The sequence below is a fragment of the Centroberyx affinis genome, unplaced genomic scaffold (genome assembly GCF_046629955.1).
Source record: "Centroberyx affinis isolate AG114_WGS23_722 - 3 ecotype Tasmania unplaced genomic scaffold, CSIRO-AGI_Caff_v1 ptg000749l_1, whole genome shotgun sequence".
Lineage (NCBI taxonomy): Eukaryota > Metazoa > Chordata > Actinopteri > Beryciformes > Berycidae > Centroberyx > Centroberyx affinis.
The window spans coordinates 128,558-200,646 of NW_027279362.1; the positions used below are offsets into that span (position 1 = coordinate 128,558).

The 72,089-nt window shown below is 45.3% G+C and overlaps 1 protein-coding gene across 1 annotated transcript; it reads right to left on the reverse strand.

Annotated features, from left to right (window-relative positions):
- Nucleotides 1-4,793: 4,793 nt before the first annotated feature.
- Nucleotides 4,794-35,524, reverse strand: sipa1l1 (signal-induced proliferation-associated 1 like 1). The gene is made up of 22 exons (XM_071519903.1): nt 34,130-35,524; nt 33,730-33,949; nt 33,430-33,560; nt 31,161-31,349; nt 30,394-30,568; nt 28,787-28,890; nt 28,150-28,307; nt 22,269-22,848; nt 19,534-19,632; nt 18,710-18,885; nt 18,108-18,395; nt 17,179-17,328; nt 16,162-16,292; nt 12,930-13,027; nt 11,451-11,938; nt 9,894-10,088; nt 9,319-9,487; nt 8,430-8,655; nt 7,661-7,825; nt 7,336-7,453; nt 6,888-6,966; nt 4,794-5,533 (listed from the first exon to the last, which is right to left on the reverse strand). The coding sequence occupies exons 1-22, from the start codon at nt 35,522-35,524 to the stop codon at nt 5,390-5,392; spliced, it is 5,478 nt and encodes a 1,825-aa protein (XP_071376004.1). The 3' UTR covers nt 4,794-5,389.
- Between the last annotated feature and the right edge of the window lie 36,565 nt (nt 35,525-72,089).

The window sequence follows — 72,089 nt, forward strand, 5'->3', positions numbered from 1 at the left end:
AAACCCAATTGAAGCCTGTTTTTCCCTCCAAAATAGAGGTGATGCATGTTATTGTTTGGACCCATCAAAGGGAATGCTGTTCCCATTTTCCCTCCAAAATGGAGAAGCGATTATGTTGCTTTGTGGCTACCAGGCCTTATGCTCCAAGAAGTGGTAATGTGTCTGGTAAAGAAGTGGTAATGTGTATACAGTATGCTGAAATCCTGATTTTTTATTTAATGCTGGTTCAGTATATATATTGCTTCTGTATGTCTGCTTTATTTCCTTGTCATTTCCGTCACAACCAGGCTGCCTCCAGTTCTTCATCCATTGATGTTTAGTTCCAGCACAAAAGCGGTTTTTGCTCGATTCAGATTTGGGCAGAATGGCTGTATTCTGTATTTATGTTCTCAGGAGAAACAAATAAAAGAGCTGACTTATAACGCAGCTTTCATTTCCACATTTCCTTTAGCGGCCCACACACCAGCCGCCTGCTGAACGAGTACAGAGGAAAAAACGCCGGCTTCCGCTGTGAGAGCAGTTACAGTGCAATCAGGTGAATCAGGGTCTGATAGGGGAACAATGGCAGCCTGGGGCAAATCCCAGTCCTCAACCCTCTCCTGTTACTCACTGCAAGATACAATTATAGCTCCGCCGGCGTGAGCAGAGCCAAACCGCTTTCCCCTTCAGCTGAGACTGAGCGAATGAGAAAGTGCCAAAAACGTCTGCTTGCGTCATCCGAGCGAAAGAGGGAGACGGCAGCAGATCAAGACAAGAAGTGGATGAAAAGGCGAATGCATATATTCAGGCACACACACACACACACACACACAACACACACACACACACACACACCTCAAAGCGAACCGGAGGTCGACTCCGCCTCAACAGAAAACGCGAGCGCACCACACATCGATACAGCATTTATTTATTTCAGAAACTTCAATACTGTGATCACTGCAAATGTCTTTTTCATATACCTTTACACTTTACAAAGGAAATGAATGCGGGATGTAAACAGTATTTTTGTATTTTTACGCAAAAACTCGTCGCCCTCTTTAAAATGTGTGCGTTGTCTCTCTCTCCGATCGGGGGCGGATTTGCCTCGACCCGGAGCTTCGTGAAATCCCCTCTCTCCTCGTGCAGACGCTGACCCGACAAGACCGGCTGACTGAAAGCAAGCATCCCTACACGGTCTCCGGGTCCGCTCTTGTCGGGTCGGCGATGCCTTCGGAAAAGAAGGGCTGGATTTTTTTTTTTTTTTTAGAGTGAGCAAGGTCCGAACGCTTTCCTCTGTAAAAATCACTCCGTTAAGAACAACATCGGCAGGAAAACTACGGAGCAACAAGGTACAATTAGACAAAATTGCACGGGAATGGATCGATTCATACTTCTTATCCAAAACCTGCGAACACAATCCTTTATACAAAACATTGTGCAAAGGTTCTTTTTTAAAAAAAAAAAAAAATCAAACATTATTGAACATATTACAAAAATGGAACATCCGAACATTCACATTTCCCATATCCGTCCTTCTGATAAGCACAAAAGCAACAAAAAAAACAAAAACAAAAAAATGAAGGTGAAGGAGAAGAAACACAAAAGAGGATGCACCGTAAAATGACTGAGCTTTCACATCGGAGGAACTGGCCTGGTGTGAAGATGAGTCTGTGTGTCCATGTATGTGTGTGTGTGTTAGGTTGACAACTATACAGTATATAACATCCAACTTGATGCACACTTTTAAAGATGTGAGCAAAAACATCTGCACTTTAGAAAGGTTGTAATTTGGCCATACTTCATAAGAAATACAAAAACTATAGCACTTTCCATCTACGATGAAATACCAACCATTATCTATCATTTCTTTTTCGTCACAGCTGTGGACCTTTGATAGGAAACCAGTGTGTATAGCATAACATTTTCAGTCAAAAGTGTATGTATTGGGACAGTGAGCTGAAGTTAGTCATTTTTTTTGCCGTTGGCTCATCTTTAGTGTAATGTGGATTTCACATCAAGAGATGAATATGAGGCAAAAGAGCAGACTGTATAGCTTCTTGAGTATTACTGGCCTACTTTGTTAAAAACAACCAGCTCACTTCACCAAGCCAATACCTCTGCTGTTGACTGTCTATAGATGCAGTTGCCATCCATACAGACCGACTACAGGAGATTCTTAAAACAGAACCAAGACTTCAAAGCCTTTTTTTTTTTTTTTTCTTTAAAGAGTCCACTCGTTTCTCTCTGCAAACATCGCAGAGCAGAATGAAAAGGTCAGTTAGAGTAAACATCACATTTCTTTAGACTTCTTCTTCTTTTTTTCCCTTACATTCGGACTGGGTGCCCTCGCTGTGCTTTCGTTCCCTGATATGATCGCTGTGCTGCGCTGCGGGGGCTCGGTGTAAAAGTCGTTTTTAATTGCCGTCAATTCGAGAAGTTGGATTTACTTTTTTTACAAAATAAAAAAAAAAAAAAAAAAAAAAAAAACGGGAAATGTTTCGCCATCAAAGGCTTCTTACAGCCCTTTGATGGTACGAGATAGGGAATAAAGGCTTATTATCGTGAACTGCAGTTTCAATTTACATGCTGAACCTGGTGACCTGAATTAAGCCCGACACTCCCGCTGCAGTGTCAGGCACCTGGGCTGAGGAATAGCTTTGTGTGGAGCTTTGTGATTTGGGGGAACTTGTTTTTTTTTCAATCCGCTTTTATAGGGGCCAGCTGGTCTGGAAAATATTCTGCATGTACCTGAAGGCAAAGGCTACACACACACACACACACACACACTCACACATACACAGATACAATTACATACACTCTTCCCTGTATCTGGAGGCTGCCTAGCCCTGTTTGGGTTTAGTGAAAATGTTCATCTGAACCGGGGGGGGGGGGGAAGGCAGATGGCTCTTCATAACACAGAAGCCTAGCTGCGGCTTCCATGGACAAACATTTCGCGAGGCAGAGTCTACAGCTGTGGGAGTGCAGTGTGAACTTGATTAAAAACCCTCTGTGTGTGTGTGTGTGTGTATGTGTGTGTGTAGGTGAGTGTGTGGGTGTGCGTTACCAGGTGTTTCTTCAGCTTAAAGAAGGGCCTGTTCCTTTCATCTGTTTCCCAGGTGCTGTTTCAAAGGCACGTCCCTGCTCTGCCCTGCAATAAGTGGCCGTGATAAGTGAGTGTAGGCACGACTGGATAGACTTGATGTGCGTTCACACTAGGACAACACACACACACACACACACACACACACACACACATCAAACCAAATATCGAAGTCATTGGAGTTGGATGAGGAAGTTTTTACAGGAACCTCATTTTTCTCAACTCAGACGCCTCCGAGTTTGGAAAACCTGGGATGTTGTGATTCATGCACATACAACACACACACACACACACACTCTCTCTCTCTCCCCTATGGTCTGCTCCCTTATAAAAAAAAACAAACAAACTCCTAAGATTGTCTCACAAAGCTGGCGTCTGACTTTCTTCCTTTTCTCTCCTGGAGTCCTTAGTCTGGCCTCCCGGTCGGTGTCTTGACTGATTGTTAAAAGAGGCATCGGAAAAAATACAAGAGTGGCGGGCACATTAAAGAAGCATGACATTTCCACTTGTCACCACTAGAGGGCACTGAAAGCAACACGACAGCAGGCTCTGGGCACCACGAAAACACAAGATAATACAGAATCAAAAACCATATAGTCAGGCTCGAGCCAGAATGAAGAAAGAAAGCCATTTAAATAATATAGCAAGTGACCCTTTCTAGATAAACTAAACACTGATGTCAGTTGTACTGTACGAATAGAACAACTTATTTATTGGAATTATAATACAAGGAAATAAATTAATCTGGAAAAAAAGTCCACCCAATCCCCCCCCCCCCCCCCCCCCCAGCCCCCCCCCCCTGCCCTGTCCCTCCCCAAAAAAAATGTCTCTGTCATTTATTATCCGTTGGCTCTCGGCATTCCTTGAGATAGTGGGATGATGAGCGGAGTCCTCTCTTTCCTCCTGTCCCGCCAAAGCCTGGAGAAGTTCCTGTGCTTTTAGAGGAGAGGACAGTGGGCTCTTGTGCGGTGGAGGACGACTGCGTTGAGTTTTTAAGCACGGTTGAAAAACGTCTTTGTCTTTTTTTCCCCCCCATGTCGAACCACAGAGCTCCCTTTTTTTTCTCGGAGAGGGAGACGGGAGTCGTTACTTCTTCCTATTGCTTTTAAGACACGTACAATTGGGATGAACCCAAAGCACTCTGGATTTCAGTCTTTGTTGTGTGGCACCGCTGCCGATGGCTTTTTTTTGTGTGAATATACTCCTCTGTCAAGGTGTTGGCATTTGTGCTGCTCGGGACAGACGGGAACCGGTAATCCGGATCTGGGTTGATGGGGGGAGGAGAACGATGAACGAATCACTGTACAAAACCCAGATCTTCCTTGTGTGTGGAGGTGGCTGGTAGAGAAACAGCCACAGCAATCCCTTTATGGGTCAGAAAGCTGCTTGGTTGGTCACCAGCTTAGAGGAGAGGAGAGGAAATACAGGAAGGCTCTCAACTTCTTCTTCACTCCCCATTAGCATGTATGGGAAATGAAAATCCCTCCTGTGTCCTGTGGTTTTTTGGAAATAAATGGATGTGTGGTGTGGTGTGTGTGCGTGTGTTACAACATCTAGTTGTTGTGTACCTGTCTGACTTTCTTGTGGCAGTGTTTCAGAAACCTCTTCATCCGGATTCCGCCGCCATCCATCCGCTATGGCGGGTTTCGATTCGGCACGATAGATTAAATCCCAAGGTCGCCGTTAAGAGAGGCGGGGCGGAATTCGCAAAAAAAAAAAAAAAAAAAAAAAAGGAACAATGAGGCAACTTAAAAAAAAGGCCAGAAATCTAGGTCGTCCTAAAAAGAGAAGTGCATCCGCTGAGAGGAAATGGGAGGGAAGATCTTTGCGCTCATCTCCGGAACAAAGATCGTACGTCTCCGGAGAGAGGAGGAGGAGGAGGAGGAGAAGGAGGAGGAGGAGAAATTTGGTGATAATGTTTCGGGCGCAGCGAGATGAGAGAGAAAGGTCAATTTGGCAATCGCGTTTTGGCAGAGGTCAGTCCCTTCATTATCTGATAAACGACATCCCTTTTTTTTTTTCTGGAGTCTCATCCTGAGTAGTTTCGCGGAGGGGACCGAGGAGACGGGCCGGAGGATAAGAACGAGCCCGTCGGTTTGAGCCAGTGGAAGATGGATGGAGAGTCCCCGGGGTCTAGTCACTCGAGTCCGGCAGGCTCGGGTTACAAATCCTCGCTTTTCATGCGCACGATTTTCTTCTTGGTGTAGGTCCCCCCCTCCTCCTCCTGCGTCCAGACGTGTGTGTGTGCTGATGTGTACGTTTGTGTTTGTGCGTGGGTGCGTGGGCGCGTGCGTGTTCCGAGCGCGCGAGTCAGTTCATGTCGATGGTGTTGAAGACCCACTCGGTGAACTTCTTGAGCTTGGCGGCGGAGGTCTGGGACTCCTCCTGCAGTCTCTGGTTGTCCTCCCACAGCCTCTTGATCTGCGCCTGGAGCCGCACCTTCTCTTCTCGCTCCTGCGGAAGATGGAAAATGGTTGGCTAGTGCGTTCAGAAAATAAACCTTATACAACAAAAACAACTCAGAGACACACGGCTGGGTTCAGAAATGTAATCCATGTCTTATCCATGGCATTATTGCGAGGAAAAGTGGGATTAGTGTTCATCATTGCTCTTTAAGGACGATGTTAGCATGTCTTACACTCTAGAGGTTCAGTTACTGTTCAACTAAATGTTAGAATTGGCAAGACACATTTTAAGCAACTTTCATATGATCGCTGGTGCCAGACACACAGGCTCCAGTGTTTCAGAAGCCGACCTCCAACCACCAGTCAGCGGCAGCCCTGTGGGTGAAAACTCCTAGTTGATGAGAGAGGTCAGAGGATAATAGCTAGACTCGTTCAAGCCAACAGGCGGGACGCAAGTTTGCAAATAACAGCTTAGGACAACAGTGCTGTGCAGAAGGGCATCTCAGAACTTACAACTCTTTAAACCTTGAAGTGGATGGGCTACAGCGGCAGAAGGCCATGTGGGCTGATGATGAAGAACTCTGGAAGCTAGACCTACACCTGCTAGCTAGGTGTACCAGATGAAAAGGATACTGAGTGTATTCCTGTTGGGTGAGAGCAGGCAGAGCAAACACCTGTGTGTTTGATTGATACATTCATTTTCCGCCTCTGCTTTGCAACAATCGACACATCTCAAACGAGCCGCGTGTCTCTGCGAGTTGTTTTTTTGAAGCTGTCGGGAACACAACGGGTGTAACCGGAGTGTGGAAACCGCATAGAGCGGAGACAAGGAGTGTTATGTGTGTATGGGGAAAATCATTAGTGTTTAGTTTAGTGTTCATTAGTGCAAACCCATGTTGGCAATAAGCCAGAGGCAAAATTACACCTGCGCTATCCTTCCAGGTGATGCGGAGTAAAAATAATAGCTGGAGCGATTGCAGCAGAGCCTGAGTCAGCAGCCGACAACAATAAGCAGCAGAGCAGAACTAGAACAACAGCACAGTGGCACTAAACTGCTGACTTTATATTTTCTAAAGGAACACAAAACAATTTGGGCTGGGTTTTTTTTGTTTTTTTCACAGCTTACGCCCCCCCTCTTCCCACTTATCCACTGTATGCAAACCAACCCAGGCCCTTTCAATTTTCATCCCTACTGGCACCTGAACAGAAAAGAGGATGCAGAAAATAATTCCTCAGCAAAGCGCGGAGTGGAGGTGGCGTTTACAGAGACAAAACATTTTGATACACCAAAAGGAAAATCGCCTGGAGCTCTATGCATGTACAGTATTTATGTGTGTGTGTATGTGTATGACTGTGAGTGTGTGTTTCTGTGTGTATGTTTGCGGGTTGTGTGCGTCTCCCACCTTCTTCAGATCCTCCTGGAGCATCTTTACCATAGCTTCCAGCTTGGTGACCTTCCTCTCCAGCCCTATGTGACCCTCACTGGGCAAAGGAAACAGATGAAGACCATTAGTAGCCTTCGGTGTTAGGGAGTGGTTCATTATATGTAACTTTACGATGTGTGACCCCCCCAGTGGGAATAAAAGCCCTATCCCTGGTAGGGTTAGTGTCATGCTCGACCCACTGAGCTAGACAGGAGCTACACAGTGATAGTTTGATTAAATTCACTTCAAATCTTTGTTTTTTTTATCAGTAGTAAACTACTTGTAGCTGTATTGTCTGGATAGTAAACTAGATATTTCCCTTTAAAAAGGAAAACAGCAAGTCTCTCTTTTCTCTCTCATATCTCATTCCTCAGCTTTTGTCCCATTTTTTCAATTGTTTCTGTGTGTGTGTGTGTGTGTGTGTTACCTAGATGAGGGCCTGGACGGCGGAGCAGGCTGCAGCTCTATGTGGGGCTGCTGGGGACTGGAGGCACCGCTGCTTCGGTGGTTTGAATCCCCAAATACGAAGCCTCTCTGGACTGAATAGAGAGAGAAAAAGACAGGAGGTGAAAACAATTTAAAACTAAAATGGAAAAAGTGACAGTACATTGAACAAGAGATCTTTGTTTATGTGTGTGTGTTTGCATGTTAGAAGGGCTTTTTAGGGCTCAGGTTAAAGCTGGGCATTTAAGGTTTATGACACTTAGAAGGAAAGAACTGTGGGTTGTGTGTATTTAAGTGTGGCTGTGTGTGTGTGTTTCTCTCACTCTCAAAGGTGTTGGCCACATCCACCAGGTGTGTCCAGTCCAGGGGGCTGTCCCTTTCTGCAGGTGGGAGGGGCATGAGCTCCTGAGGGAGGGGTCCGCGTTGACGCTCCACCAGCTCCACCAATGACGTATCAGATGCAGAGAGGTCGCCTAGAAACAGACAGAATGGCGATTTAGAGAGTTCCATAAAGGGAAAATACACCAATATAATTACATACTATTTCTATGAGCCCACGCTATCAACATATTGACATGAATACACACATTTCCTATTAAATACTAGACTTCTATACTCACATACTCCTTCACCTTTTAGTTCAAAAGACACCGGTTTCCTATTTTATCTACTCAAACATATTTTCAATCAAAAGGGGGCAGCAGATACGCAGCCATGGCTTCAAGCAGCAGCAGATCTGTCACACACACCCATACACACACATGTTCATGCAAGCAGACACCTCCAGTTCAATTCTCTCAGTAAGGCAGTCACTGAGAGCGTTATCATCAACCATAAGCCAGATGTCTTAGCCTGGATATGTAAACCATGTCCTACACTTTTAACCATGACAAAGTTGTCTCCAACCTATTAGGAAACAATTGTAATTGGATGCTCTATTATTGTCGAATGCAATATCGGTTTCTATTTACATTTTCAAGTGACTGAAAGTAAAGCGAACGGAGCCCAGCTGTGGGATACAGCTCTACGATAAAATAGTTACGCCCCTCTCCCACCCTCCACCCTCCACCCTCTTACCGTGCAGCTTGACACCCAGCTTGTAGGAGGGCCGCCGGAGGGGCACGCCGCGGGTGGTGGGCGAGCGCGGCACGGTGGAGCAGCTGAAGAGGACGTCGGAGCCCAGCGCCGGCTCGGCCACCGAGTCGCTCAGGGGAGGGAGCCGCTGGCCGCGGTAGATGCTCTCGTCCGACAGGGTGCGATGCAGCGAGCGGCGGCGGCTGGGAGGCTGGCCTCCCAGAGATGACTGGGAGGGGGAGGGGGGGGAGAATGGGAGAAGAGAGTTGATGAGGGATGAGTATTATTGTCATGTTGTCATTTACCAGTACACAGGATCGGATGTAACGATCCCTTGTGCTATTTGGGTGATCACTGTGTAGAAACCTGGGATGACTGACAAGATATGATTTGGTCAATATGATAAATTATTAGAACTAGATCACCAAACTACAGTGTCTTGCACAAGTACACAGCTTAGAGGTAACACTGAAGAACAGATTTCTGGCAATCATTGCTCTCCAATATAATTAGAAAAACTACAAGATCAAATTTGGACTCCCTTAGGCTGTGACACCCACCGTAGAAACCTGACTTGGAAGAAGAGGTGGGTGAGAGTGGGTATCTTATTGTGGTTATCAAGTGGGAACTCCTATCAAAGAGGTTTCGATGTTAGGAGGGGTATCAGTGATGACCCGATTGAGAATTGACGCAACTATCCCAATGATGGCAACCTGTCAGTAATCACTTTTTCTCATCAGTAAGACTCGAGAACACAAGAGATGTAGAAGCCTAGGTAGCAGCATTTCCACGTCATTGTGTTTATTTTGTTTTAGGGTGACACTTCCCTATTAATGTCTCTAATAAGAGGCAGTTTCAGTATTAAGATTCACAAGCATGCTAGCAGCAGTACCTTGTCCTTGTGTCTGCGTGGTGGTGGGGGGCTGTCGGGGGCGTTGTGCCTCTTCATGTCCTCCTCCATGGTGGACTTGGCATGGGGCTGGGGGGAGTGCATGTCCCGTAGAGAGGGCCTGGCTGCCGGGGTTGGAACACCCTCCGCTCCACTCTCTCCTGGAGACTTCCTAACAAACACACACACACCCAGCCTGAAGTTAGCTAACCACAGCCCTGTGATGAACGAGCACTACCTACATGTTGTCACTACATTCTACAGAGAAACTTTTGACATGGGAACTGATGGCTGAATGAAAGAAATGGAGCGATTCAGCTTAAACAGCAGTGCCTTTCATTGGCATATTGCATACTGCTACTGCATCACTGTTACTCAGTGTAATATTCTCTTTTGCCACAAGAGGGTAGTCAAGTAGTATGCTTATTATGTTCTCTAAAAAGACAACAGAGAGGTAGATAGTGCTGCGGTTAGAGAAGCCAAGAAGACAGAAAAATTAGACTAGAGACTGCTGGACTTGAGATTATAATAAAAGACCTTTTGCATTCTTTCCTAGTTTTCTTCTCTTCCAGACTTACTTGCGCGTGTCTCCAAAGTCCACAGAGTTGATGGTGGAGCCGGGCTTCCTCCAGCCAATCAGGTACTTGGACTGAGCTCCCTGGCGCGGGTAGAAGGTCTTGGGCCCGGGGGACACCGAGGACTGGGAGGAAGGGGAGGTGGCCGAGGAGGAGGAGGACTCCTCTCTGGGGGAGCTGTGGCCCGAGTGCCTGGAGCTGAGGCACGGAGGAGATGGAGGGAGGAGAGGGGGGAAGAGGACGTGAGGGGTTAATCCTGGTGGTAATGATGAGACGTCTGAAACCATTTTAAGGCAAAAGATGTTCCTCCGCGGACGTAATGCAAAGTTAAATCAGTGATAGAAACAATTTTTTGGGGCCCTGACCTTTACATTGTTTAGAGTTTTTAATTAAGAAATTATCTTTGGTCTTGGGCCCAGGATTAATATAAAACATACTAATGTAATGTTCATGTCATGTGTGGACCCACCAGAAATTGGCCATCAACCAATCCCAACCCATAGTTTAGAAAACACAGAATCAGACTGCAAGGCATTATCCTAAAATTCACATTTACTATGATGTGTATAAAATTGGTAAAAATTTGGACACTGGTTTTGTTAAAGGCAATGGTCAGATGTTAGTCAAATAACCAGTCCATTATTGTGGAGAGGTAAAATAGTGCGTAGATTTACAAACAGACATTTTATCCTAGCAGACTTTTTGATGAACTGTGCAGACTGGAGGAAAACAAGATTTCCAGGGTGGAAGAGAATTGTGGTCTAGATGAACTTGCCCCCGCCACAAATTTAGCTTTAATGTCTGACAGACTTGATGTCCAGGTCTTGGACTGTAGCTCTATCTGAAAGGATGAGGTGAGACTCGCTGAAACAGGGGGGAGGACTAGGGCTCCAGACACCCGCTCAGCTATGAAAAGTTGGACACGTGTTCCACATTTCCTGAAAAGACTGGGAAAAGCATAATGTGGAAAGATAAGGGGGAGTAAAGATTAGTTCTCCTGTGGCTGGTTTCCAGGAAAGCCTTGTTGACAGGGAGGCGGCCTGTCATGTGTTTGTCTTGGCCAAAGGAATTCTGGATTGAATAATGGGATTTGGAAACATGTTGGAGATGCCACGCAAAAACTGGGTTGATGCATGACTAAGTGGATGAGGTCAGATTTGGAGAATAGAGATTTGTTTAAGCTTTTTTTGACATTAAAATAACAATACAAAGGATAATACTGTACATTATCAGTCTGTGTCTTTCTGTGACCCTGTGTGTACATGCCTAAATCCCGTTTGCATGGAACTGGCTTTTCAGTGATGTTGTAGATGTTTACCATTAGCTGTGGGCCAGGCTAGAGGCGAGGTGGTTGTGGCTACAGTATCAAGGTGAGGCTAGTGGCCACAGAGCAGGGAAGTCACAGCAACAACAACAATGGCAGAAAGCAGTAAGAAAATGACATACAGCAAAGCTACACTCTCATTTTCTCACTCTCTGTCACACACACATAATACATACTTCAAGATCAGCACAAATGCATAAACACACATGCATACAAACAAGGCCATACAGACAGACCTGGAGTGTGATCCGGCATCACTCAGACTGTAGGTGCTGCTGTCCCTAACCAGGAGGTGAGTAGGTGGGCTCCGTCCCGTGCCGTCCAGGCTCCTCTCTCCCGGAGGTCCCGGGGACTCGGCAGCGGCGGGCGACCTCTCCAGCATCCTGCGGCCCCCCTCGGTGGGGCTGTGCCAGGGGGACGACACCCGCTCCCTGCTCTCCCTGCCTCCGCTGGGCGCCAGCAGGGAGCTGGAGCTGCCGTGGTGGGAGTGGGGGTGGGCGTGGTGGGAGGCTCCGTAAGAGCTGGTGTCGATGCCGCTGTCGGCCGAGGCCCCCTGCAGGTAGCCCCCTCCTCCCAGACCGTTGGGCTCCGCTTCGCCCTGGTCCCCGCTGGAGCCGCCGCCGGCGCCCAGCTCGTACCACTTGTCGCTGTCGCTGTGGCCCCCGCTGGAGGCCGTGCTGGATAAAGTGTTACTGCTGGAGTGACCGGAGTAAGGCCCGTCCGACTGCCACCGCACACAGAGGGAAGAGGAGAGGAGAGAGGGAGGAGTTAGACCTGAGGGAAAAACACTGACTTTTTGGCAAATAGGCTCCACAGTATATGAGTGAGAGGATTGGCAGCTATTTTACCTGTGTGTTTTGTATTGTTGTATTTAGTGTATTAGAATGCTACATACATTGTGTTAAATCATTACATACATCATGGTAAACTAAATTAAACTGCTAACAACCTCATCACACAACAGTAAGTTGATCAAGGAGCTTAATTGCCAAAAACTGTGTATATTCCTTTAACTTGGGGTTACTAGACCAAGGCCTGAACACAGTATAGTGCAACAAAAAAAGTACAAAAAAACAATCACACTGCCAAATTAGATGGCCAGAGGGTATATGAAAAACTAATACAAATCAATTATGGGTACCATATAAACTCCATCAACTGGATAGCATCCAGTAGAGCGCATACCTCCACCAATGCTATGCAATTGTCAAGATATGCCGGTTCCACATGTCGGATTTTCACTGGGCCAATAATACTGGGCCAATAACGGAGGGTTTGCCTCCATTCGTCTGTCTTCCTCTGTCTGCTGATAGGCCACAAAGTTTCGTGGTGTTACGTCAATCCGTACAGAAGATATATGCCTTTTTATGAGAAGCCGCGGCCACTGTCACGCCCCCGTGGCCAATTGGTGTGAATAGTTAATCAGTTCTTCCATGCCAAAGGACCAAACTTTCCACAGTTAAGTTATGAACAAATCTGTTCATAACTTTTGGAGTTATCCTGCTAACAGACAAACAGACAGACGGAACGGGGCGAAAACATAACCCCCATCCAACTCTGTTGGCAGAGGTAATAAAAAAGTAACAGCAATGGCTGAAAGTGACGAAACATGGGGTGCCCAAATGCAACTGCAGATTACTTAGAACTTTGTCTCTGGAGTCTGGTGGTACCCAGTGGTAGAAATAGGGGGTCTGTAAGGGGGTGTAAAGCCTGACCTGGCTGCCCTTCTTGGGGGACAGGTGGATGACCTGCTCCTGCCTCTGGATGCGGGGAGCTCCAGAGTAGCCTGCGCCAGACTTGGAGACCGGGGCTTCTGAAACAAACACAAACACAGACGACTCGGGTTGGTGACAAACACACACACACACAAACCCTGAGGTACAAACAGACAATATTACAATATTTAACAAAGGAGTTGTTCCCCACTCTGCTCATTTGTGTGTGTTTTGCTACTACAGTAGTCATGCTTCTAAGGAGGCTGACAACGCTGACATCGTTTTCATTCTGCCTCTGTCGTGTCCGTGAACAGAAACCCAGATCACTAGTCATCAAAAACAACGCGCATCAAAAGGAAATTTGTCCCCAGACGGTCCCTGCTGGCTCTGTTTGTTCTGGGCAAGCTGTGCCGCGTGAGAGAAAGTGTTTGTGTGTGTGTGTGTGTGTGTGTGTGTGTGTGTGTGCGTGTCTGAATCAAAACTCAGGGTAGAAATGGGACTGTTGTGTAATTGTCTAGATGTTATGCAACAAGACATACAGCACAGCAGACAGAGCAGGCAGTTAATGACCAGAGCATCATGAAGAGGTATGAGAGGGAGAGAGAGAGAGAGAGAGAGAGAGAGAGAGAGAGAGAGAGAGAGAGAGAGAGAGAGAGAGAGAGAGAGAGAGAGAGAGACGGCAAAAAGAAAAAAGAGGTGTCATAACATCTGCCTGAGGTGAATGCAGTAATGTAGTGGAGAAAATCCCACCATATTTCACTTAGCATGGCTTCATTACTCTGCATCCTCCTCTCTGTATACACACACCCACTTGGCTTTCTGCACTAATTAGGGTGGTTTGTGTGTGTGTGTGTGTGTGTGTGTGTGGCTGTGTGAAGGTGTGCATGTGTGTATGTGTGTGCGCGTTCAAATTTGTGTGCCTATGCCTGCATGAACAGTATGTGTGTGCTTATGCATTGCTATGTGTCTATGCATGATTGTGAGTGTGATATTTCATGTTAAGTGTCTTATAGATATGCGTGTGATACTGTGTGTGTATGAAAGTGATCTATACTAATAAGGCAATATGACGATTTGGTGGCACACAACTCTGTCTGGGGTTGCATGCTCGTGGTATGTATATCCTGATATTTCATGACATGTTATTCCTCAACTTCTCCTTTACTTCAAAGGATTCAAATTATTTCTGAAATATCTCACTTTCCAATCAGGGATACCCCCCAAATTTTCAAGCACATGAGAATATGAGAAATTCAGGCTCATGCTTAATGCTTCAAACTGATTTGATTAAATTAAATCTTTTCAATTTGACTAATACTCATGGAAGCCTCAAGTGGCTTCAAGTGGAATTTGCATTTTATGTGTCCACTGTTGTGTGTTTTTTCAGCTGTAAAAAAAAAACAGAATCTACCTAGCAGAATGTTGTTATTCAATTGTAGTCATGTCAACTAGCCATTCTCTGCATCCCACCACGCAAAAAATAAATGAACCACCGGCCTGCCACATTTCATGATACACACAAGGAAAAGAAGCGAGCGGGGAGGGATGTGCCCGATGTTGGACGCAACATGCATACTTCCCTCCTCACCATATTGTCCCTGTCCTGCACTCCAAATCCTTTTAGACCAAAACCATGTAGAGACAGGCTAAGTTAAGGCCTGGACACTGTCTGCTGTCCTGCCTGCTTGTGTGCGACAAAGACTGAGTGGAAAGGAGCGGAGAGGGAGAGAAGGAGCGGGCTGCCCTCTGCGTGACTCGTGTTATTTCTGGACGACAGACGGCCACATCATCATTGTCAGAGACGAAGGGGTCAAGGGGTAAAAATAGGGGAGAGAGAGAGCTTGAGAGAGAGAGACAGAGCCCTAAACCGCAGAGACGGCAGACTGGACACTTGGCTGACTTAAAGCCGGGAGCTGGCCCGGCTTGCGTCGTTCCGCCCTGGCCATCGAGTCTTGAGTGCTTTGGACGACCACGAAATGAGCGGCTAGGGCCTTCTCCCTGTGATTGCGGCGGTGCGGAACAGGTTGAAGACACGGCTGAAAGCGGGCCGGACAACAATAAACCAAGAAGCAACGTCCTGCTGGGAACGAGAGGAGCGGCAGAGGAGCGTGTAAAGTCTCCGTGGCTTTCGCAGACCGAGCTGGAAAAAAAAAAAAAAAACACAAAAAAAACCCCACAACAGCTCCACACACCAGCGCATGGGAGAATAGTGTCGCGTAAATGAAAGGAAATGTGCAAGAGAATAAAAAGGTGAATGAGATGAGAGACAAACAGGAGGGGAGGGGAGGGGCGAGGGGGGGGGGGGGGGGGTTGAGTCATGATATTCTCCGACCTTGAGGCGTGAGGAACGGGCTGGAGGGAGGAAGGGAAGGAAAGGCGCACAAAGAGTCGGTTACACAACCGCACCAGCAGGAAAGAAAGGCATTTCTCCTCTTTCTCTTTTTCTGAATTAAACCTTGGAGAAGCGGAAGGAGAGCCGAAGAGCGAGAGGGGGGAGGAGGAGGAACAGAACAGAGAAGAGAAGAGAATCCGCCGTTTTCTTTAATTGGCTTCACCTCTCGAGCGCCTTTGCTTTTCTCTCTGTGAATCACCCTCTTTTCTCCTTTTCTGTGTTTGCCTTATTCTCTCTCAACCTTTCTTGTCTGTTTGCGGAGACATATTAAGACCTTCCTCGTGGAGGCAGTGCATTGCACAGCTAGTTGAGGAGGAGGAGGAGGGAGGAGGGAGGAGGAAGAGCAGTGCTGCTCAGAGTCAGTGTGGCTGCTGTCAAGAGCCCAGCAGCTCAGTACCGGAAGGAGCTGCCGTAAACAACTGTCACTGGCAGAGAGGAGGCACAAACACACACTCTCTTTCTCTCTCTCTCACACACACACACACTTCCCGAATACCTGTCTTCTCAAAACACTCGGCAATATGGATGAAAAGGTATTTCTTCCCTGCTCCGTCTCTCCCTCCCTCTCTGTGCAGTGTGTAGGAGTGAACTCCCCTCCCACATAAACACACACACACACAGTTTCAAGGCTCAAAGAAGCACAGATCGATGTGTATGAAACAGGCAGGACTACACACACAGTAACACAGTTACACTGCTGAACACCCATCAGTGGCCAGTTTACTGTATTCACCCACAATGCCTCCAAATGCAATTACCATCATCCTTGAATCTCTCCACTATATGTTATTTGATATGTATACACAATTATAAAACATGTTCACAATGGCCTATATTCACCTGTTGACCCTCGTTCGACTCCGCCCCCTTCCTCCATTCTCGACCAATTGGGAGTGGACTTGCCGCTTGACCCGCCTTCTCCAACCACCTGTCTCTCCGAGGACATGGGAGAGTGGCGGCTGCCTGCAAATCTGCACACACAGACACACACACACACACAGACACACACACACAAAATCAAAGCGGTTCTGTTTTTGCATCAGCTCAACATGTGTTTGCCATTGATTAAGAATCCGGAGTTAGAAATGACAGAATAACAGAGTTTGTTTGAAACACAATACATTTTTCCACAGGCTGTGAGTGTGAGTCATTATAAAGAGGTTCTCCTAAGTGTGTACACATGCAGGCACACACACACCACACACTATCCCCTTTCCTCTACCACACTTTAGACACACAAACACCCTTTGGCACACACTATCTATGTTTCCACTTAACTGTCAGGTGAATTTTTTTGAAATGTCGCAAAAACTTCAATGCAAATTTGGTGCGTTTCCATGAAGCAAATAAATTGGCTTCCAGAGCAACAAGAGAAAACAAACCACCAGACAAATGGAAAGAGTCTTTCAAGAATTGATTGGTATTGGGCAAGCTGTTATTGTTCTTTGGTGTCAGCTAATGATAGCCATATTTCATGCTGTGTGAACATGAAAACAGAGTAATGTACTTAGCAACATTCCAGTGCATCAACCAATGACTATACAACTATGATGCAGCCTGTTGGGAGCAACAGTGATTACACTACTGGGATGACTTGCTGGAGAGAGATTTTACAGATAAACAGCCACTTGCCATTATTTATTTAACAAATGCATTTCCAACTAATGACCATAAAACCACAATGGGCGCCTTATATATGGCCGATATTTGACAGCAAACCTCCTGCATTTTTTATGCAACAAATTCTAATACTAATACATCATAATTTGCATGAAAATACTTAAATGAAGCCCAGCTGCACACACACACACACACACACACACACACACAAAGTTCCTATCCTCTCCTCTTCCTTACTGTTCGGGCATGGACTTCTGTCTCCAGTGGGCGGAGCCTGCGGAGGTGTCGCTGGAGCAGGACAGGTTGCTGGGAGAGCTGCGGTTGTGAGGGGAGCGGCCCAACGCCAGGGAGGAGGCCAGGCTGTAGCTCTCACTGCCTGGGGACATCCTGGTGTACACAAGAGAGCACACACACACGGAAACTGGTAAGAATTTGCGAGCAGATGGAAACGGAGGAACTAAACGCAGATGAGATAAACAAATCAAAGCATTGTAGAAACAAAGAAAGTTTGAAGTCGTTCCTTCAGAGGAAATTCCATTGATCGCTACTTTGTACCTCCAGTTCTCACACAGTCTGCATGAAAAGAAACATCATGAATACTTAAAGTTTCTGCTCCAAAATCCCCTGCAAACCAAACGGCTGCCTACTCCCCGACACACGAGCATGTGGAGAATGGTGAGCTATGACTGCAATGATTTGTATTTTTTTCTGTTTTGTTTCACTTGAGCGTTGGAGAAAGCTGAGGGGCTGCAAATATTCGTTATTTCACATGAAAAAAGCGTCTCTCACACAGATTTTTTAGAAGCGATACCATTTCGTCCAAATACACATCCCGCAAAAATTACCTTGCAACCCTTTCAATCAATACTCTAAGATGAAACTTTAATGATCCCCATGGGGAAAACTGGGTTGTTGCAGCAGCAAACATAGTAGGATACAGCAAGGAAATAATAGAATATAAACATAAGAACATAAGAACAATACCAACCAACCGACAGAGTGACTTACACTAGCTGCTCGTCACAGCTAAAAAGCAAATGACAAAGCAGTATTATTATTACTGTATTTTGCATAAGGTCGATAAAAGTGACAGATTACATTTCTACTATATATTATCAATGCTATATGTTACTTATCCATACTTAAACCTCCGAGGGGGCCCTTACCTCTTGGTGTCCAGGGGCCGGCCGTCGCTGCTGACGCTGCGCGGGATGGCGGCGCCCCGCTCCAGCCTCTCGGCGGACAGGGTCTTGCCCACCGAGCTGCCCAGGCTCACGGCCCGGTTGGGCGTGTGGGGCTGCGGCGAGGCGGTCAGCGACTGCTGCGGGCTGCTGGACGTCCGCTGCCACTTGTTGTTGTTGCTGCGGAAGGGGAACTTGTACTCGAAGGAGCCGCCCTCGCCGCCGCTGCCCTTGTACTCCACCACGGGCACGCGGTACAGCTCCGAACAGCCCCTGTGGGAGGGGGGGGATTTAGTTTGATACGGGGGGGGGGGGGTGTTTTGTGTGTGTGTGTGTGTGTGACGGCGATGACCCATATCACTTGGCAGGGGTTAAAAAGGTCTATGAAAGGCTGCTTAATTTCCCCACAGGGTCATTAAACTTTCATCTTATCACATTCCATTGACTTGAATTCCCTAACTAAATCTCTAATCTATAAAGGCTTCTTTTCTGGGTTTTTTTGGACCTGCAAAAAATACTAATTACTAAAAAAAAAAGACAGAAAAAAGAAATCACATGACACACAACCATCCCCCCCTCCCACCCACCTGCGTGGCGTGGCGTCGTCGTGCGGCGGGATGATCGCCACGCGCACCGCCACCGAGGTCCTCAGCAGGTCGATCATCTGCTCGTGGGTGAGCGTCGCCACGGCGACCTTGCAGATCTCCACCAGTCGGCTCCCCTGCCGCAGCCCCGCCTGCCAGGCGTAGCCGTAGGGCTCCACCTAGTGGCACAAGTGTTTCATTGTGTTACAGATGCTTTGACATAGTAGCTACTACAACTTCTGGGCCAAATAAAAACCATGTAGTAGTCCATATAGTCCAGTCCAACTGTGATTTTTCAAGTTTTTTCGAACAAGGTAACAGTAAATACCCCCCCATGAACGATGCAGTCCCCCCTCTGGGCCCCCCAGCCAATCAGAGTGTTTGGAAAATGTTGTGATGCAGTGGTGAGATGCATCATTCTCCCAAATTCTGACAAAATCCGACCAGCAGAGCCTGAGATATCATGTGACGGACAGATGGCTGAGGGGAGGGAGTCCAATCCATAGTCCCCCCCCTACTCTCCCCACTAAAATCACATTATTGTAGGCAAAATTATTTGATTTGGACAAATTCCCCTGTGTCTTACCACTGTTGTTACTCCCATCTCCTGACTACCTTTCCAAAAAAACATCTATCATGTAAAACCTTCTGGTAGAAAAAACCTTCTGGGAGAATTGGAATTGGGAAGGTAGAAAGGGGAGAACAACAAATTTACAGGTAAAACTGAGGCTAACACAATGAATTGGCCCATGATACAGTATATTTACAGAAAAACATACACAAGTTACTTTATAATACTAAAAAAAACAATATATTCAGCCAGTCACCTCGGCCACGATGCCCTCATAGTTGACGTGGAAGCCCAGCTGACCGAGGCCGTTGCGACGAAGTGTCATCTCCGATGTCTCGCAGCCCTTAGTCAAGAACTGGAGGGAGGGGAAAGAGAGAGATGGAGAAAGGAGAGAGAGGGTGAACGAAAAGGCGGGGGGGGGAGATGAAAAAGGAGCAAACGAGAATGAAGAGATTGGGGGACAGAATGTAGGAAAGGGGAGAAATGGAAGAAGGAGTGAGAGGTGGAGAGTAAAACAAAGGTGAACTCATATGCAATCATATTTATCTTCCACAAATGTAATGGCTTATATTTTCCACACGTGTAACGCCGTTTATCTCACTGTACTGGTATTCAGTGTCCGAAATAAACTTTTTTCTGTCTGGTGTTTCGACTGACATGGGGGTGAGTACATAATAACATGCATTTTTCATACAAATATGTCACCCCAACAGTTTTCAGCGCTATTTTGTGTAGAGAATCAGGTACTGAGTGAAACGTTCAATAAAAAACAAGAGCAAATTTTGATTTTATCGTGATTTTGGTGCTTGGTAGTTGGCAATTTCATATCCTGCTGGTAACTGCTTTATCAAGTAGTATTGTTTCAATTAATGGCCCAATGATCCAGAGAAATCACATTCATTAGCACCATATTGCTATCATAACTGGGATTATATGGGTTTTTTTTAATTCAGAGAAAATCAAACTGTAAATTGATTGTTCCAACCTACTTCAATTGAAAATGTATTAGATGTCAGGAAATTACACACAACTTGAAAATCTGTGCATGGAATTAAAAACTGCAAAATGGGGTGTGTGTACATACTGTATGTTCTGAATGTTTTGGGTGTATTCTGTTTACTTTCGAAAGGGATAGGAAAATCCCTTCTCTTCATCTCTTCAGCTAAAGTGATCCCTGAGAGCCTGAACTATAAATAAAGACAAATTAGGGCTTCAGCATAAGTGGTATACCCCTCACTAAGGGCAAACACACAAACACACACACTCCCACACACACACACACATGACAGATGACAGAAAGGAAAGCAGGTGTGTCTCTCACAGTGCCACTTTAGCAAAACCTCTATAGAAGCCAAACTTCACAGGGAAGCCTGAATAAATCATGCTGCAGACTGGCACCTGGGGTAAAATAGAAAAAAACAAGACTTTTGGAGGGTGTGGTAGGAACTGTTTGGAGACTCTTATGATGCTCTCTGATGTTTTTGAATGTGTGCGTGGGAGAGGAAGCGGGAGAGAGTGCAGGAAAGAAACTAAGAGAGAGAGAGCAAGAAAGAAACTAAGAGAGAGAGAGAGAGAGAGAGAGAAAGAGAGAGAAAGGCCTCAAGTTCCAGAAAGCGAGTGGCCCCAAGGCCATTTCCCTTCCTCTCTCTGGCACTGAGGTAGTCCAAACGATTGAAGATTAACGCCAGATGCATAAAATGCAACATGAAAGTACTGCGCTCCCTGAGCTCTCCAAATAACTGTGTGTCTGTGTGTACAAGTTTGTTTGTATGCATGTGCATGTGTAAATCAAAGAGGATGGTGGATTTAACCACGGTTTTCAAGCCAGGTTAAATGTATACAGGATAAAAAGATCACGCACGCACACACACACACACAATTTGAAGGTGGGGAGACACTGGGGAAATGGATGTATTCAAAGGCATCAATGATTACATAAGAAAACAGCTTTTTTTTCTAACCAGTTACCATGGAAACAGCTAAGGAAGAGCTAGCGCCACTTCAGTGTGTGTGTGTGTGTGAGTGAGTGTGTGTGTGTGTGCGCGCCCGTATGTGTGCAATTAGGAGTCTGTTGTCCAGAGACGTTTCTGAAGCGTCCTCCATGAGCTCAGACCGGTAATGAGACAGCAGCTTTGGCATGTAGACACAACAATACTGTCACCCTAGCAGACTGACAGCAAACAGCACCCAGTAGGAGAGGCTGTGAGAGGGTCAGGGAAATGACCCATTGATTTGGTTTCTTAGAACGTCTCTATTGTGGGTGTTTGTGTGTGTTTCTGTGCCGAGGTTGATCGGGTCATACCTGGGTCTAAAACAGTCTTTTGAGAGTCTTCCAACAGTCTGGGAGGCTACTTCCATTTAGTCAACTACTAAAAGGCAGAGTATTAGGGAGTCTGGTTTTATTTTGATTGCAGTGCCTGGCAATAGGATCAAGTAGAGCTGCAACGATTAATCGATTAATCGATTAGTTGTCAACTATTAAATTAATCTATTAACTATTTTGATAATCGATTAATCGGTTTGAGTAATTTTTTAAGAAAAATAAGTCAAAATTCTCTGATTCCAGCTTCTTAAATGTGAATATTTTCTGGTTTCTTTACTCCTCTATGACAGTAAACTGAATATCTTTGAGTTGTGGACAAAACAAGACATTTGAGGACGTCATCTTGGGCTTTGGGAAACACTGATTGACATTTTTCACCATTTTCTGACATTTTATAGACCAAACAACTAATCGATTAATCGAGAAAATAATCGACAGATTAATCGACAATGAAAATAATCGTTAGTTGCAGCCCTAAGATCAAGCTTGTTGATATTGACCAACTACAGTATCATCCCCTTGATGAATGAACTGAACCCGAATTGATGGCATTTCCTTTTAAATTGATATGAAAATGTGGTGGATTCCTATGTATCAGTCTTTACACCCATGTAAGGTCTTGGTGTGTTTATGCGTGTGCGTGTGTGTGTGTGTGTGTATCCTCTAACCTCCAGCCGCTTGACCACCTCTTTGAAGTCTTCCGTGTTGTTGCCGACGCTCCTCAGGGCCACGCTCTCTCCGCGCTCGTAGAAGACCCGCATGGAGGCGGGGCTGCTCAGCGTCCAGCCGATCACGTCCTTGGTGGCACAGTTGAACACCACGGCCTTGGCCTCCTGGTCCAGCAGGATGAGGAAGTCGTTGGAGACGGCCAGCAGGGCCTCCAGCTCCCCCGCGGCGCCGTGGTCCTCGGCGTGCACCGCCCAGGTCACGGCGCCCAGGCTGCGCAGCTCGGCCCCGGAGTACGGCCGGCTCTTCTCCTTCTTCTTGTGCGCCAGCGAGATGAAGGGGAACTTGCCGGAGGGGTCGATGGGCGTGCTGGTGGTGTGGCGCTCGGCGAGGTCGCGCAGGTACTCCTGGCGCGTCCGCGTGGCCATGGCGCGGAACTTGTGCGACTTGTGCGCGGCGTTCTCGGCGTTGATGACCTTGGCGAGCAGGAAGTCCCGGAACACGGAGGACTTGGGGAAGGTCACGCCCTCCGGGATAGGCGGGCCGAAGGAGGGCATGTCTTTGGAGCGAGTGACCGACACGCTAGGGAGGAAAGAAAAGAGGGAAGGGAAAAAGGAAGGGGAGGAGAATGGACGGTCAATAAATCTATTGTGCCAGTATCGGATAACAGTTTGGCAAACGCTGGATAGGTGCTTTGTGCAGGCATGACAAATGGTTCCCATTCAGGATCCTGGGGCCTAGATTCAGAGTTTTTATTACACAGTAAATCAAGTCATCATGTCAAGTCCAAAGCTTGTACTATTTGTATCATTAACAACTGAAATAAAATCTGAAAAAAGTGCTGCCAGATTCCGTGACAGATGGAATGGTTTGAGATTTAAAGCCATGCAGTTTGCTCATAGGAACGCAGGGCAAAGACGAAACCTTGGCCCGGTGGATCATATCTCAGGACTGAGAGAAAAACATTTAGAGGGGAAAAACATTGGGAAAGTGGTGAGGGAGGTAGACTTAGTCCCGGTTTCTACCTCTCTCCTCTTACCAACAAAACAGCTCTGGTTTCTGCATTCTCCGCTTAAATTAGTCTTCCATGTCCTTGTTGGGGTAACGCAAACAGAGGAGTCTGTTTCGTTACCATAACAAAGACATCTGTCAAAATGTTGGTTGACGACATTTATTAAAGAAGGTACTGCGGCATAGAGGCTATGTGTGCTCGGTGTGTCTCTTCCTTCTAACGTTAATATCAGTTACACCTCCCTCTTTCCCTCCCTCTCCATCCCTCCTTTCTCTTTCGTCTCCTTTTTCCTTTCATTAAGCCCCTGGAATGGCCATCTGAGGCTGCTTGCCCTGTCTGGTATGTCAGGAACTCAGCTGGACGGCCATGGCGAGGAGGGAGGGGAGTGGAGGAGGAGGAGGAGGAGGAGGAGGAGGAGGAGGAGAGGAGGCTGCTATTCAAATCCGTCTGCCCAAAGTCTCAGAAAAACAGTCGAGTGAGAGAAGAGGAAAATATGTCTGAGTGCATGGGAGACTTTGAAAGGACAGGGGAATGGAAGGAGAGTGGAAAAGGGGAGTGGTAGTGGGAGGTCAAATGAAAAAGAGAAGTGTGTATGTGTGCCTGTGTGTGTGCAAACGGCCCTCACAGGTATAGTGAAGAAAGATGGAGAAGTGCAGAGGAGAAAGAGAGAAAGAGAAAAAACAACATTTCCTGTAATGAGGGACCGGTAGGCTTACAGCCCGCTCGGTCTCATGTCTTAGTTTATAGCAGCTAGGTAACACAGAGCAGGTATTGTGCTCCTCTGGCCTTGCGTTTGACCGACTGAGCCGTGTGTCTGTGCACAGGCCGGCTGCCCCTGCCTCAACCTCTTCATGCTAATGACTAAATGAGCTCAATTACAGACGCTCTCTCAGGTAATAATTGCCAGCTGACAGCGCGGCGCTGGAGGTCAGAGCGCTCACCCCACACACTTCCCCGCTGACACGCATGTGTTGACACTTAGAGGGCTTAATAGCGCCGTCTAATAAGCAACTAAAGTCAACATGTTGCCCACATATTTCTAAACATACCTCCGAGACACCCTGTCATCACCCGGAGACGTGCGTGGTGTTCAACTAGCCGCCAAATTGTTGACACCTCATTTCCTTGTTTGTGACAGAGGTTAAGAGAGGGAAAACGAAGCTTCTGTGGCTGAAATTGCCTCGGAGATGCCTGGCGTTTCCGATTGTTGTTGTACATTTCCCCGAAGCGGCGCGTGAACTTTCACGGTGTATTACAACAGCGAGGCCGAGAAACTGGAAGCAGCTGAATTCTCCAGCTGAAGGCTGGGGGGGGGGGGGGGGGGGGGAGTGTGTGGAGGTGTGTGGAGGTGTGTGGGCGGTGGGGGCATCCGAACATGCTAAAATAAGTGTCCCTGTAGCTATTATGGTAGTGCAGAATAGAACTGAGTCAAGTGTCGAGTTTCATTTTAATGCTTATGATCTTAAAGGGAAATTCTGGTTATTTAACTAGCTTTTGGCATGCTGGCAACTTATCATTACCCTTGTTCCAACAAGGTGTTACTGGCATTAAATCTGACCAATGAACGATCTCTGAAAAATCCTACTTTTTCAAATTGACGGCCACGAAGCAAGTCACAAGGCCACAAAGCAATATTCGCCTGCATTTGTATAGCTGATAAATGAATCATGCAGGATTAGGAGAGGAATAGCTCAAGTGGCTATAAGCAGGCTGAGCGGATGATTAATATAAAATGTGGCCTTTTATTTTTATTCTTCTGCCGTCACTCAACACATCACTCAATACATCACATCGGCGCTCTAAAAGCACTTGCGCTGATCTCAACCACCCGTGAATCAGTCCGCCAAAGACCTGTGACTCAGAGGACGGGGAACAGAGAGAGGGGGAGTGAGCTAGAGGTAGGGAAAGTCGGGGAGAGAGAACAAGGCAGAGCGAAAAAAAGTGATTGAGAAAAAAAAAGGGCGAGTGAGAAAGAAAGAGGGAGTGTGGAGAGAGAGAGAGAGATGCAGTGCAGTGGGGCTGGCTGAGCTGTATGGCTGCTGTGTGACCCTCGTGGCAGGAGGCTTGGCAGCAGAAATGAAAGAACGCATTCCTGTGGTTTCAGTGATTTGTGGTCTTATAAATATCCGATGTGTGGGCAGCTCCGCTCTCTCAGCATCCACGACCCGCTGCCCACTGAGCCAGGGCAAGAAAAAGAACATGTCAATACCTATGGAGTAGGCGGCTCAGAGGGGTGGGTGTGTGTGTGTGTGTTTGCGTGTGCGTGTATAACAGGTTTCATTCCACTTGCGACAACCAGCAGTCCTCAAAATTACAGTATGATTACCAGTAAATACAATTCTGCCGGTCCTCACAGCAGAAAAGGTTTATATTACACTTAGGGTTTGATTTTAATTGGGGCTGGGTAGGGCGTCCGCTGGCCAAGGCACGAACCATGTGACCACAACATCCTGGGTTCCAATCCGGCCCTTCTCTCTCTCCCAATCTTTCCTGTCTCTCTCCACTGTGAACTATCAAGTGAAGGGAAAAATGCCCCAAACATAATCTTAAACAAAGGTTTAGGGTTGAGGTAAGATTATGGTTGGGATTAGAAATTATGTGATCATCATGTGATCAATAGACAACAAAAAATGTTTTTCTCAAGATCAACCACTGCAATACAACAAAACTAACAAACCATTTGGAGGAAACTAAAAGACAAATGTAAAAATTTCCTCTTTCACCATGTGACAAGTGTCTGGTGACAATGGCACAATGGCAAGGTATTCCTTTAAGACAAGCCCAAGAGTTTAGAGCACTGCAAACATTACTGGATGTCGACATCTATTTGGAAAGCAGCCGTTAAGACTGTATTTTATGAGGCAGGTTTCCTAAGTAGTTGGGATTAACAGGCAATTATGCTCAGTTAAAGATAATATCAGTGCACAGTGCTGGCCCTGCAACCTAATAGCGTTACAGCTACAGCAGCCAATAAAAACCACAGGAGACCGTAGGCTAACTACAAACAGGCACACACAGTGATCAAACGCATTAAAGACCTTAACAGGTTTACACACACCATTACTAATCTTTTTTTGTTTGGCTTCAACAAAACACCTGTGCTTTTTGCAAAAATATCAAATAAAATACCATTCAAAGTCAACAAGCAAAGCCTAAGCTTAATCCTGAAATCAGCCGGAAAACAAGTCCGACACCATTGGTAAGCACCACTCAAATCTAAAAACACAGACACAAAGCAGCCTACATACTGAGAGGGACTTACTGAACAACAACAGCAGAACAAGTAAACATTCATGACATTCAAAGGGGGGAAGAAAGAGACATAATGCACCGGAAGGTCAATTTAGAATTAGGAGACAGAATTAAGGTATCTGCAGGTTTCAGAAAGCCAAATACTTTTTGATATGGGGGCCATGGTGTAGGCATATGCACAAATTGTGCAAGAATTACACTCTCTATGGGATGAAATCAATAGGTATATTCCTCTCATCGATATTTTGCACGGGGTCAAAGAGATTTCAGAGGAGATTTGCCAGGCGTTGAACTCCTGCTGCATATCCCACATGGATCTTGCTGCCTCTGTGTTGCAACTGTCTGGCGGTCACTGGGAAAATCCCTCTGCACTGTGCGACAGCAGGCACACCCACTTAACCCAGATCGCCTTTCTATGTTTGATGCTGGATTATCCTGTTTGACATGCTGGCACACCGTGGCCCCCAATCTTTTAAGACCTTTTTAAATGTTACCTGGAACTGAATTTAAGACCTTAAATTTTGATAATATATTTTAAGACTTTTTCCAACTTTTAATGCAATAATGCATTGAAAAGTCATTTCAGTCAATTTATAGGAAAGGAACACAGCATGTCAAGTAATGTTTGAACAGTGTAGGGTGCAGGTAGTCAACCAGTTGCATTGGCTGTGTAGAGTATTGTGTTAAGTTCAGCTGAAGAGATCAAAACCCCAAAGTAGACAGAGGTACAGAGAGGACCCAGAAACCCAAACACAAGGCTGGGAATACAGTTAAGACTGTTGACTCTATAAGAGGAGTAACGAGTTATGGCTGAAGGAGAAAGGATTAATAGACTCACAGCTGTAATGATGATGCACTTGGCAGGACCCTCTATTTGCACGCGCATGTGCATGTGGCTCTGTTTGTGTATGTATGCGTGCATGTGCTGTAATGATGATCCACTTGGCAGGACCCTCTGTTTGTGTATGTGTGTGTGTGTGTGTGTGTGCGGTTGCTCAGTAACGAAGTAGCCCCATGGGGCACAATTAAGACCTCACACACAATGCGCTCCGACAGCAATTAAAACACCCATTAGAGGGAGAGCGAGCGAGAGTGTGAGAGAGAGAGAAAGATGAGAGAGACGGAGAAAGAGAGTAGATAACAGGACAGCGACAGGCATAAACAGCGAGTGAAAAGTCCTTCACAGCTAAACAGGTTTTTGGAGGAAACTTGGGAAGAAAAGCAGCATGTTCATTATTCCTTTATAATGACGCTGGGCTGGCTCATTGGATTTTATCTCGCACATCTCTGACAATGTGGTAATAAATCGTGAGCAGTCCTGAGAGGGCTCTGGATACCCACAGCCTACTCTATGCTGAAAAGAAACATGCATGCTGCCTAGAATGAGGTCATTATAAAAGGCAGTGACAGATGAACACATTTTGAGAGGGGCAAATTTGTTTCAGCAGTGATGGGAAATGACTAATGCGGTAAAAAAAATAATTTGCTCAAAACTACATCTAGATCTCAAAATGTCACCAACCGCTTGTACTATGGCCTCGAACTCATCAGTCGGGCTCTGTGTATTGTGTGCATCTGTGTGTCGACAGGTGCGTATACGCGGCGGTAGTGTGTCTCACCTGTAGGAGGTATTGTCGGAGCAGGGGTTGTGTGTGCGCACCACCACGAAGACGTGCTGGAAGTGGGAGCGGATGTTCTTGGGCGTGAAGGGCTGCGCCCCGGGTTCCTGGAACACGATGGTGACGATGTCGTTCCCTATGTGCCGCTTCCGCAGCAACTGGGAAAAGCACACAGACAGAGAGGATGAACTCTTTACCAACACATCAATGGCAAATTCCACCTTAAAAATAAACGCATGTGTTTTTATGACAACCCTGGCCCGGGTAATCAGTGTTTATAAATGTGTACGTTCCTCCCAAAGCTGAAATAAAAGAACCAAGGCTAATGTATGATGTAAACAAACAATATGTCTTGGTGCCGCTGAGCTTACACACCCAAGAGAGCTTTTTATCACAGTGTTGCTAACAGTTCTAGGCCAGAGAATGCACCAATATATCTGGAAAAATGTAGTCACACTGTCCACAAAGTGCTCTATTCCAACAAAGATGACACTCTTGCTTCGATCATTTAGAGAAAAAGAACTTCTCATGTACACAAACCTAAACTTTACTGTCGATCAGTGGCGAGTGGAGTGACACAATTTAAATGTTATGGTGGATTCTGTTAAAACGGTGAATCGTTGTTCTATTAACATACCTGCTGTTTGTTGTTGGGCGTGTAGGGCAGCATGGTGGACACATGGAACATGATCTCATAGTCCTTGTAAGTGGTGTACAGGGAGTGGGTGCCCGTCGAGTCGGCTGGAAGGGAGGCAATTACATATGATTTGATTTGACTTGAAGTAGAAGAATGGTTTCATTTATAACCGAGTCCTGTGTACAGAAGGATTTGAAAGAGATATAGAGAAAGCAAAATAAGAATAAAATCAAAACACATTTCTGTCACATGAACTGGAAATCATCTCTGATACAGTAAAGATGAAGTTAATTCTACATGCAAAGAGTGATTCTCAGTGCATCATATTATTTCCACACGATTGCTTGCATCGTTTATGGCCAGAAACCAGTGTCTAGTGCCCGCTGCTGGAGCAGACTCAATTTTGGCACTTGTTCTCAGATATGTTCTGCCCAGCCTCGCTCTCTCTCTCTCTCTCTCTTTCTCTCTCTCTCTTTCTCTCTCTCTCTTTCTCTCTCTCTCTTTCTCTCTCTCTCTCTCTCCATCTCTCTCTTTGTGTCAGGCATTTCTCTCTCATCAGCTGTCCGTGCAAGCCGCCATCTCTTTCTCTCTCCCTCGATATCTACAACTCTGCCTGGGCTAGTGTGTCCTTTTTTCTCCTCGTCCTCTGCTGCAAAATGCTGATCAGATGGTCCCATTGTTCCATTAGCTCTTAACAGACTCCGGCCCTAAAGACAGCCACAGCATCCGCTGCGCATTAACAACCAATTCCACAGTCTGTCGATGTGCTCTGTTCAGAGAGCGAAACAGTCGCGGGGTGTTTAAAAGCCCGTACTTAACCTAGATTAACTCAATTAATTACACTCATTCTGTAGGGAATGTCTGGGATGGCTGTATTTAATTTAATAAAAGGCCACTAAACATTTAACTGTACCGCACTTCCCGCAACAGGTGACTGGGGAGACTTTAGAATACAAAGAAATGCTGGGAGTGTTGTCTCAAAAAGCATTATGAGCCATGATTTAATTGATGGGGCTTTAATGGAGTAAAATAGCTAAAACAAGGTTACATAAGAGACAGAAAGAGGGACACAGAGAGAGAGAGAGAGAGAGAGAGAGAGAGAGAGAGAGAGAGAGAGGAGATAAAATGGAATCTTGGCTATGACAGAGACAGAGAAAGACAGAGGATTACAAAGTTATGATGTTTTCATACTTGGTCAAGAGAATTCACAGCCTTTCACATTTTTTTTTAAAACACATTTTCTGAGCAAAATCAGACCCCACTGAAGGTTCCCTACAAACATTTTGACATTGAATAGATGTCGATACGGCCCGCAGCAATGTTTCAAACCTGTGGGCTGACGTTGTAAACCTGCGGTGTTGGTCTTGACCTCCTGCATGCCGCTGTCCATCAAATGCTTGTTGGGCAACTGAACTCAAGACTTCTTTAAATCAATAAGAATTCCTATTTTTTGTGTGAGTGAATCTGTGTTTCTCCTACTGCTGTGGGGCCACCCTGGCTGATTGGTATTGGTTTTGATGTCAGTGTAAGATAGTCTGAATGCTATTCCCACTGTACTAAGACAACTTTTTTCTGTGTATACATGTGCATATGATGTATGTGCATACTCTTGGTGTCCAGCTGGGCGCGGTACTTGGTGAAGCCTTTGAGCCTGACCCTCTCCCCCAGCAGATGGAGGAACTCCTCCAGCGCCGGGCCGGCCGATTCGTTGTTGTACATCTCCTCCTCGCTGCTCTGGCCCGCCATGCAGTACATCACCCCCACCTTCAGCTGGAAGCTCAGCTACGGAGAGGAGACGGGTGGGTGGGATGAAAAGAGGGTGGTGGTGAGGTGGGGTGCGGGCAGAAGGATATTACTGGGTAAGAAATCATGTCAGAGAAATCATGTTGACATTTCATGGAGAACTCATGTTGGCATTTTAAGAATAACCACCTTGGGTTGTACTGGAGTGATTGCGTTGCCATTTTACAGAGAAATCATGTTGACATTTTCAGAGAGTTCAGGTTTTGATGATTGCAGCACCGGGCAGCGGTATCAAAGTGTTTGTTTTTCTGTGGCGTGTGTGTGTGTATTATTGCGTTTGCATTGCGCGTGTGAGTGTGACACGCTTTGCAGGTGTGTGTTTCTCCACTTAAACGTCCACGTACAGTAATAGTCCGTAAGTGAGACTGAATGATTAAGCATAAATAAAAAATAAAAAATACATGATGAGACATCCACCGTTTGGAAAAGGAGACACCTATTCTTATGAAACGATTAATAAAGCAGAAAATGAGAATAACGTCCTGTACTGTATACAGCAGTTCAGGAATCAATTCTTCAAATATAAACAATCAAATGAACATTTCTCTCTCTCCTCATCTCGTCTCCTCACCCCCTGCTCGTCCAGCTTCATCAGCTGCTCTGTGACCTTGGGTGTGTTGAGCGCCAGGCGCAGGCAGTGGGCGTTGAGCTCGGGCACCAGGTAGTCCAGCACTTCTTTGAGGGGCAGGCCTCGAGCCAGACCGTGCTTAGAGGTGGAGGGCACCGCGTCCTCCAGGATGGCCCCACGCAGGGTGTTCAGCTGGAGAGGCAGGGGAGCAGGAACGGGAGAAGAGGAAATGCAAGGATTAAGGCTGCGACTGTGAAGATGGTCTATGTCTCAAGTCTCTTACGTAACAATACAATACGTTACAAATGTAATGATGAAAGAACAAACAGAGACCAATCCATAGTCCCTGATTTCACGATGGGGCACAGCTATAATCATTAGCATTATACTAACAGTAATGGAGTCTGCTGTCTGCCTGCATTCTGCTTCTGCTAGCAATCACAACTCATCCTGATCTAACACCAGCCATGGATAGCCATCATATGGAAGATTTTATGGAAAGTTGCTGGTAGTCAATTAAAATGTGACATTTTGGCCAATGGTCAGGAGCAGTTTGAGGTAGTATGCCTTATTGAGTCTACTTCAGCAGGAGTTGGACACTGCCTGATAGATTTAACAAGCAGAATTCAAGCTGGCATTGGTGAGCTTGGGGACAAGCCAGCCAATCAAAGGATTTAAGGAGATAATTGTTGATGATGATGATGACCTATAATTCCTGTTACGCAAGCACCTAGCAGCACTAAAATGGACAACATGGGAAAAAACATTGTTCATCCCAATGTTTCTTATTATGTTATCACATCTTTTTCTGCATTCCTTAAATCATGCCACAGCCACTTATTTAAAAAACATTGCTCATCCAAGTGTTTTTTGCTATGATGTCCATTCCAGTGCTGCTAGGTGCTTGCTCGAGGAGGATTGCCAGCACTCTGTTCTTAAATATTGTTGTTTTCTTTTTTCTTTTTTCTTTTTCGCATTGATTCAGAGCAAATCAAAACACTGTGACAAAAAAGGGATTCTCCATTTTGAGGAGTCTGGAACGATCAATCTGCCCAGTGCGTTTTTATCTTTAGAGCACATAATCACACCGAGTACAGCAGAAGCACGGTCACACAGTGATCAGAACAGAATGTGTGTGGGCTGTGCCGCTGCTACTGCTACTGCTACTGCTACTGCTACCGCACAGCTTCCACTATGGAGACTCTTAGGCTTCAGGCTAAAACAAACTCAAGGAGGACTTCAATGAATAAATCAGGAGGACTGTAAGAAGGACCGGGACCTGTATATCTAACAAGAGAAAATAAACACAGCTGAATATCTGTAGTGGTCCCATGGCTCTTGTGGATCGCTGATAAGTGTCTGTGTTTTGTGTGTCTTCACATAGTGCTCAGTAAGCCCACTGTCGGTGGCTACACCCTCTGGGTTAAACAAACTGAAGGAGAGAAGCGCTCCAGCTGGTGGAGAGAGGACAATGGCTGTGCTCTGTAGACACTGGGTTATTCTCACCAACGCCATCGCATCCCACTCACTCCCACACACATACCTGCCCAGCTCCCTGCTCTCAAAATAGCAATTAGAGAGGGAGAGAGGGAGGCGGGAGGAAAATAGAGAGGAAAAAAACAGCACACTAGGCCGTGTGTCATCCCAAGAGATTGGAACGGTTATTACTTATGGGGAGCTTCTATACGAGAGCGATGCTTTTTTTCCCCTCTACACTCAAATACATTTGGTGTTATTTTAGTCTCTTTTAGCTGGGAAATGGCACGGCTCAGTCCTTCACAGACGTAGGCTGACAAATATGGCGGGGTGGGCGTTTCAGCTCAGGGGACGGGGACATGCTTCTCTGGAGCTTAGAAGTGTGTCTATAGGAGGAGATGGCGGCAAGGGCTGGAGGGATTCATGAAAAGGTTTCTTCTCAGTGCAGACTGCGGGTTGAGCGTAGGGAAGAGGAGCTCCTAATGAAATACAACATGTAACGATCTCAGGTGGAGCGGAGGAGAGGAGGGGGCGGCATCTAAGGTCTTGTGGAAGGCACATCTGACAACCTTGAGATAAAGCTTTTAGAATGTCTCTAACGGTGTTCTCAGTAAGCAAAGTCGGGCGGAGATCCTTCATGCTAACGCCCACGCCATTTGAACTCATAACGGCCTCTCGGTGACAACAGCCAGTGTAAATATTGACACACAACTGAGCATTCATGGCTCCATCGTCTACAGCTGTGAATATATCTTAGTGAATGGACAGATATCTAAAAGACAACAACAACGTGTACCTCGCTAGTTCTGAAGATGACCCTGTAGTTGTACTGCTGGCCGTGCTCCTTGTGCTCTTCCAACTTCTCCCTCCTCAGACTCACCGCCACTGGGCCCAGGGTCTCGTCCATCCCCAGGTAGTTCCAGTGCTCTGGGGGGAGAGGCGGGACGGGATTGGAGGGGGGGAGAGAGAGGGAAGGAGGAAGCGGGAGAGAGAGGAGGAAGCGTTACGGCGAGGGCAGAGGGATGGAAAGGACATTCCTTAAGTCATGCCCATTAAGACCCATTAAGGTTGAGTCACGCCAACGCGGTTTGCTCACCTCTGAGGTAAAAGTACTTGCGATAGTAATAGGCGCCGAGGTCAACGTGCTCCACGATGTATCGCTTGGCCCTGTCGGCGTGCTGGCCCTGCCCGTCCTTGGGGGCCTCCAGCACGGCCACACCGGCGTTGGTGAAGTGGGTGGTGAGGGTGGCCTCCAGGGGGCCTTCCTCCGTGCTGCCCGAGGAACTGCTCGAGCTCCCACCGCTGCCTATGCTGCCCTGCTGGAGGACAGAAGACCAGGAAGAGTTACAAGGGTAAAGGTGCCAGATTCCGCCATATTATCACTATTGGATCTTCAGAAAAACTTTACAATACACTATTAGCCTTTGTAGTGATCTATGCAAAAAGCTATTTATCATAAAGATACAGTAATAATCATATTCTTGCCCAAAGCCTACCTGTTTGGAAGGACAGATGCTCCTCTCACCCTCTCCGCCGACCTCGTTCCTGAAGCAGGGGCAGCTGAGCACCAGGTCATTGCTCTTGTCGTCACCAGGGTCCAGGGCGGGATTGGTGCCGTGTCCTCCTCCTGTTCCGTCCTTGGTGCTCAGCTCCTCTTGCGAGCCACAGGGTGACCCGTACACTCCGCTCTGATTGGAGGAGAGGGAGGAAGAGGCCGAAGCGGAAGCGGAAGCGGCGGCGGCGGCAGAGGCGCCGGTAGTGGTGTTCTTGCGCTTGCCCCCCGACTGCCGGCTGTGGACGGCCTCGTTAAGGTCAAAGAGCAGAGACTGGACGTCGAAGTGGGCGAAGCCTTTCTGGCACACCCAGGGTTTGGGAGGGGGGCCGCTCTCGTCCCCTTTCCCCCCATCCTCTGCGTCTGAGCCAGCCCGGGACGAGTCGCCCTCCACCTTCACGCTGCGCAGCTTGCGGAATATCGACTCTCCGCCCGTCTCAGACTTTGACCTCCTCTTCAAGTGCTTCTCTCGCTCCTTCAGGCGGCTGGCGGGGCTGCCTCTGGCCGGACCCAGGGGTCCGTCAGGCAAGTCCAGGGCAGCCTGTTTGATGGGGGCCACGGTAAGGAGCTCGCCCAGCCTCTCCGGAGCCGGGCTTCGCTGATCAGGAGCCTCAGAGGACTGGTAGCCCTTTAGCATGTCAAAGAAGCTCTCTCCTGACACCCCGTGTTTATCTATAGAGGAAGTGCTGCCGTACTCGCGGTGCATGGGTGTCCAGCCGGAGAAGGACCAGCCCTCGCTGCCGTCCCCGTCCAGCTCACTGATGGTGATATCGCTGTTACTGCGCTGGCGGATGCGCCTCATGCCTTTGCGAGGTGAGCCCAGATAGCCATCTGGTGACAGGAAGCGATTGTCCTTCCCTTTGCTCTGCATCTTGTTCTTCAGGGTGTTGTGGATGTTGCGCAGCATGGATGAGTCCTGCGGGCTGATCAGGTGGCCCAGCTTGGCTGACAGATTGCTGTGGGCAGTGACGGCTGACATCCCGCCTCCTCCTCCCCCTCCGCCGCCGCCTCCTCCAACTCTTTCTCTTTCTCCACTTCCTGATCCCGAAGAGCTGGTGGTGGTGGAGCTGGGCGAGTCTGTTTCCACGGTGATATGCCAAACACCTCCTCCTCCCCCGTCTTTCCTCGGGGGCCAGTCGGCCACCCGGGCGCGAACCCCCATCTTGGGGACGCCGGGGTTGGTGCCAGTGGTGGAGGAGGAGGAGATGTGGGCGCTCTCGCTGCGGGGGGGCGGCGCCCCTCCGTTGGGCAGTCGCAGGCGGCGGGTATAGAACTCGTCGGTGGCGGGCACCGAGCCGCCGACCGAGCGCTCGGTCTGGGAACGCTTCAGACTGGTCATGATGGAGCCGGGAAGAGGGTACGGGGAGGGGAGATGGGAGGGAGAGGTAGGGGTGTGGGATTGGATGGGGTGGTGGGCTCAGATGAAGGTCAGCATTATGCCCACTGAGAGGAGAGGAGAAAGAACCTCATGGACACATGGGGTGCTGCAGGAAGAGGAGAGGAGAAGATTTATGAGTAGGGGCCATAAGGAGGAAGACAGAGCAATAATCCATACAGTCATTGGATTAAGGAAATCCACCAAATGAGCTCTGGGTCAAAAACTATGATTAAATTACCGGTCTGCAGTATACAATATTACAGTACATAATGCTAGTCAATCAAATCAGTGTAGAGAAGCTTGCATTTACATTATTTCTGCATTTACTGTACCTTTACGGAGCTGGAGCTTGATGGAGAGAAAAGAGACGAGACGGTGGAAGTTCACAGTAGTCGGCAGTCACTAAAAGATGGTCTGCATTGCAACCATCCTAGAACTGAACTGAACTCAATCTGGAAGGGGCAGCAGTCAGCAACTGAGAAGGAGAGGATGGAGAGAAAGAGGAAAACAGTGGAGAAGATAGGGAGAAGGGGGAAGGGAGAAAACCAGAGGAGATGATCAGAAGAAGGGGGAGAGGAATCAGAAAAAAAACATGTTAGAGAATATAAGACATCACAGCTTCTACAGTATCAAAACTGACCTACAAAACTCAGAGTATCTCTCAGATACTCCATCTGCCAGGAAACAATGGGAAACTACTGTACATCTGCAGGATTTAGATGATCAAAAAAAGCATGTAAAAGCATGTTCATATCACAAACAAACAAGCAGAACAGTTGATCTAGACTAGGGCTGGGCGATATGGACCAAAAATCATATCTCGGTATTTTTAGGCTGAATGGCGATACATGATATATATCTCGGTATTTTCTACAAAGTGGGCTAAATGTTCAGTTGTAAGTAGGGCTGGGCGATATGGACAAAAACAAATATCACAATATTTTTGACCAAATACCTCGATATCGATATTGCGACAATATTGTAGGGATGACTATTGGTGCTTTCACAAAATATTTACACATGAGATTTTTGATAAATAATCATCAGTAATGTGGATATAATGACTAAGTGGGTAAAGGCAAATAATAGAACAGCTAGAACAGTCTGGTAAGTTCAGAAAATGACATCACTTTACTGTAATGCAGCCTTTAAAACCAGGAAAAGACAACACTTATGCCATATCACCATATTACGATATCCAAACTCTAAGATGATATCTAGTCTCATATTACGATAACGATATAATATCAATATATTGCCCAGCCCTAATCTAGACTTGGCTATACTTCACTGTCAGTGGAGAGGCTTGTGGCAGGGAAGCCTAGTGGTTAGAGAGACCATCCAGGTACTCAAGGTTACAGATTTGATCCCCACAACAGGCAATATTCCCATTGACAGCCACGTATTTTCTCACAGTGTTCTTGAGCAACACACTGAACCTCTTCCTGTTAACTGGTAAGAACGTCAGCTAAATACCGACATCAAGGGAGTCATGTCTCTTTTTGTCAGGACTTGTGTTGATGACAAAGGAATAACGTTTTTCTTGTTCCTACCTCTTAAGAAAACCTGTTCAAGTTCACACATCTCGACCTAACTGTTCCCAGTAAGCGTTCAGCAGATTAAAGACTAATGGAATATGAAATGACAAAATCAACATCACCGTATCTGCAGGCTACAGCAGGGGTGTGCACCTTTCATGTGCATGGGCAGATGTAGTTCATTAACTCGATCAAGAACAATGTGACAGATGGCTATAAGCCTGTAACACTGAACATCAAGAGAGCTGAGAAAGAGCAATACTTCTGTAACAGCGTTAGGCTTTTGTTCTATCCATGATGGTGCAGAAGTTCTCTCTTTTAGACCGCTCTGTGTCGCCATGGTGATAAGGACAAGACTTATATGTATGTGTGTAACGACAGCCGGGCCCTTCTTCTAATTCAGTCTCCTCTATGCTTTGCTCTCTGGGTAAAAACCCATGACTAGTACTAAAACCAACTATCTGAAGCACCAGTCTTCACAAGTTGTAGTTGTTTGTACCTGGAGTTTTTCAAGGCCACGGGCCAGTCAGAGAACATCAGAAAAAGACCTCTCTCCAGTTCAGTGGCGGCACAAGTCGAAGATAACAAACAGACAAGCCAGACAGCCTGATTATTCACACCCAAAACACTATGGGTCCAATGTGCTGCATTTTTACCATCTGTTCCAACACAAATCCAATGGGCTTTGTTTTCCCAGTCTGCAGGCCTAGGGATGGTACTGACAGAGCTACAGTATCTCCTCGCCTGCCTATTGGTGAGCTGTTCAGATGGGCTGTTTTAGCAGCATGACATCCTAGTCTGGGCTTCTGTCGGGCTTGAAACACTAAGGTGTTTGAAGTATAACAAGCAGAAACTCAAAGCTCAAAACTCAAAGCCGCTCTTGCTTCACAGCCAGGTGTGTGTGTGTGTGTGTGTGTGTGTGTGTGCGTGCGTATGTGTCTGTGAGAGACAGAGAGTGTGTGAGAGGGATTTCACTTTGCAGACACACATAGTGCACAGGTTTGTGCAGCGGGGCCGTTTTTGATATGGTAAAGAAGCCTCTCGGTCTGCTGTTGAAAGTGATAATATTAATTCTAAAGAGGAGAACCACACTGTGAAATTATCTTCCTGAGAGTCAACGGGCAGTCGTATAAGTTGTCCCAGCTTGCGATAATCCCACTAGAAACACAGACATAAAACCATCTTGGGTGGATAATAATTAAATAATTACAATGCATTTTCAAAAGAAATTGTGAATTGTGGAATTCAGTTGTCATGAATATAGATGAATTCCACCAGAGGCAGTCTCTCCTATGCCAGCAAACTCATCTAAGCTTCTCAAACTCTGTCGTAAATAAAGAATCTGTTAACACTACAAAACTAACAAGTCTCCAAAGATTGTGTAGACCAGTGGTTAAAAACCCTTTTCAGAAACAACTTTGATCACACACAAAAATCAACAGAATACCCAATGACAGATAAAGCCTTGTGCAATCATAAATAGTAGCATTTATCCAGGCAGAGCAACGTCCAAAATGCATTAACCTGGACTAAATGTGTGCACTAATAAAACCAATTTGGTTTAATTTTTAAGAAGTAAGTACATGTTTGTATTTACTTCTACTTACACCTCCTATCAACTCCCAGGCACAGTAGTTTTGGGGTTCAAGTCATTGGTTCTTGATTCACTTTTGGGATTCAAGATTGAAAATCTGAAATCAATTTGCGATGTCCAATGCATTCCAGTTATTTTGTGAAATTTCATAAATTACTTATGTGGTGTACCTACTTTCCCTCAACCTGTCTCATCTACTTCAACTTCAGTTAGGGATTTCCTACATTTCACAGAATGACTTTCAACAAGTCCCAGAGAATGGGGTTCTGTGTGCGATATACGTGTAGGTGGAGAGAGCAAAAGAAATAGTGCAGTCAAGTTTTACCAGTTGAGAAAAAGTAGAGAGATCAATGCCGGGGTGTGTCATGCCTAGTTGTTCAAACAACAAAAAACATTGAAATGGGCGTTGTATTTCACCCACTACTGATGACAGATCCCAAAACATGTTGTGGCTGCATTGCATTATGGTCTACTGAGGCTTCTGTCAGTGGTGAAATTGGTCTCTCTGGTTCTTCCTACGATGGATTTCTCCCTGTATGATTGTTGAAGCTCTTGCGCTTTGATTCCGAGGGACACCAAAACCTGACGTTTACCATTGATGTTTTAGATTGCTGAAAAAAAATCTGCAGATCTGTCAGTAACAGTATGGCAGTTGTAGAAAGTTGTGGCAATCCAATATCTTTACTGAACCAAGACCGGCTGGTTTTTCTGCTCCTGAGCACATCAAATTTCTCTCTTTAGGCGAAGGAGAGAAGAAATGGCTCAATGTGCGTCTCTATGCCTATGATTCTTATGGTGGTGAAACAGGCTTCTTCATCATCCACTGTGACAGATCATTTCTGCCCTCCTGTCCCCGGCCGAGGCCAGAGACCGGGGTTGAAATATGTCAACCTCCCCTGTGGCTGCGCTGAGGTACACGGATACAATAACCAGCCACGCTTTAATCATCCCGCAGTGTCGAAGCTGAAATGTGCAGTCTCTCAATCACTCTTTTCTCAATTTCTCTTATGGACTAACAGGCTGCTCCACTGATAATAGCTCTCGGTGCATGAGTGGCTTGCTCATTCACAGCACCCAATCAGAAGTCCCATCACAATAAAGTGAGCGTGACAGATACACTGTGGGTGTACGCAGTCTGACAATGTGACTGACTCTGGAGCTGATCATAAGGGGCTTCTTTTCAGAAAAAAAGAGCAGAATTACATTATAGGCTAGTCCTTCAAAATGTTACTAACAAGAGACAAATCAGAGACTGAAGTTGTTTTCCATTCCTCTACAAAAGAGCTCCAGGAATATGCACAAGAACTGCTTCAACTGCACATATTCAATCTGCTCTGCTTTGTCAAAGGAAAGCTTACCAAACAACTAATCATTCCACTGTTGTTTGTATGGATGTGAGAAAATGTATTTTTTGAGAATAGTCTACTCTCTGTCTCCAAAGAACAACCACAGAATTTTCAGTGGTTTCACACTTTTTCCACACATATCATCATTACAACATACATTTGTATTCAAATGGATATATTTTATTTTTTGATCTAGTTGAAATTAAGCCTAGCTCTTCCTAGCACCTCTGGCCATATAATGCTGGAGGGAAAAGTGAAGAGGTAAAAACAAAATAATTTAGCAGACTGTTGGTCCACAAAACACGGTCAGTCATGCATTGCCTCATACATTTTCAAAAAAACAAAAAAGTGCTATCAGTTAGCTCTATTACACATAAATTAAAGGGCAATCAAGACAAGCAGATGGTGATTTCATTATTTTTCTATGGGGATCCCCATAAAATAACAATAATCAAGTAGAAGTCAAAGAGGACAGACACAGCACCCAACAACAGCAACATTAAAGCACCGGCTGCCAATATGAGCCAACAACGCCGCTGAAATCGCACTCAAAAATGTCACTCTCCCCTGTATCCCGGCAACCACCTGCAAAGTGCTTTTCTCTTTCTCCGCCGAGGACGTGGCGGCACTCTTTTAACGAGCGATGGAGAGAATGAGAGAGTGACAGAGAGAGAGAGAGAGAAAGAGTGAGAGGACAGAGTGAGCTAGCAGAGGATTAGGTGTGAGCTCGGGAGAACCGGGAGTTGAGAGGAGTGAGCGCGGTGTGGCGTGACCCCTCTGCCGTCACAGCGGGCCAATTACCCCGACAGATACTCGGTAACCTTTACAAAGCGCCGTCTAAATGAGGCCAGTCGCGGAGGTAAACATGTACCATCAATGCTTAATGCTGTTAAGTGCTGCTGAGGTTGTCTGCTGGTCTGCTCGACTGGAAACCAACATTAACAGGAGGGACTCATTTGCGTCTTGCAGATGACAGTGGCCGGGACAGTAAGTGTAAGCTGGCACGGGACCATGCAAGCATGTCCTGTTGAGGTTTTGGTGTTATACCTACATGTCTAGTAATTCAAAATCTGAAGCAATCTTCCCAGAGTACATGTTGCTTTAAGTACAGTAGCTGTGGTGAGACTTTGGCCACACAGTTACTCCAAACAGAGAAGTGTCGGAGTATGTGCGACTGGCACAAGCTGCCGGTTCCCCAATATTTCTGCAAAACCGCAGTACTCCGCTCTTACTACTCCGTCCTTACTACAGTCTTATTCTAAGGTTGTTGTCAAGCAACACAGGTGTTCCCGTCTGGGAGCTGTATGACTGTATGAATCTGCTGCAGTGCACAATGAGTCACACAGAGCTGAAAATTATAGAGCAGACTGGCTGGCTGGATGGCTGACTGACAGGGGCTAGAGCTGGCACATAGGCCCGAACAATGAGAGAGAGCGAGACAGACAGAGAGAGACACTTTTGAATAGAAAGGGCAGGTAAAGTTGAGCAGAAGGAGTGCATGTTTTAAGCATGTGTGAGCAGCGAGTGCAGCTCGAGCGCAAAGACCGAAGCCCAAAATCATCCACTTCCTCTTTCTAGTGTCAGAAATACTGTAATTTGGAGCTAGTTAATATTCCTAGAGAATTGCAGAGTAAACCAGTCCTCTGTATTCATTAATCAGCCTCCATTGTAGTGCAGAGAAAATGGATGGTTACACCCGCACTTCCCGGACCTGTGTTTAGGACGGAACACCACCTAGCAATCACGCCCGTCTACCTGGACAGTTATTCAATAACAGGAGTACAGAGGCAAGAGGGCAAAAAATGGGAAATAAGAAGGGAATTACGGAAGGAAGGAGAAAGACAGTTACAAGTAAGACAGAAAATAACAGTGTGTGTGATGACAACTCTGCACTTGGTAAAGCCTATAGAGCCACACAGATCAACAAGTGTGTTGTTTTCCAAGATACCAAAGCACTGACCATTATACACCTGTTGCACCAGACAGACATCATTACCACACTTTGACTGGGGAGACACTGTGACTCAAACTTTGACAGAGGGTGTGACAGTAAGCCAAAAGATGTGTGTGCACATGCATTTGTACGTGTGTGTGTGTGTGTGTGTGTGTGTGGGTAAAAGCACAACAGGTGGCAGAAAGAGCCTTAGGAAAAGCACCACACCAGACTATGACTCATGCCTTTAGTGTACACCCACAAAAGTCTCTTTCACACACACACATACACACACACACAAAGAAAGGCACAGGTGATGAGGGATGTTGCATCACATTACTTTTTTTTCTTCCCAGACACCTTTCCCAGGCTCTGTTGTCATTAGAATCTCTCTGGCATATTGAAACTTCACTGAATATATGCAGAAAATTTAATAATCGGTGACATTTTCAGGGAATCGTCTCTGGGAAGTGCGGTGCAAAAAAACACACCACAGCAATGACCGCTAAGCACCAAAGATGTCACCAAAAATTAATATGGATTACCATATTAAAGCTGCTGTAGGAAAGTTCGGGAGCAAAGATCTCTGGAAATTCAAATGACACACCTCCCACTCCTCCTAGTGAGTGACAGGAGGAGTGATTGAGTCACGCCTGCTGCCTCGGGCTTCTCATTGGTCAGATGGGTTTCCACACATTTCACTTCGGAATGAGAACAGCAGAGGAACGGGACTACCGCCGTTTCTGAGATTCCGAGATATCATCCTGCTCGTCTCATATTTATCTTTATTACTTCTACATAAATGTTAACCCAGAAAATCTACCTACTGCAGCTTTAATGAATGGAATGTAGTTGATTTCCAACCTGCTGTGTGTGAAAATGTAATAAACCTCCGCTGTTCTTAAATGCTGTACAGCCTTTCGAATATCTAACCCGCTTTCTGCATCGCGGCTCGTCTGTGAGCGTAGATGAGGAAATGGCAGGCCAAGACACGGAGGGGAGATAAGGAGGGGGGGGAAAAAAATAAATAAATCAAACATTATTCTCTTTGAAAGCAGCCAGGCGGCGAGCGGTCCAAAGTGTCGGGAGTTTCGGCTGAGAGCCTTTCAAAGTGAAATCGTAATTGTGTGGAAAGATAAACGCGGCTCACTGTTTTTCCTCCTCCCGCAGAGCTCGGCGGTGGGAGTGGAGGGTTGGGGGGTTGGGGGGTTGGGGGGGGTCTCCTCCTCTCTGACTCATTGAAATGTAAAAAAGGGGGCTTTTTCGGGGGCTCTGAAGTCTGCCGTTGTTGTCTTTTCCTCCGGAGTGTGAAATTGCATAGGCGTTCCACCACACACACACTCCCATATCCCCGGCTATCACAGAACGGCAACGGAGGCGATGGGAGGAGATGGAGATAGCGGCGGAGGGGTGATGAGGAAAGGGGCTTGTGTGTTGGTGTGTGTGTGTGAATTTTGCTCTGGCTCCAGCTGTCAAATAGGCTCATCGGTTGAATATAATCTATGTTATATTCGCAGACAGATTTCTAACCATAAAACATTGAACGTCTATAACATGTCTTGATGCTGGGTGTGCAAGGTGAAATGTAATGGGAGAAAAAAAACAAACAGCATACTGCACAAAACCCCATATAAAATTATATTGACATCATCATGAGTTTGAATGCAAATTTTTTTGTCCTGTCACTCACCTATCCTTACAGCATTTTTTTTTTGCTCCCCACTGCATATTATCGCTTTTAACAGGAATGTCAAAATAATCGTAAAGAGATCACCCCGAACCACAGTGAGCCTCACACACACACACACAGAAAGACACACAGGCAGCAGTATGAAATCTTCCAGATATTCCAAGTCAAAAGGCCAGCACTGACAAAAAAGAAGCAACAACATGATGTTTAAGTTTCCCATCCAGGCTGTGGAGGGCTGCTTGGGGTTGCTGGTGGTTTGACCATGGAGACTGGCTCCGGGCCCCGCGGTTCACCATGCTCCCCCACAACACTGACTACAGGAAGACTTGCAGGCCCACATGGCCTTCCGCCTCGTTCCTCTTCCTCTCCCCGTGCTCTCTCCTCTACTTGGCTAGCTAGGCTGCTGCACGCAGGGCGGCGGTTCCACACCAGTGAGGTGAGCGGTGGTGCGGCCGAGGGCACACGAGGGTATGGATAGTTCAAGTCCTCATATTTGACTGGCTGAGTCAAGTTGCTGTAAAATACCTGATAAACAGACACCTTTGACCGCAAAACAGTTAACTTAAATATTAACGATATAATGGTGGAGAGGGGATACCGAGTGCGTCCTCGCTTTATGCTTCAATAAACCATTAAAGTCTGTTTGCAAAAAAAGGTGCTCATTGAAATCAAGGGTAAAGGAATATACTTGAAAAGAGGAAGCCAAGGACCTCGGCTTCTCTTAACTGTTCTAAAATCACTGTAAAGAGCCTAGCCTCAAGTGGCTCGCTGCTCAAATACCCTCCTACGTGATCGCAATTGTTGAGTGTTGTCACAGTATACCCACCTCCTGAGGTGAGGAACGCCAGCATGTGGACGGGACAGCTCAATGTCAAAAAAGTTTTATGGCAAACTGTTCCCCCTCAAAGCAATTTGCAGTCCAGGAGCTCATTGTGCTTGCTAATTTTCTTGTGTGATCGCACAAAACGTTGTGTCTCATTTCTAAGCAAATGGTAGTGTAGTCTGCTTTGGTATAGTGTTGGTATTTTGTTATTGTTTGCAGCTTGTTTGGTGCTAAGGCTGGGTAACACATCGCCCAAAAAATCCTTTCCCTCTGGATTCACAGCTATCATGATACCTGTTCCTGCGGGGGGAGAGAGGAGATGGGGATGATGGGAAAGGGAGGGAGAGAGATATGGGGGTGGGGCGCTCCCTCTCTTTTCACTGGAGGAGAGAGGGAGTCAGGATAAGTGCCACTTAGTGTTTCAGGTTGACAGTCTACATCGATGACACAAACAGCTGTAGCCTTTCCTGTGTGTGTGTGTGTGCGTGTGTGTGTGTGCGTGTGTGTGCGTGTGTGTATGTGTGTACTGGTCCAACAGCAAACAGCTGAAAAGATTGGTAAACACACCCGCACATTGGGAACATGCACGGGGAAGGAAGAGTTTACCGCAACGTTTCCTGTGTTCGGCGGCACATTTTTTATCAAAGCCACAAACCACTTTCACAGCGAGACAACAATATCTGTTCCTCTCTCTCCATCTGTCTCTCTTTCACACACACACACACATAAACACACACACACCTCGTTGCCGTCCTCCCACAGTGTGGCGGTGGTCTAACGCTTACAACCCCCGCGCCATACCCCCTGGTGCAATGAAGCGGTTCTAGTTATTATACATCTACTTTACATTATCAAGTCAAAATAAATACATTTAAAAAGCCATTGTGACAAAAAAAGCTACCTGTAAAATACTTTACAGAGCAACAAAGGACAAAACAAACGCAATATTGTACGAAACTATACTATGGGTCTTAAATATGACAAAGATGATGATGATGGGTATTATGGATATTATGATCATTACTATTACTATTATTATTATTATTATTATTATTATTCAGTGACAGACTAGGATTGACTGAGTTCATGCTCTGCTCTACTGTACAGAGGAGATGAGAAAGAACCTATGTGATGATAGCAGCTGTGTGTGTGTGTGTGTGTGTTTGTGTGGGCTGGAGGCATTGAGTAGAGCTCTGCCACAGGGTCTGTTATTAGTGTGAAGGCTAGAGAGGCAGTGCTGTAATAACACATCATTATACAGAGCCTTACACCTTGAGTGCAGGAGGAACAGGATTTGATCTCCTCTAGGAAGTGACCAATTAGCTTTTTTTTTGCTGGATGGTTACGATGTTAAGTTTGGCAAAGCAACACTATGACAAAAGAGGCACTCATCCCCGTTTATGCCTCATAGACTGGCAAGTAATGGTATTACCACCTTCAAGAACTGCTTATATTAAAATGTTTACAGTAAAACTAATAGTAGAGAACGTATACATGTCCAGCCCAGTTTAAATACTGCTGATCCATATCCCATCCAAAACCCAAAACCCAAAGAACGCACATGACTTCTGTGCTCTCCCACCATCATCATGGCTCTGAACCACTCCGACATGGCAGTGGTATCTGGGTCGCGTGAGCCCTGATGAATCAGGACCATACAGCCAATTGCCCTGGCGATGGGCTGATGTATTATTTATGGCAAGCGCAGGGGGAGGGGGGGGGCCCGGTTAGCCTGTGAGCTTCATCTGTTATTTATAGTCTTATAATAGTGATGTAACTACCTGTTATCTCACAGGCCAATTCATCACGGCCCACTCATCACTGGAGCCAATGACGGAGCCCAGGATGAAAGCAACGCTGGCAGGAAGGAGGAGGGATGGACAGTGTCTTCACAGGGGATCACACCTGGCTTAGGTTTACTGCAAATGGGTAGTGGGAAGTTTTCAGTTACTCTGTTAGAAAATATACATAAATACATCATCATCTGGCCTTGTGGCTCATATTATAGTATGGGCCTAACTGTCCATATTTCATGATATGAATATCCAAATAAGAGCTATTCTTAAAGTGGTAATCAGCGATATCCTTTTTAATCAGGCGGATATGGAAGGCTGTGTCCGTCCATCCGTCTAAAAAAGTAAGTGATACCACCGGCGATATCTCTGATACCACTGGTCTGATTTTTATGAAACTTGGAGGGATGATGCATCTTCGCAGTGTGTTCTAGCGTTTAAATATTATACTGATTGAGGACACTAAACCAAAGTATCAACAAACAGGTCAAATTGCGTGACTCAATCCGTGAAAGGCCCACGTAACTTAACACGCAGTCAGGATGGTGCACTGTATGCAAATGTGATGCAAATGTTGATTTTCTAAATAGAATCGTCTTCCTGTCTGAACACAAAAGATGTTTGTTCATGAAGGCTGTCTGTGACCATAATGGCTGCGGTTTGAGGTTTTCTGTAAGTACCAGTCTTTTCTTTGTCTGTTCAGCCGTGGTGGCTATCGCTGCTCATGCTAACTATCCAGGTCTTCCATTATTTCTCACTGTTGCAAAACTTACATCATCTGGCTATAGGTTGAATCACTATTGTGTTAGCCTATATCTATCAGCGATGCAGAGTAGCAAAATGGACATTTATTTACACAAGAATGTTGCTGATAATTACTTTTAATTACTGCAACACTGACTGTAACTGATCCTGGAATGGGCCAAACCCCCAAAAAAAGAAAACATCTACAGGAAAAACTAACTATAGTTGCTCTAGAGGTGGCAGAGGATCAAAAAAAGTTAATGAGGTCAAATCCAAATGGGAAAAAAATAAATCAGTGAGGAATAAATTGAAAGGCACTAATTTGAGTGTGTACTACAAGCCTGGCGAGCAATAATTTCTTCCTCTCAAGCACAACTAGGCCTGCACAATTAATAAAAAAAAAACATTTAAAATGGCAATATGAGCTACTTCAACTTCCAAATCGCAAGAGGCTACAATTATTTTATCTGAAAATAGCTCAAAAATATAATAAAAATAGAAAATGAATGGACTCCTAAACATGGTAATCTGGTACTGAGCCTAATTTCTGGCCTATAAATGAATTTCATATTGTAAAAAACACTTATCGTATTCAAACACAGCAAATATTAAAAAATCTGTTTGTGTACTGCGTTGCAAATGATATGGCAATTGCAATATTCTGCAAAATGATCACAGTATGATTATGTGTTATATTGTGCAGCCCTACAGATGACTGCAACTTGCTGACATTTACAGTGACATGGCTCTCGCACCTCACTCACACTTGGGTGGCTCTGTAGGACGATAAATAAGTAAACAGTGGGGAACACACACACACACACACACACACACACACACACACACACACACACACACACTCAGACACACACGCAGACAGAAGAAAGGTCCTCTCGGAAAGGTTCCATTCCATTTACCAGAGCCCTGCAGTGTCTAAAAATAAGCACCTGGGCCTAGAAGAAACCAAGCTGCGGACAGCGTGTTTTAAGGGTATTGATCTGCAGATGGTGGGTGTTTTGAGCTCTGTTCAGGCTCCCTAGCCTTAGAGGGATTTGGCAGTAGAAGCAGTGTGTGTGTGTGTGTGTGTGTGTGTGTGTGTGTGATGGAGGTAGCACAGGCTCACAGGGCCTGTAGGTCCTGTGTTAAATAAGTGAGATTTAAGGTGAAAATACTTTTGCTTTGAGGCAACTGAAACTTTTAAGCTGCGTTACCTTCTGACTGAGTTCAGTACATGATGGTTTAGACATTCTTTAGTTGCACACAGGATGTATGTACTTTGTTATTCTTAGTTAAGTATAACCCACTAAAATGAATATCAGTATCAATGTCTACTAACGTGACTACTGCTGCTCTGCTCTGAAAGCCAGCCATGTAGTTTTGCTAGAACATCAAAAAAAGTCCCAAAATCAAGATGGTGGGTAGGACAAAATGGTCCATGTAGCATAACATTACCGGTAAGTCATATAGTACCGGTAGTCATATCTAAATCACCTCTATCCTCTATCCTCTAACCTCTATCCTATCCTAACCCACCAGGGGTCCTTGACAGGGTTCCAGGGGGTCCCCAGCAAATTGATGAAGTGTTAACCTTCACCATTATTTGATTTACAAGAAGTGAACACAATTAGAGAATGCAGAAGAATGACTATTTTGATCATAGTTTCACTGTTACCTCTCTACCTACAATACAGATAGTCATGGGATTCTGGACAAAATCAAGTCTAACAATAAAAATATTCTCAGATTTGGGTCCAAGAGACAAAATGTCATCAAATGGGGGTCCATGGTCCTAATGTGGACTAAATTAGGGGTCTTTGATATGAATCACTGTGCTACCTAACAGGATAACCACCTATTTCATGATTATGTGTAACTGCTGCTATGCGGAAGGCAGTAGTATTACCAGGGAAAGTCTGGTGATTAGTAATTTTTACCTCAGGACCACAGGAATGTCATCCCGTCTGGAACGAACATGTCAGTGATTTTCTCCAACTGCATTTTGAGTTAACTCTGGCGTCCTGGGGTCATTTTAATACCGTCTGGATCAGCATCTGGTCTTTCACACCAGTACCGACTTGCGCTCCCGGCATCTGGATTACAAGGGCCATGTAGCCAGTGGGAGGAGAAGCATCACTCTTTAGATCAGATTAGATGATTGACGATCCCCGTGAAGAAAACAGATCGATGCAGCAGCAAAGTGCAACAACAAGTGCATAGAAAATAGTGGAAAGAGTGCAGGAGCTGCTGCGTCTGGCATTACAAACACAGAGCCACTTGAAGAGAGTTTTGCCAGTTCTGCTGTACTGTCTTTAATGAACGCATATCAGCCAATTAATCAGTTATTGGCTTTTTTCTTCTACAAAATATCGTTATTATATTACCCTTTAAAAATCCACTATCAGTCAACCTCTAGTGACTATGCCCTTTCCGGTCCTGACCAGGTGACATCTGACCACAATTATAACATATCAGACAAACCACAACACAGAACATAGACACTTATTTGTAGGCTAAATCAATAGGAGAAAGCACTCTCTCCTCCCTTCCATCCTCTGCTCCTCTCAGCGTTTTCTCTCTCTATTCTACAGGGAACAGGTTGTAACCCAGCCCAGCTCCAGCCCAATTATAAATGCTACTCCTGCCACTGAGATTCTGAGCGGTTAGAGGGACCCAACTGCAGCCTAGCCCCAAGGTTAGAAAAAACTTTCCCAGCTTTGAACCCAAAGGGGGAACTTGCAGATTTCCCCAAATCTGTAACCAAGCGCATCGCTATGCCTGATTCATGTCCGGTAAATCCTGTTTTGTGGTTCGCGTCTGTTTCTGTGGTGATATTGGAGCTGAAATTGAAATGTGCCATAAGACCAGATATCACAGAAAAAAAGCCTACATCCTGTAGTACAGACAATTGTGTTGAAAGTCTCACCTGATAAAATAATATAGAATGTTTGCTGAAGTTGCCATAAGCCTGCCCTTGTTTGGGTGGGTGTATGGTGTGTTGATTGATGCAGGGTGCAAAGGTACAGAGCGTGAAGCGCAGTGTAAATTCACAAGTGTAAATTCACACATCAGACAGAATGCGTCTGTTCATTAATGTTCTTTTGAAAACAGAGAGAGCCTAACAGGTAGCTGTTAGTCTCTTGTCTTGAGAATCAAACTCATGAAAACTAGGGGTGTTTTACTGTTTATGATAGCTGTGTGATTAGATTGGCCAATCATACTGCTACAAAATCCAGTAGTCGGAATCCCAAAAAACCTAATAGCTCAATAGGTTAAGCCTTAGTTGCAGGTGAACCGTCTCTCTCTCCCACACATTTCCTGTCGTCGTCTAATCTATTCTATCTAATAAAGCAAAATGCCATTAAAATAGCAAAAAAAATAAAAATACTCCAGGCAAACGGTTCAGAAAGCTGCGATCTAACAGCAGCAATGAGGCAGCCTGGCCCTCTGTAAGAGCCACCTCCGCACCAGCACCAAAAGCCCTCTAATCTGTGCCAATCAGATGACGCTAAACAGCCATTTGTAGTGGAATTGGGCCCCTGTATACTCCCCTCCTCATCTCGCATCCTCCGTGGACCCTAGCAACACGCTGGCAACGGCGCATGAGGAGGCACGGCACTGAGGGCGACAGAAATAGCAGAGTGGTGAATAATAGAGAAAAAGAGCTGTGGTGTAATTAACATGGTGGCTGGGGGCTGATGCACTGGAGAGAGAGAGAGGGAGAGAGAACGCAAAGAGAGGTGGCAGAGAAAGAGAGGGAGAAGGGAGAAAGAGATGCACAGGGAACAGATGGGAGGTTGGATGAAAGGAGAGAGCGATGCGAGTTCAGGGAAGGAACAACGAAGAAGAAAGCAAAAGCAAAAAACAGATAAAATCGAGGAAAATAGAAAGACTCAAAGTTGAAGAGTAGAGGGAACTTGGTCTAGAGCCAATGATGAGGCTTCCCCAAGTGCTGCTATCAAAACTTTATTTTTTCGTTCTCAAATTGCATGACTAAGCGTCTGGTACAAGGACCATTTGTGACAGCTGAATTGTATTTTGTGTCCATGAAAGGTGCGAGAATCTTATTTTCCATTCATAAGTCAATCTTTGCACATCTACGTGAACAAACCTAAAATTGGCCATTTGGATTGGTGCTTCAAATGGTTGGAAAAAAAAAAAATTATGGGGAAAGGCGGAGAAGGCAGAGACAGAAACAGGAATAAAGGTGACAATTACATGTTCTTAGCTGTTCCATTAGTTCTGTCTAACGTCAGCAATACAAGGAACACTTCGCTACAGTGGACATTTGGGTTCACTAGTCTACATAGCAAATGAGGATATCTAGTCATCCCTCGCCTCACAGCACAGGTAACTTCCTCGGCTACACTGAGAAAGCCACTGATTACAGCCTTCAGAATAGAGCTGCAGATTTCCAAAATGGCGCGGCGCTGCGTGGGCGACAGTGTACTGGAACAGCACTGCGGTAAGGAGAGGAGTGAGTAGGATTGAGAAACGAGAGCAGCTTGCTCTCCGATGCACTTGTGTATGTGTGGTTTCTCTGCGCGAAGGCAGAGGACGGAAAGATAGACGGAGAACGACAGAGAGGAGGAACAACAGAGACGAGCGAGGAAGGGAAATAAGCACAAAGCCGCAGCGGAATTCCACACATTCCCAACCGATTTCTCGATCCTAGCCTCCGATTCAGCTGTGCAGGGAACATAAACGACGCACCGTGAGAACGGCGTGGAGGAAATCACAAGAAAACACAATCCTACGTCAAAAAAAACGTACATCAGACTAAGGGAAATATACATTACGTGAATATGAATATACATCAGCTGAAATTTCTGAAATGTTTTGCAGACTGCACATTCTTAACATAGTGTGATCAGCACAGGTCAGCACAAGGCTAGTGGAGCTCCATTCACACTGGACCAGCTAGGCCAGGGCTACCCTATAATGTTAATGTTAACGGTGGCCCAGAGCATAGTAACCCTGGGCTAAATTCTGCCACTTTAGAATACACCAATGTGAAATGTTGGTTAAATCCTGGATTAAGAGCCCAGTTAGCCTCAGGCTATTCTCAAATATATTTACCCATGGGCTACATACAGCATACAAAGCCCTTTGACTCTCACGGTGATCATTCTAGGGATGACTCAAGAGACAGCCAGAAACATCCCTTGACCGATAGCAGATGCAAGATGTGACAGCTAGTGGATGTTGATGTATCAATAATAGAACAGGGAAAAGAAAGGCTGAGTTAAATAAAAAACAGTAGAGAATGACTCAACATACTAATTCCCACTACAGGACATTCCTTGCATCAAAGGTGTGTGTAGGGCCTTGCTATAATTTCACTTCTATTGAGTGATCACATCTCAAAACAAATGGAGGTTCATCATTGAGTCAAGGACTCATTATTTTTATGCTATGATGTGACAGCAGCATTGCACAAGCTCTCTTTTAGTAAGATAATACACTGTGCATAATGGTGATTTTTCTAAGTCTTTGAGTCTTGTATGCAGGCTTCGAATGTGTCTTTCTACTGTTTTGAAGAATTTGGAAATGGACATTTTTTGCAGCATAGGCCAGCAGGTAAGAGTGTCAGCTTTCTGGAGTAAATGCAAGCTTTAATTCCGGTGGCTTGTAACAGCAGTGGCAGCACAGTGCAGTGATTGTGCAGTAGAGAAACCCTGTTCCTTCCGGTTGCTTTCCGACCTGGGGCTATGCCAGCCTGCTCTGCAGCCGAGGAAGCGGTCTCAGGCTCCAACAGGAAACACATCTCGGCCACTTCCTGCCCCCCCCGGAGGAAGCGGCAGGTCAGAGAGAGAAAGCGTGAACTGGTCAAAGAAAGTGTGGGTAGGGCTGATTTCCAAGGAAAACTAGAACCATTTCAAAAAGTTCCGCAATAGCTCAATAAATGGCAGGGATTTTCTGATGAAGTGTTAAGGTGTGCTGACACTACTACGCTTTTTTGTAACACATGCTTTGTTTCCATTAGGGCTACAGCTGCAATAGCTGCTACTATCAACAAGCAGTGCTTATACAAGTCTCAGACATTTAACAGAAGCTCCCTGACACAGCCAATGTGCTCCATACCGACTCTTTATGTAATCAAGGTTTTTGAGAATTACTACTGCCAAAAGCTCCTTAATTTCATTGTTGTTGCTGTTGTCATCATAAACAGTGAGCTGCCTATGAAGCATAAAACCCCGCCTCCTCCTCAGTGTGATTGGTGAACTCACAAAAAAAGCAATCCACATCATGTGCGCTCTTTGAGTTTAACTTTTCTCAACTTTAACAAATGGTCCACTCTGCCCAAGAGTGAGGAAACACTACTCAACAAAAGACTAAAGATTAAACATCACACACAACTGGCTTTTGGAGATGTTTTTCATCTTGCATTGTGTAGGTGCAACGAGGAGTTCGATTTGAGGGTCACACACATCTAGTGACAAGGTAAAGATCAGGATTACACACTACCTGGGTTTCATGCCATTCCATGCGACCCCCTAATCTTGTAAAAACACAAGCTCTTTCACCACTACAACAGGGAACAAAAACAAATACAGAGAAGCGTTTTTGTTCCCACACTTCCTCTATTTTTTTTCCTTATCTCACACTCAACTCTCGTTGTTGAAAGACTTAAATACTGAATTAGGGCTGGGCAATATATTGATATTATATCGATATCGTGATATGAGACTAGATATCGTGTTAGATTTTGGATATCGTAATATCGTGATATGGCATAAGTGTTGTCTTTTCCTGGTTTTAAAGGCTGCATTACAGTAAAGTGATGTCATTTTCTGAACTACTGATGATTATTTATCAAAAATCTCATTGTATAAATATTTTGTGAAAGCACCAATAGTCATCCGTATTTGGTCAAAAATATTGTGATATTTGATTTTGTCCATATCGCCCAACCCTACTTACAACCAAACATTTAGCCCACTTTGTAGAAAATACCGATATATATATATCGTGTATCGTCATTCAGCCTAAAAATACCGAGATAAGATTTTTGGTCCATATCGCCCAGCCCTATACTGAATCCTCACAAACTACAAGATGATCTGTACATCTGCCCCAAAATAGTGCAGATTCTATCTGATCTTGACAGTCACTCATGATGGTAAAATCATGGCTATAATCAATCACCCAAAAATCGTGTAGTATGACTCCAGCCTGAAAAGCAGCCATTTCCCAAAGCAGGTGCTTTCCATCTGCACTGCTGCCTTTGTGTTTAATGTAACAAAGGCAGTGGCAGTTTGAAAAAGCTGACTAATGTGAACACACCCTTATGCTGAAAATGATTTGACAGTGGACAGCGCTGACCAACAGATACTCTGAGGCCATTGTCTAAACCTGTACAGTGCTATACAGTAAAGTCCCTGTGGGGTGAAGAATAAATTGCATAATTTGTATCGGAGCTCCTACTGACAGGTAGGCCGCAGGTCTGGCCCAATTAGAGGAGGAGAGGGATGAGGCAGGATGAGGCGGGCCACCGGAACCGGTCTAATGAGGATGTGGTATGACTGCTGCAGTCTGGAGACACACACACTCATTTGTGCCCACAGCAAGAGTATTCGATTGGTACAGAATGGTCAGAATGAAGTGGCAGAGAGAGCGATAGAGAGAAATAGAGAGAGATAATGAAAGCGAGAAGGATTGATTCCTCACTCGATGTGAGAGCGTGTGGGAGGAGAGAAGATGCCAAGAGTGAAAGTGGGAAAGAGAGAGATGGATACAGAAAGGGAGTAAGTCAGTCAATCAAGGCAGCTATCCCTTCATCCTCCTTTCCATACGTCCATCCCTCTCTCCATCTCCATAGTGTGCACAGAGCTGGCAGTGGGGAACGGTCCTTAATGATACAAACCCTCAAAGCACACTCTCACTACATACAACCACGTCTAACCCTATAATGCAATCACCGACACTGTGTCAAGGCTGTGCACTACTTATTAGGGCCAGAACAAAACCTGGAAAACAGGGGCAAACATATGGCTGTAAGGGAGTACTCCATTCAAAAGAGGACATTTCCATCCAGGCAATTAATGGCCGATGTGAACTTAGTAGTCCATTGAACTGAACTGAATACAGATGTAGCCATTGTAGAAGAACCACTTTTTTTACATCCATCACCGGTGTTGCATTTTAGTGAGGTTGTTTAGACGATCCTTGAGTACTAATGCAGGATATTTTCAAGGTGCGCGGACTTCCACTCGACAATGGTTACCACTGTACGCAACAAAATATAATCCTGTATAAATGACTGCGTGTGAAATTCTATCCATTTTCCCTCCTGCGAGGAACAGACAGAGAAGAATGGGACCATTATTTCCCCTCAGCCACTGTGCCTGGATGCCATCTCACCTGACACTCACTGTCAGTGCTGGCCTCTTCTTGACTGAGGGTAATTGGAAGATTTTATGCTGCAGCGCTCTGTACTGAGTGTGTGTGTGTGTGTGTGTGTGTGTGTGTGTGTATTACTCAGTGGCCAACAGTACAAGGCTGCAGTGACATGTGCATAATCCTCCCTCCCCCTGAAACTATTGCTGTAAGAATGTGTACTTTGCAGGATTTTCCCTAAATATTAAATCCTGCTTTAGTGGCTATTTTTAAAAGGACAAGTTCGGCAATTTTGGATCTATATATAATTTGTCTCTTACATACCAGTAGTACTTGGACCCACAGAGAATATTGGCTCTTGAATAAGCTGTCAGTTGAAACAGTGAGCTCCCGTTGCTAGGCCTGTTGCTGCTAACAAGCAGTCCAAACAGAGTTTGTCAAAATATCTCCAAAAAAGCCCTTTGTAGGCTCTACAGGGGAGCCGAGAGTAAACGAAAAAGTTGCAAAGTACAGAAATTAAAATTAGCTCTGATTTCATGACACAATTCCACCATTACGCACACTTTCACTAATCAGGAAGTCAGAACTATTTTTCTCTGCCGCAGCAGACTGCTGTGGGGTGAAAGTACGTTACTGGCGGCGTGATCTAGTTTCGCGGCGGGTCAGGTCAGATTATAAACAACGGGAGCTCACCGTTTCAACTGACAGCTGACTCGGGAGTCAATACTGTCTGCGGGTCCAACACTGTGGAAATTTTTTATGTACAACTGATACATTGGGTTTTATAATTTAAGGTGTTACATTTGCCTCACAGACAAGACAGGTTGCAGTTGATATCCAAAGATATCAGGCAAAGTATTTTGTACCTTTACAGTTTCAAGTCTTGAAGGTACAAAATCTTCAATGGGCTTGAAACTGAGAATGGCCTCTTAAGCCTTTGCATGCTTTTAAAAATCAGTGCTGAAAGTATCTTTTGGTTGCACCGAGGCTGGAGTTCCATTAGCATTATTTTGTACATGGAGGTTATGTGATCTCAGAGAATCTTCAATCCCCATATCAATCTGAGCCTCACTAAAAGCCTAGAGAAACCCAGTTTGGTCAAATAACATGCCATCCATTTGAGAAAGATGATCTCTCCTTTTGCTTCAATATTTGGGATCCATATTAATCAACCTCTCCTATCTATCTGCGGTAGGAGAAAATGCTGGTCTTCGTTTGCTACAATTCTCACAATATATTTTCTCCAACTTATATCACATCACCTCTATGGTACCTTCCGTGATCTCAGACAGGGATTAGCCAAAGCCTGGTGGGTGTTCGCAAACAACCGTGAGATTAGTTGAGAGATGTATTGCTCTTTACAGACAAGAATACATGAATTCTGCTATTCAGTATGTGTGTCGATCTGTGTGTTTTCCAGGGTACAATTGAAATAGCACATTTGAAAAACACTACCTAGACAAAGCAACTTTTAGGAGAAGGATCCCCCTTTGGTCTTCAGCTATGTGTCTGACTCCTACATTCCCTCCTCCACACCAGGCTTTAACAAAGTACTCGGTTCCTCCAGCAATAAAAGATATAGCTTCATCGACACAGCCTCATTTATACAGAGCGATTTTTTGTTGTGATTTGATTGGCTCACAGCCCGAGGGAGAGTGTATGGTGGTCAGCGGGGGGGGGGGGGGGCATCATCATATAACAGAGGCATCATCTGAAAATGATACAGGCTTTACTGATTTATCCTCCAAAGACAAATTTTACCGACATTTGCCGCTTGGCAATTTCGGACCCTGATGGCTTTCACGCACTACCGGTTTTAAACAATAAAAAAAAGTTTTCCACCTGCTATCTGATGTCTCTCCCCTGTCTCTTTATATTCTGTTCTTTCTCTCTATCACCGTTTCTGTATCTCTTCCCTGGCCTCTCTTTCTCTCTCTTTCCACTATCTCTCATTCCTAGTGTTTCTCCCCCCTCTCCTCCCTGGTGCTTGTGTGAATGTGGTAGTGTCTTTATCTGTGTGTGTGTGTGTGGGAGGGGAGGAGAGAGGCGTTGCTGGAGCTGACTGGAGGGAGGAAGGGGAGGGGGGGGGGGGAGTGTGAGAGACAGAGAGAGAGAGAGAGAGAGAGAGAGAGAGAGAGAGAGAGAGAGAGAGAGAGAGAGAGAGAGAGAGAGAGAGAGAGAGGTGAAGCGTTTACTGGAACACAACATGCCGTTTCAATCTCATATAGATAAGGGCCGCCTACTCACCACTTTTCATCTGAGAGGGGATTATTGCTCAATTTCACAATCCATGTTATTTCTATGGGCTGGGACAACCAGACCAATATCTATTGTATTCTGAGTATTTGAGTTTTTGACACCCAAATTAACTTCATTATTGTTAACAATTTTCCGAGGGTAGAATGTACCCTTTCTCAATAGAAAATTCCCCTGTTTCCAGTACCATTTGTCATGGTTGATTCTCTATGGAGCAGCTCCAGATTTGACACAGTCGACATCATAGACTCAAGTCTCAGTTCTGACTTTAGGAGAGAAATGCTTTCACAAATATTAATTGGACTGTGCCTGACAACAGGAATAACACACAGTATATAAATTGAGTGGTATTGCCTTTTTAACACGGTAAACTCTGCCCACCTTTTAATTTGCAGAATAGAGTTTACCCATCTTTTAAGGCTTCTATCTTAATGACAAATTCATATTGTTCATCATGGTAAGTGGTATAAAACTGAGTTATATGAGGATAGGGGGAAAAAGCACAACTTAATCCTTTTGTGAAAATATCATTTTTGATCATACTGATGGTGTCATAGTTTACCCACCTTTATATTTACTATTACTTCACTGCACACACCGTATTGGAGAGAAAAAACACACACACAGGTGCTTTTATGAAAAATTCTCAAGAAAAACAGATAATAGCCTAGAAATGAATATATAGAGGGGAAAAATGGAGGCTGGTCATTTGTCGAAGAAAGGATTCTGTCTATAAACTCGATGGCAGTCAAATAACTATCATCAGCAAATTTCCGACAAAGGAGGCGACAAGAGGACACTGACTAACAATGATGCTCTTTCTCCGGTAACAGTGCTATAATACAAGGTTATTCACTGTAAGAACCCCGCAGGCCTTTCAGGAAAGAATTTGCACGACAGGAGAACAGTAACCTTGACAACGGCTGTACCAGTGCTGCATGGTGAATTCAGCCCACAGTGAATAGTACCAGCTCACGGATAGCGGCGATTCCTAGCTATAACAGAACCTCAAACCCAGGAGAGAAGGTTGGATACTCACTGAAGATGCCGGTATCTTGTAAAAGCCAGTGAGCCGCAGATGACACAGACTGGAGGGGCTCTCTGGTGGATCTGAAAGAGAGGGAGATACTGTTTAAGGTAATGAATAAAGTGCATGGTGTGAAGTGTTCAGCTGGACCAGAATACATTTCTTCTGCATCACCGCTACTATCATGATCATCCCCCATCTTTAGCTTCATAAACACATTAGAGGTTAGAGAAGCCGGCGTGTATCCTGAATATCATCGGTACAAATCCCCAGGCAGGCTGGGAAAATGTGGGTGCTTTGTGGGGAAAGTAAATGAGTAACACTCTTTCATCCCTCCACAACCATAAGCAATCAACCATGATTGGTAGAGGCCGACAGAGGTTTGTACTGGGCAGCTCCCAGTGGCCAACAGTGCAAGACTGAGGTTTTTGGAGGAACCCTATTTATAGAGGAACTGGGCAGCTCCCAGTGGCCGACAGTAGAAGCCTGTGGTTTGTGTGTAGCTGTATGAATGTGAAGCAGGGTGTTGCTGAAAAAGAGCTTACATGCTCAGTCATATAAAAAACATGGTTAAAATATATAGTATATAGTATATATAGCCTAGGTATTGCCTGTATCATCATGGCAATGATTGTCATCACTAGTATAACCACGATCATCATCCCCACTACAATTATCATCGACCAAACCATCATCATCGCCACCACCATTATCATCACCAACCAACTATCATCACTATCATCATAACCATCACTATCATCATGTTCACAGCGAGGAAGCTTCACAATCCACTCACTGTGGAAATCTCCCTCGCCGGGACGCTAAGTGCAACAGTCAACCATCGGCAGCTTCAGGAGTCTAAAGTTTCCTTCAGCGCACACAGACTGGCTGGGCCATATGGAGGCACCGCCACCTACAGCGGGACGACAGGCCCGGCTGACAGGTTGGCTCCGACGGAGACTAATGGAGCAAATAAATAGCCCAAAATAATACTGCCGTAAAGCCAGGAGGAGGTTCGCGGGTAAGGTGGACTTGCCGCAGTATCAATATGGCCTCTTCTGGGCAGAGAGTGGGAGGAGCGAGAAAAGAGACACCAAGAGAGTGAGAGAGAGACAGAAACAGCGAGAGGAAGACAGAGTGAGGAAGACAGAGAGAAAGTGAGAGAGGAAAAGGGAGAAAGAGTGAAAAAGAGGGAGCGAAAGTAAGTTTCCCAATAAGTTTCCCCAAATGCATCTTCTTGGACTGGGGAACCAATAGCTTGGAAGGAGAACATCTTTACCATCAACCTTCAAATACACTATACTAATGTAGGCAAAACAGGGCAGCAGGGGGCCTGGAGGGTAGAGAGAGCATCTTTCAACCACATGACCCAGGTTCAAGGCACAAGTTGGCATGTATTCCGGCTTGCTGCATTGTCCTAGAGCAAGACACTGAATCCCTACTGGCATTGTTCTGTTGCAGGTCCTGACCTCTGACCTGCCTGGAGGGGGCAACTGAAAAGAGATTTGCCCTAAGTGGATCAATAAAGTATCAGATTCAACACACCGCCCAACAAGGCATAGCACAAGCATTGTTCAAGGATTGAAATGGGCTCTGTGGCCAGGAACAAAATGGGGTCCTCTAATAGCAACCTAAACAGTGACCTGGGGATACAGGAACGCAGCAGCTGTATAAGCTTGGTAATTAGCTGCTAAATATGCTAACACTTTAATAAGAGCTAATACGTTAATGTCGCTCCCTACTTGAGACGGCAACCGTAACACCTCTCACACCGGCCAGAGTCTGCCATTACTCGGGTTTCTATGGTGATTTAATTACCGAGATCAAGATCATCTACAATTCTCAACCACATGAAGTGCTTCAAGCAGGATTTGAGGGAATTACTGAAATGCACAGCAAGGGTTGTTGTATCCTAATTAGAAACAGACTTAAAAACAGCAACAACCAAAACTTAATACGCTCTTCATTTTCTTAAAAAAGGTAGGATGAAAGCCTTGTTACAAAACTGAAATCAAATGGTTCCGATTATGCAAAAAGCGACCTTAAAAAAGGATTCACATGCTGTTGATGATCTTAAAAGGTTCAGTCAGCATTTGTGAACGCGACCAACTCTCAAGATAGAATCGTTTTCATCTTTAATATCATCAAGAGACTTGATTAGACACCGTGGGGAGTCACAGTGTTTGTTGAGCTTTGATATCCAAATTAGCATTACCATTTTTCAATGTAATGCTTATAGGTACGAACCAAAACATGTTCTCATTTTCCTGTAAAAGTCAATGTGTCCATACTGGTCTCCTCTCCTGCGTACTGCCAATGGAGCAGATCCAGGATTCGTCTCTTGAGTCTTGGCCCTTGGTTCTCTGTGGTAGACAAATGTACAAATCAAGACTGAACTGTCCAGGATCACTGGAATGATGGGAATTTGGTTTTAGAGTGGATTTTCCCTTCAAGGATGTAATTTTACCTTTTAAAGGCTTGATTCGATTTGATGCCCTTATTTAAACAATAAAATCCCATCGAGAACAATGGCCTGTTTTACAATAGAGCCATGTGAAACACAGAGAGCAAAATATATTTGATAAAAAGGAAAGAAGAAATAAAACAAATGGAGTGAGAAACATTTATTCCATGCAAACAAATAAAGTTTAGAACTGAATTAGCAGATTTCCCCCCTCTTGTGCGTTTGACAGATAAATAGTTATTTTATAGACCTGCCTGTAATCAGCTTGGTTGAAACTCACTGATACTGATTCACTAAAAAGGCAACATCAAATGGAAGGACACAGTTCATATCCTCAATAGGTGACACAACATCTTTCAGCTTGTTAAAATCAACTCTCAAAGCCACTGGAAAAATAATGGCACCAGCTTTCTTGGTGTAACTTGGAAGGATAATTTAAGTTCGACGACCATCAGAAACACTCTAACAAGCTTCTGAAAATCATAAGGGAAAATAATGAAGCATAATCCTTAGCCGCCACAGTCTAATGAATGCAATTCATTAGAGTAGTTGCTGAAGTGATATGCATTTATAATGCTCATAGCCAGCTTCTGACGATGGGCAGCAAAAAGGAAGGATGCATACCAAAAATCACAAAGGGTTCTTCAAACCAGCAGAGTTGGAGACAAAGGTAAACAAGAGACCAGTGTCCTGTGTCGTCACAGCACAGACAGACACTCTGGCAGTTGTTTCTAACACACACACACACACACACACAAATTTCATTTCCTCTCCATAGAGGCTGGCTGGATTTCCTGTAAGGAGAACTAGAGCAGCAGCAGCAGCCAACTCTCCAGACTGAGCAACACAGACACTTGTTGCAAGTCCCATCTGTGTGGTCTTGTGCACTATCAAAATGCTTTTGATACAGTGTGTAATGAGGACTACTAAGACTAACATTTTGATTCCCACCAGGGATCACCAGCCTGTTATGTCATGTTTGCCCCAACTCATGGCACCGTAATTTGATTTAGATGGGTCTGAAAAATAGAATCCTTAAAGCCTAGGCTTCATGTGCTTTAGGGCTGCATTGGATAGAAACATGAGGCAGCCCAGTGGTATGCCATAAAATCGCATAATATGCTCATGGAAAGAAATGAGAAGCAAAAAAAAAAAGAATCTCATCTGGTCCAAGCAAATAATTGTTTCCTGCATATTAAATGTATTGGCAGAGCATTGCAGTGTCTTATCTGATCACCTTGAAGATGTAAATTCCAAGATGTCATGCAATTAGAGCTGCAACGATTAATCGATTAGTTGCCAACTATTAAATTAATCGCCAACTATTTTGATAATCGATTAATCGGTTTGAGTAATTTTTTAAGGAAAATAAGTCAAAATTCTCTGATTCCAGCTTCTTAAATGTGAATATTTTCTGGGTTCTTTACTCCTCTATGACAGTAAACTGAATATCTTTGGGTTGTGGACAAAACAAGACATTTGAGAACGTCATCTTGGGCTTTGGGAAACACTGATCGACATTTTTCACCATTTTCTGACATTTTATAGACCAAACAACTAATCGATTAATCGAGAAAATAATCGACAGATTAATCGACAATGAAAATAATCGTTAGTTGCAGCCCTACATGCAATACATTGTCTTTTTTTCTGTGTATATGGCTCCGAAACGAGATTCGATTGTGTCTCTTCCTCACATTAGAGGTTCACAATTTGTTCCAACAAAACCTTTATGACTCAGAAAGGTTTCTAACAGAAACGGGAATCCTACCTCGATGATGGCTTTACCAACTAATACCCCTTTCACACCAGACTAGTGACACAAGAAATACACGGCCCAGGTAAGTCAATTCTGCAAAACGACCATAGTCAAGCTCAGGGTTGAGACCCTGGTCAAACCCGGCTCATCACCTCCTTATCCCCTGTGAAGCAAAACCTCCATGGCTCATTTTACCGGCAGAAGGATGATGTTCATATAAAAGTTGAGTCTGAGAAGTTTTTGATGCTAGTCCTAAATTCCAAACTTACTCATTATTTTTCATCCTAAACTCCAAACTTTCAACTAAATTCCCATCCTTTAACTCCAATTTAATATCCTGATCCTGATAGCCAAGCTCACTCCTAATTTCTGAACCCAAACCAGTCAGCTCCATTACCATCTCTCCATATGCTAGGCTATTAGTACAGTCTGCTGACCTGGACCTTGGACCTGTCCCTACTCTGTTTCTGCATGCTGGCGTCCAGCCTAATGAGGCTTGCTAATGGTCCACCCACGCCAATCTGGGGGGAAGAAAAACTGACCAATTTCTATGCTATGCAAACAGGCACACATGTACACTTGTGCTCAGTACACATACACACTTTCTACCACCATACACAATTGCTTGACTGTCAAAAGGATGAGTATACTCCAAGCGCACATATACGTCAGCAAACCATTAACCAAACCTTTGTCTCTCATCCGCCTCCCACTCTCCATCCATCTTTCCCTGCAAGACATCCATCAATGACCTGTGGATGTTAACCTGGGCTACAGCTGTTGCTTTCAAGAGACTTGTCTAAGCCAATCCACTTCCCCAATTACCATAAATTATACCACTGCTTATGCGTTAACAAAACAGAACTTTCTGCTGGGGAAAATGATTTGTGCCTTTCACTGATGCTCAGAATTAATCAAAAGGCCAGTACAAAATGACTGGCGGCTTTCAGATTCAGCTCATGGGCCACATATTGAGGAGTCCTTGCGGATGACACAATGACATCCCAGTGGCAGCGAGCTGTCAAAATTCAAAGCCGACGCATACTACGCCGCATGAACAAGCTTTTGTTCCAGCCCAGCAGTTATCCATTGGAACGGGTGGAGACTACTGCTGCATAGCCTAACTTTTTTTTTTTTTTTGTTTCAGCAAGGCCACACTCTCACAGGAACCCCTCCATTAGTCATGCTCCATCAAACTCTGTTAATATTACTGGTTAATGATTGTGAACCCTGTTTCGGCACATTTAAATGGTGTCCTAGCCCGTGTCTGTGGGTTCACATGACACTGGAGCCTTGAATGTAAAAACAGAAAGTAGAGTTTTGACTGCTTTGACTCAGGGACTCCCAGAGTTCTTAAAAAAAACATCCTAAATATCGTCTGGTATCCTCCAGAGCTGGAATTTTCAGGGAGTATTGCCCAGTTGGCCAGATAACTGTGAAAAAGACTTCTTAAACATAAACTTTAACATTTGTTCTTAGGAATGGCATGTTTTGCAAATGTACTACTAAACTCCCTCTTGATGAACACAACTTATCAAGCTATTTCATGACAAAATATATGATAAATATATATTTTTGAGAGCTACACAGCTAAGTGCATAATCCTATTTTGTCTTCCTGTGTCAAGCTTGCTCAAAGAAGGCCAGGGAGCTGCAGGTCTGACTGACACTGTGACAGAATGGAAGCCGGTGAGAAAGAGAGAAGAGAAGAAGAAACACGACCCTGAGAAAGCTCCGTCTAAAATCTGCTACAAGCTGCCTGGCTGGGGAGGGGAAGGCGAGATAGAAGGAGAGAGAGGGGTTTCAGAGGGAGAGAGAAGGGAGGCCAGGAAGAGACAGGAAGGAGATGCAGGTTTTGGGGAGTGAAAAAAAAAAGGAGAGGAAGGAAGAGAAATAGGAGGGGTGAAACAGGGCAGAGCTGGTAAAGCCATAGTGCGGGCTGGCAGCAGAGCCCCTCTCAGAGGCCAAAACCACAAGCTTCTCCAGATGCTTTCGCAGCAACCCCTGGTGCCTGGCCCAGGGCAGCCTTCTCTCAAACACACACACATACACACACACACACACAGACACAGATACACACACCTCTGGTTCTGGAGCTTATTTCTGCTGTATGATAGGAGAGGTCTGAAGGCAGCTTGAAAAGTCAGCTGTGATTCTTTGGAATTCCAGCGCCAGTTTCTGGTTTGTGGCAGAGATTATCCAACAGTCTGGCCTCTCCACTTCACACTATCTTGGATTTAGGGATTATGTCTGTCTGGTAACGTAAAGTATCAATGTCAAATTAAATCCAAGAAACATTCCATAAATGTAAACTCTGCACAAGCCGCTCGTTTTTTTCTAAGTTGTACTACATTCTTATTGCAGGTCCGAGGCACATTCCACCCATTAGGCTACATTAGACATGGCTATAAGGGAAAATTTCTCAGGCTAAACTAAATTTACAGCGACCCAATATGCCACAAAAGACTAAGATTAAGAAGAATGTCTACTTTGGCAAGGCTTTTTTAGGGGACAGCTTCTGGTAAAAGACAAATACAAATCATGCTGTGGTATATTGGATCCAGACAGAGCATTAGCTCAAGTTGCAGGTCGTAAAACAGATAATGTCCAGATGTCTGGCTGGACTCAGGAGAACTCAGGAGAACTTTTAAGGAGCTAGCTCTCTCCCCGGCCAGCTACTGCTGGCCATGGCTCCTTCCAGTGCAGCACACAAGTCCTTATTGGGACTGACGTTAGAGAGACCAAAGAAGACCTGGACACTGGACCTGTTGCATGGTTTATTCAAACAGATTTGATCACAAATCTCTTCTTAAGAACCATTCTCAAAACAAAAATTTGTTGATGTTTAATTCTGACCACAACATTGCTCACTGAAAAGCAACTGCAACTACAGTATGACAATACACAATACCCTGGCTTTGAGGCATGTGAGTTGAATATGGCTGAATTAGAGACAGCCTCAGAATGTGAATGGCTGAGGTCCAGTTTCTCTACCAAGACGCTAATTTATGCCAAATTTTTAGGACTTTATGACCTCTCTGGGCCGGCTCAGGACTGTGTCATGCATTCATTGTACCAGTTTCCTCCAACGGCTGCTGTCAGACGCTCAGAGGAACAAAAGATGGACGGCATGAGAGAATGGAAATACCCTTCTACAATGAGACACTTTTTCCTGTTCTAGTCTAATCATAGAAGCTGATGAAAGCCTGCATCTGTAGCTATGCAGACGGGGGGGGGAGAATTAATGGTCTTGACTCTTGTGTTTTATTATTCTGTTGAAGGGCGCACAAAGCACTCAATTGATATGAATTAGTCCAAAATATCCTCCCTGAAATTGCCATTTTAAACCATCACAAATACTTTTCAAGATGCAAACAAATATGAGCGTCGCCACGTGTGCCATTATTTTCTCACTTCCTGTCTTGCTGCGAGGAAGCCCTTAACCTGGGAGAATAATTAACACCTTTTAAGCGCTTCTTATGTAACCTCCTCTGCCTAAGCCCGCGCTCTAATCCTCAGCTGGCACTGCTTTATAAATGCCAAGACTGTGAAAAGAGAGAAAAAAATTGCGCTGATGTAAAATCAACACCTTTTTTTTTTTTTTTTTTTCTTCTTTTTTTTTTTTTTTAAAAACGGGCCATAAAAATACCAACCTCACACCTCAAACCAAGGAAATGTCCCACACTGCTGGCACGGTTCAAAAAAAGTGCCAGGCCGGCAGAGGGACATAAGAGGGAATGAGGAAGCATAAAGGTATAGGCTACATAAAGCTCCGGGAAGGTCCGCGGGGAGACTCGGGGAGAACTTACAGAAACTCACAGTGCTGGCACGGTGTATCAAATTCCCAGAGGATTCCATTTCAAAGCCAGCCCGAGCCAGTGTAAGCGGCTTTGTTTCTTTGCCACCTATCCTCACTTTCTGCCCGCTCTAAACCTGTCCTCGGTGTCTTAGCCGGAGCTCTCCACCAAGTCTCGGCTGCCTGCTTTCCACATTCCTCAGTCACGGGGACGTAAGCCTCTGTCTTCCTCTCCCACACTCTTTGGAGGGAAAAAAAAAAAGAAAAAAGAAGACCGATACAGGCTGGCGGAGCCGCTGTATCAAATCTATTTGTTGGATAAACCTTCTTCAGAGCGGAGCCTGGATTAGGCCTGTTTTTAGTTACTGCTGCTATTTGGTGAAGCTTGGTGTGTGTGTGTGTGCTTGCATAGGCAGCCAGTGAGCTCTGACTGGCCAAGTTATTCATGAAGCTCCTTACTGAGCCAGGAGGAGTTCACCCAATGGCCACAAAAGCCTCCGACTTACTGTCATCGTGGCAATAGTCAGAGGTGTGTGAATGTGCCTGTGTACATACAAGTGTCTATGCGAGTGTGTGTAACGAGAGATTTTCCACACATCTGTGTAGTAAGAGTTCCAACTGGGAGAGGATGTGCGTGAGAGCTGTCGAGAAAATGGATGTAAATCGCGAGAGGACGGAGGAGAGAGCGATAAAGCGCCAAGGCATCTTCAGCCAGGTATCAATGGCCAGAGAGCGGACCAGAGTGAGAGAGGAAGAGGAAGGGAGAGAATGAGGAAGGAAGAAAGAGAAAGTGTGTGATTGTGTGTGTGTGTGTGTGTGTGTGTGTGTGTGTGCGCGCCTGCGAAAGCCTGGGAATCATCTGTGTGCAGAGAGGAAACGAGAAAGGCAGTAAAAGCGTGACCAGAGTAACAGAGGATAAATCACTCCACTCCTCCCTGACAGAGCTGAACTCCACAAGCGAGAGAGAGAGAGAGAGAGAGAGAGAGAGAGAGAGAGAGAGAGAGAGAGAGAGAGAGAGAGAGAGAGAGAGAGAGAGGCAGGGAGGTTCGAAAGGAGGAGGAAGATCTGGGAAAAAGGAGGGTAAAAGGCAAAAGAGAGCACTAAAGATAGAAAGAACAAGATAAAAAGAGAAAGAAGAGGTAAAGAGAGCGAGGGAGCAGAGTGTCAACCCGAGTTCACAAGTTCAGCTGGGAAAACCTTTCCATTCTCTCCATTTCCCTCCCTCTCTCCGAAGTGTTATGTGTCCGCAACTCCCAGTTAAGTGCAGGCGAAGCACAAATATCCAGGCAGCCGGGGAGGTGTAGTGGGGTCTGTGAGGACCGGCTGATTTGCCATAGCTCTTCCCTGACAAGCCATCTGCAGGCTGGCCTCCTGATACAGACCTGGGGTCAGTATTATCATTTAGCCCTTGGTGGTCGATACTGCACCTTACAAAACTCTTAAACTGTACATCTCCGTCTCGTGGCAGTACCAGTAAAACGCAGGCCTCCTCAGACTTCTCAAGTAAGTGTGTGTGTGTGTGTGTGTGTGTGTGTGTGTGGTGCCCGTGGGGAGCCAACAGCGTGTTAAAGCCTCGGTAATGAAAGCTCTAAATCACCGCTACCACATCCCCAGCCTCAAAGCTCATAAAACTCCAGCCCTCGACGGGCCGACAACAAAACAGGCTGCCTTCTCTTTTCATCCTCGTCTCCCGATCTCTTCTTTTTTTACTCTCTCTTTCACACTATAAAACAGCGGCGGCGGCAGGTGTAGCCATGGCGCGGCAGGAGTCGCCGCAAAGACTCTCGCCTCCCCTTTCCCCGACCATGGCATTCATTAGACAACACACCCACAGAGAATCGGAGCGATGCCGGTGAATTCTAGCTACATCCAAGCACATTCAATCTAACGCCCTCCCACGTAAGTCTCTCCTTAAGCCTCTAAGTGAGGTAGGCTATGCCATATTGATTTTGATTAGAAGTCCTCCTTTTGATCCGTAATCTTTGTACAGCTCTTCCTTTGCCCTTTCTGACGTTTCTGTTCTTTCCCTGTTGACTTTGTACGTATGTGTGCTGTACTCATATAGACATTTTATGTGTGCGCTTATTCATGTCGTTATGTGGCTTCAGCCATTTTATATCATAACCTGTCAGTAATAGCCTCCAGCTCTTGTGGTGTATTTTGTACAACACAAAACGGATTCTTCACTCATCTGAAGATGAAACTATATGTAAATGAGAGAGAGAATGCACCATCTTGCAAGTGTGATAAATATGATCTGTTTTCTGCCCTATTCTTGTAAATCAAATAAAGTACTATTAAAATTGAGGCTGTGTGTATGCCATTTTTCTGGAAATTAACTCGGGATATTTGAGTCCACGCTATTCAGAGAGGTATGCTAATTTATTTACCACACATGTACCCTTGGCAAGGCAGAAAAGCCCATAAACAAGACAAGGAAAGAGTTGTCACCCTAACAAGAAAAAAAGAAAGTGTAGGCTAATGCTTTTAATCCTGACATCTGAAGACACAAGCCCGGTACTTACGGCAATTAGCCCATAGTCTTGTTCTCTCTCTTCTCTTTGTTGTGCTGACTCCCTATACAATCTGAAAGCTTCAGACATTGTCCCAGGTAGCATCATTAGCAGCCAATGCCGAAAGCAACGTCTGACGAGTTCTGTGGGCGGACAGCTAAAGTTAACCGCTCACGTTAACAGGGGAGAGTCGTCAACTGTAAATAAAGGCATTAACACATTGCCATATTTTGACAGACGTTCAGGGAAACATCATTGCTTTCCAACTCGGCTTTGATTGGTGGCGTACAGTTTAGCACTGCGATTCTTCATTGCTAGTTGCCCGTGACGATAACAGCAGAACTCCACTGGAATTGATTCAAGCCGAAAATAAGGTACAGCATACAGATTCAAATTCACCGGGATCGCATTGCACTACTGGAACATCATTTTTACCACCGCACTGTTGACACAACACTGGTCATCAAACCTAGATCATTCAGTCAGGGGTGAGACACTTCACTCCTCTACACTGGGCGCTATCAAACTTCATCACGGTTTACAGCACGAGAAAATCGTTTTCTACTAATCATGTGCAACTGAGCAGTACCAGCTTAATGAACAGAAGAAAAAATCTATTACTGTGAAAAATGTACTTAAAATATGAATCTTAAACTATGAACCTTCAAATGTTCTAAATTTTCACACAACTCCCATAACCCTCTTCTCACATTCAGGAAGACCTACTCTGACTACTCTATCTTTTACTAATCAAAATCTCCTTTGTTTTTTGTTTGGATGTAGGTAGGTCAGACTTTTTGGACACTATTCACAACTTCGTCTTGCATGAATTCTGGCTGATAATTGCAATTTCAAAATGTGTTTCAGAATTATTTTGTCTAGTTTTAGTCTGCAAAACCATGCATGCACCATTGGACTGTTGATCTGTGGTCACCAACCATGTGCCATCGAGAATCGTGTATGCAGGTTTTCATTCCAACCAAACACTACAGCAGCTGATTTCACTGATCAGCACACCATCAGCCAGAAAGGGGGACCTCGATGAAATTTGGTGGTGTATTGTTGCATCTGCAGTCGTATCGATTAGGTCTAAGCCGACTCAGGAGGTGAATGGATGGCAGGCCATCGCTCAACGGGCCAGGAGACAGATTGACAAGTGCGTGTTTAATGGCCGTGAGAAACATTGTGCCGGGGTTCCTGGGTAATCGCTGTTGTAAGGCCAGGGAGGGGAGATGGGGAAGAGGGCAGGGCCGCAGACAGTGATCCCTGTGACACTTTTGACAGATGTGAGGCTTTGCGCCTCCCAAAGGGGCGCACAAGAGAAAAGACGTGGGCCCTTTGAATAAAAGGCCTGCCGCTAAGCTTTCTGTGCAGTGGCCTCGGCCCTGCGGCCCACAGCCAAAGGAAGGGTCAAGCCGTTGCCTGACTACAGGCATCTGGGGCTTTTCCTGGCAAAGCAAAACAATTAAGTGCGGGGGCTGGGTCTTCTTGAGCTTCACCTTTCCCTCCCGCTCTCTCTCTCTCTCTCACTTACCATTCTAATCCACCTCACTCTACTACCATTTCTCTCTATGTCCCGCCTTTCTCCACTTACGGAGCAAACGTTTTTTGCTCTGCCTCCTGTTTTCAACTCAATCCTTTCGGTGGTGGATGAGTTGAGTCCCCCCCCCCCCCCCATATGTGAAGTGCTTTGAGTACCTAGAAAAGCGCTATATAAATGATAATAATCAATTATTATTCTCTTTTATCTGTCTTCCTACCCCTCCCTATCTCTACCCCATTAACCCATCTAATCTCAACCATTCTTTCTCTCTCTCTCGCTCTCTAAGCCATTTTGCTCTCTCCCGCTCAACTTCCCTCCCCTTCTCAATTTACCTCCTCTGCCTCCCAATTTCAACATAACCATTTTGCTTTCATCTCTTTCTACCTTTCTCCACCTACCTTGCTCTCCCTATCTTTCTCTCTCTCTCTCTCACCCTCTGTCTTTATCCATCTCTCTTTCTCTCTACCCTATCTTTGCTGCGAGGAAGGCTCTGGGTGCGGACAGACAGAGCCGGAGGCAAAGTACTAGCTGTTGCACAGGAAACCCAGAGGGTGCCTGCCGGTCTCCACCATGCTCCCATCGGTAGTTGTCAAAGGGCCGAAACCAGTTAGAGGAGGAAGGGGCTGGGTGGAGGGGAGCCGACGGAGGAGGAGTTCCTGCTGAGTGCTTTCAGGCGGCGTTTAACAGATTGTTGTTACACGGTTTCATCCATCCATCACCCCAGGCCCAGGGCCTGCTTGTGTGGTCCTAGTTTTTTTTCCTCTTAGATGTAGCACATGCACACACACACACACACACACACACACACAGGTTAAACAGTGTCTCTCCTTGCTCTTCCCCTAAACACACTGCGTTGCGTCACTGTCTGCATTGCGTTAACGTGACGTTCTACCTGCTCCACAGAGTGCCTTGTTTTGAAAGAGGAGCACCGGGGGGAAGCACAGGGGAAAAGAGTCTAAACCATATATAGTATAGCTATGGTATTTTTTCATTATGTACCCAAATGTAAACAAACGCTGAGATGAAATAAACTCCAATACCACAAGCTACAGCCAGACACTGGTAAATTCGGTTACAATTCCCCGCTTTTTGGAGGATGTTTGTCACTTTGGAAAATGTATAGTGAACATCACAGCCCATGTGGATAGCCATTCATTTAATGATTTTCATTTTTTTCCAATTACAATTTTGTCAGTACACCAGAAAACAACTAATATCAACTTTTGAGCTTGGATGCTTCCATCACACGCAACGCAGACACTACCCCATGTGAATGCAACGTGACCAGTGGTGCTGTGTTCATTGATTTCAACGTTAGCAGTCCCTTGAGCTTGGGGGTTAGATGCGGGTTTCAGCCAGTGTCCACACAAG

What these genes read in the sequence shown, in the direction of transcription:
- sipa1l1 (XM_071519903.1), bottom strand. Translation starts at nt 35,524, where the DNA reads ATGACCAGTCTGAAGCGTTCCCAGACCGAGCGCTCGGTCGGCGGCTCG. An exon ending in GCATCTGTCCTTCCAAACAG is followed by an intron (nt 33,950 to 34,129) that starts GTAGGCTTTGGG and finishes GTCCTCCAGCAG; the next exon opens with GGCAGCATAGGCAGCGGTGG. An exon ending in TGAAGCTGGACGAGCAGGGG is followed by an intron (nt 30,569 to 31,160) that starts GTGAGGAGACGA and finishes TCCTCTCCGTAG; the next exon opens with CTGAGCTTCCAGCTGAAGGT.